The sequence below is a fragment of the Mus caroli genome, unplaced genomic scaffold (genome assembly GCF_978045245.1).
Source record: "Mus caroli unplaced genomic scaffold, Mus_caroli_1 scaffold_8, whole genome shotgun sequence".
Lineage (NCBI taxonomy): Eukaryota > Metazoa > Chordata > Mammalia > Rodentia > Muridae > Mus > Mus caroli.
The window spans coordinates 139,766,072-139,835,888 of record NW_028227263.1 but is presented as its reverse complement, the minus strand read 5'-3'; the positions used below and the strand labels follow the sequence as shown (position 1 = coordinate 139,835,888).

At 43.2% G+C, this 69,817-nt stretch overlaps 1 protein-coding gene across 2 annotated transcripts; it reads left to right on the top strand.

Moving 5' to 3' along the window:
• The first annotated feature begins 19,314 nt into the window (after nucleotides 1–19,314).
• On the top strand, nucleotides 19,315–53,970 carry LOC147003724 (NACHT, LRR and PYD domains-containing protein 4C-like). Of its 2 annotated transcripts, XM_085841073.1 has the most exons (9): nucleotides 19,315–19,591; nucleotides 24,114–25,686; nucleotides 31,332–31,490; nucleotides 31,883–32,047; nucleotides 35,136–35,303; nucleotides 43,143–43,313; nucleotides 48,158–48,328; nucleotides 50,073–50,243; nucleotides 53,877–53,970. In XM_085841073.1, the coding sequence occupies exons 1-9, from the start codon at nucleotides 19,315–19,317 to the stop codon at nucleotides 53,968–53,970; spliced, it is 2,949 nt and encodes a 982-aa protein (XP_085697199.1). The 2 variants fall into 2 exon arrangements, with proteins under 2 accessions (XP_085697199.1, XP_085697200.1); XM_085841074.1 differs by lacking the exons at nucleotides 35,136–35,303; nucleotides 43,143–43,313; nucleotides 48,158–48,328; nucleotides 50,073–50,243; nucleotides 53,877–53,970 and having other exon boundaries at nucleotides 24,075–25,686; nucleotides 31,883–32,051.
• Nucleotides 53,971–69,817: the final 15,847 nt, after the last annotated feature.

The following is a 69,817-nucleotide window of genomic DNA, read 5'->3' as shown; positions in this document are numbered from 1 at the left end:
TTACAGGCAGTTATATGCTGTCTGTCACAGGTATTGCAAACTGAACTTGTGCCCTGCAAGAGCAGTATGTGAGCTTAACTGCAGGGCCATTTCTAACCTCTCATCTATTTCGAAGTAGAAAGATAATGGCCATACCAAGGTCCTGATAAAGGCTGATCTGACTTGATTCTTACTCCTATAGCAATCTAATTAGGATTTTTTTTTCTCTTCTCTTTCTGGATGAAGGAGTTTTAAAAGCACATTTTTATAATTTTGCTAGATCTGTGAGAATTTCATACAATATGTTTTGATCATATTCTCCCGCCCTTCTTCTTAACTCTTCTCAGATCCATCCTCCTTCTTTTTCCACCCAACTTTGTGTCATCCCTCGCTCTCCTATCAATGCCAATATGTGTTATCCAAGCATTCTTGGATAGGTGGTCTTTACTGGAGTGTGGCCAGGGACTGCACTTAAAAGCGACCTTTTCTTCCAGCAGCTAACAGTTACAATTACAGCTCCTCAGCTAGGGGTGGAACTTCATGCCCGACTCCACTCTGCATGCTGGCATTTGGTCTTTATTTGGGCATACCTAGGCCTTGTGCCTGTGAAAAGCATGTACTTACAGGAATCATTCGTTCCTTCTGCCTATACTACAAATAAGGGCAAATACCCTTTTTAATCATACCCTATCTTACTCCCCTCTCCCTAAACTACACAAGTAACCCTTGTCTGGCTAGAACCCCTGCTCACCCCATACAAGCTGGTAAACTCCATCTTCCCTTCCTTCCCCAAACCCTCATGCTTAGAGAAAACTTTATGCTAACCTTGTCATCGGTCCTTATCTCTGCCTTTCTGGGAACCAACCCAAGAGTGCCCTCCAAGGGACTCAGGTTCTGACCATGTATAGACACAGTACCAGCTCTTAGCTGGCACGTCATCACCCCTAACCTAAGCTCTAAACACCCCCCACCCTGCCCCACCCTCCCTGCTTTAGCCTGGATGTGAGATCCGGGAACCCACCTGAGAGCTGCCTCTTAATGAACTGGCCTTTATCTACTTTTAATCTGGTCTGATCTGCCCTATATCTGAATCACTGAGGGAGAGAGTAAGCCTGTTAACCCTGTCATAAGACAAATGGATGATCTTACATCATCACTCATATACACTTAAACAAGTCCTTCAATGACAAAATATGGAGGGTTTTTTTTTCAGTTATGTAGAAGAAATCACATCCAAGTTGTCTATATTGTTAGTCTGGCCCTATAGCTACTTGTGCCTATCAGCACAGATAGTGAGAATAAACCATAGACAACACGCTTAAGTGTGTGTGTGTGTGTGTGTGTGTGTGTGTTCATATATCTGCCCCTGTGTTGCCAGACTAAAAGCAAAAGTAAATACAAAATGCATATGCATGAATAATACCATTTTCAGTGATGTTTTTAAATGTTTAAGTGGGCTCAGCAGGTAAGTGCTACCAAGACTGATAGCCTCAGCTCCATCTCTTGAATTCTCATGGTACAAAAGGGAAACTGACTCCCAAAAGTAGGCCTCTGACCACACACAAATATGCACACAAAATAAATTTACAAAAGTAAGTTCGTGTTACCAGGTATGGTGTCACACATCTGTGTCTCACTCAGAGGTGCCCAGCTCAGGAGTTCAGGATTATCGTTGACTACATAAGGAGTTTAAGTCTAGCCTGGACTACGTGAGACCCCATCTCAAGCAACTTTCCAACATAGAGGAGGGAGGCGTGAAATCCCACCTCAAGCTAAGGAGCTACTGGCAACTGATACCTCCTGTGAGAGAGTCGAAGTTCTTTAAAGGTGTGGCCACTGGTATGGTGACCATACACCAGTGGTAGGCCAGACATCCAAGAGTATAGGGGAAACAGCAGAATTGTACTTAAGGCTATTCAAAACCTGGATACGGTTTAGTGGCAAAGTGTTGGATGGCACCATTCCTATAGAGACATGAACTAGTTCTATTCACCCCAGATAGGAACCCATGACAGAACAAAGAATGTGCCACCTGAGTCCAACATGGGTGAGCCAGTGAGTTTTATTGGGTTCCTCAGAGGAGCAGAACTGATGCAAAGTCTGCTCCATCTCAAAGCCTACTGAAGCATGGGTGAGAACTTACATCCCAAAGCTAGGGACCTGGGTCACATTGCCCCGTCTGCAGGCAGCTCTACAGGTTAGAGTGTCCTTTCCAAACAGGCAGCTGGTCTCTCTTCTAGGCAGTCATGCTGGTGTCTTCATCTAAGCTGCTGGCATGGTCTCTGAAGCTTGGGGGTTGGGAGGCAGGGGCTGTACTCTGCATAGTCTTTACTGTTACTCTTCAGTGGGTGCAGGGGACACTATTTGGTCCAGTTCAGGCCTTTCTGGAGCTATGTGCAGTATTTTCTGTCTTAAGGAGCTGTGACTAGATGGAGTGTTTCAGCTCCCCCACAGAACACTCTCTTGTGTTACTTCCTTGTAAAAATCCCGTCCTAGAAGATCCTCTTGTTCTCAGATCACTTTCACATCCTCTGTTTTATGGAGTTTCTCTCCAAGGTGGCAGAATTTTAATCACCCTTATTTTTTACCTGATGAAGGGACTCTGGCCAGCTGGAGCACAGTGAGCATAGCTCTGGCAGGCCTTGCCCTTCTTCCCAATTCCTTTGTCCTTGCTAAACCCCCTTAGAATTCATTCCTAAAGTGAGCCACTTCCTCTTGAGGATGACTATCAAGGTCCAGCTATCAAAGTGTAGACTTCCAGCAATCAAAAGTCCCCATTGGTTCACCTAATTAACATGACCAATTAAAATTAAACACCTCATCCTAACATGGGACTCCCCATTTACCTTTATAACGCTCCATTTTCCTATGTGCCATGTTGTTTTCCTTTCTACCCAAAGGGAGTCCTTTGTCCCCTTCTGGGACAAATATCCCTCCTCCCTTGTCCTCTGTCTCCTGTCTCTGTCTCTCATTCCCTGGCCACTGGCCACTGGCCACTGGCCCTCTGGAACAGGAAAAGCTCCTTTGTGCTGAGATCTTGGTCTTGGGGTCCTGAACCAATATTGATCCTAACACCAGACATGCAGAATGCAGGTGGATACAGATACTTGATTTTCATATCTATTTTCCAAAGTGGTTAGGGGTGATTGTTGTTGTTGTTGTTGTTGTTGTTGTTGTTGTTGTTGGGGTTTTTTGTTTTGTTTCAAGACATGGTGTTTCTGTGTAACAACCCTGGCTGTCCTGGAACTCACTTTGTAGACAAGGCTAGCCTACAACTCACAAGACATCTGCCTGTTTCTGCCTCCCCAAGTGCTGGGATCAAAGACATGTACCGCTATGCCTGGCTAGATTATTTCTAATATTTGGCATTCCACATGTCACTGCAGTTTACAGCCCTACAAAGTTCTGATACACGAGTCTTCTTAATATAACTAAAGATTTAAGTAGAGTTAATTCAGTTAAAGAAACAACCAAATGTGGCTGGAGAAATGATTCAGCCACTGCGAGAGGTGAGAAGAAGGGGGTTCAATTCCCCACAGCTTCATCAGGTGCCTCACAATGATGAGTAACTCCAGTTCCATGGATCTGATGACATCTTCTGACTTCATTACACGTACATGCCCAGACACATGTGCATAAAATATACGTGTTCAGAGGCAACCAAAGATCAGAGTATTATGGGGTAGAGGGGGATGGAGGGAAATGAAGGAGAGGGCAGATATCCTAATGGGACATGCACACCAACCCCTGCAGGAAACAGTAACGTCTCTTCTGACACCTTTCTTCCCACCCACACCCCTAGGCAGATGTTAATAGAAAGGGAAGCAAGGCCCAAGGAAAGGCTCAGTGGGTGATAGCACATGGTATGAAAGCAAGGGAACATGAGTTCAAATCCCTGGCGCTGAAATAAAAAGCACATGGCATGGTGTGCAGTGCTGGGGACAGACATCCCAGGGAGGGACCAGTTTCCCCCACAGGACACCCCAAGACCAATCTCTTAGCACAGAGGAAATCTTCCCCCACAGGGACAAAGGGTAGGCAGTAAGATCAAAGACAGGGGATAGAGGACACAGGAGAAGAGGAAAGAAACGAGGGAGAGGGGGAAGGGATATTTGTCCTGGAGGACAAAGGACTGCCTCTGTATAGAGAGGAGACAGATGTGGCACATAGGCAAATGGCAATTTATAAAGGTAAAAGGGTTAGGATGAGGTGTTGAATTTTGATTGGGCATGTTAATTAGGTGAACCAAAGGGGGGCTTTTGATTGCTGGAATAGCTGGACCTTGGTAGTCAGCCTCAGTGGGAGCAAGTGGCCAAATAAGGGAATAACCCTTGGGGTCTACCTTTCAGAATGTAATCTAAGGGTTGTTTGTTTGTTTGTTTGTTTGTTTGTTTAGCAAGGCAGAGAGGATAAGCAAGAAAGGCAAGGCCAGCCAGAGCCATGCTAGCCACACTAAGGCTGGCTAGAGTCCCTTCACCAGGAGCTCACTGACCATTCAGCCTGGCAGAAACAGTGAACCTTGGGTTTGGAGAGAGGGCCTGTCTCAAGTCGATAAAGGATAGGGATAAGAGAAAACTCAACATCTTTCTCTGGCCCCCAAGAGCATGCATGTGGGTGCTGACATGCATGCACACGTGCATGCGTGCGCACACACACACACACACACACACACACACACACACACCACACAAAAGGAATGCAGAGTGCTATGCTGATGGAGACTCTGAGCTTCACAAAGTCCACAACAGTCCTGGGAGATGGTAGACGGACAAAGGTTGATAACAGCTCCTTCAGGACTTCCTGTCCTTAATTATTGTTATTATTAATAGCTGCTGGGATTCAGACTCAGGACAAATGGCTGAGGTATGTATTTTACACACCAAAGTAGACCTGGCCTCCAGGTTCTCCCAGTGTCCTGTCCCTCAGCCTGTACTTGTTACAGGGTATAGCTGGCATACCCCGCTTTCTGCCCTGAACTTTCCAACCAAGGGGCTGGGCTTCCCCTACCCCCAGAAGCTTTTCTCTATATAATCCAGACATTTTGGACTCCCTTCGTTCTTCCCTTCCCCTCTCTTCCTCCCTCCTCTTCTCCTTCAACCTCCCCCTTCTCTATCCCTCTCCCTCTCTCCCCTCTTCTGTCCTGTGCTCCCTTTCTCTATATTTCCTTTCTCCCTGGGTACAGTGTGTAGGCTCTATATTTCTCGTCCCTCTTCCCTCTCTTCCTCCCCATGGCAACTTCTGTGGCCTCATTCCTTGGGGCCTCAATAAACCTGTGTCTATGCTTTAATTTGGCTTGACTTGGCTTTGTTGGTGCAGAATAACTCTGAGTCCAATTAGTGCTGACCATGTGTGTGTAGGTGTGCATACATGTGAAGTTATTCACTAAGTGCCAACAAACCTACCAGCAGTAGGTTTCTTCCAAGGAAGAAACTCATCCCCCTCCCTCCCTCGGAGCCATCAGTCATCAAAAGCTCCTTAACTAAGCGATAGGGCCTTTGGAACTTCGCCCCCACCCATCTTAAGATGGTTGCAAGGGTAGGTGGTGCATCTGGAGTAGATCGAGTTCTCCAAGTAGGTCACTTTGTGCAGCCTGATCTGGTATGCAAGTGGTTAGGCCCACACCTGTAAGAGCAAGCTTGAAGAGCATTAACCTGAGGTGTGGGCAGGGCCAACATTGAGATATGCTAAGTGCTTTCAAATCGGTGCTGCTACCAGGAAGAGTAGTGTGATCCAGCTCCAGTCAATGAGAAGGGGAGATGTCACAGGCTTGGCCTCCCAGAGCCTATAAGAAATTGGGGAGGAGCCACAAAAGGTTTGTTCTATCTCTTTTTGGGAGATGGGTTTTGCTGGGAGGAACTGAGAAGTCTGATTCTTTTCAGGGGTGAGTGCTCTATTTTTTTTTTCTTATCGTCTCAGTTATGTAGTTACACTGACAGTTTACTCAGCCATGTCAGCTCCTATTGAAAATACAAAACACAGGCTGGAGAGTGAGCTCAGGACCCAACAGTTGTCATGGATAAAATCCTTATGAAACTCTCAAAACATCCCTCTTTCTCATGGAAAGTCCTAAATTCCATTTCTGAGAGCCCAGGCACCAAGACACTGGACAAAGCTAGCAAATCCCTAAAGACCCAAAAGAGAGCATTTTCTCTAGTGTTCAGAGGTCCCTGCGTTAAGAAAAATCAATTGCTATAGAAAAGAAGGGGTGTTAGTTAAAGAATGGGAAGGTGAAGGATTGAGAAGGGCTGGCTTTTCCACCACCTCCCCCCTCCTACACCCCTCAGTAGTGAAGGACAGCGTTAGATCCCCACACACACCCCAGGTTCAGCCTTTGGACAGTAGCCTGGCTCCAGCTGATGATTCCTGCCACTCAGCTGCTGCCTGAAAGTCCAAACAATTCTGAGTGTTAACTGAAATAAGCCTGTCTTAGAAACACAAATAGCGACAAGTCCCTTCTGGTCTTCGCCAGCACCAGATCACCTTGGGCGCAGAGTCAGGGGACACTCCCAGGGTCCCTAGAGGACTCTCCATGTGATCTTAGGACCACTGACCAGACAGTTCCGTGATTCTCAAAGAAGACACCACTTCCAGGCACTGTAACACAACGCAGGATCTTAGGATAACAGGATCCCAGAATAACAGGAGCTGGGTCACAGCAGTATTTCAGGGTGTCAGAGGAACTTGACTGCCAAGAACTCTGACACACCCAGAATCTCAGGTTCACAGGAGCCCACAAGCAAAGGATCACAGAGAAAGCTGGACTCTAAGGAGTCCTGAATCAACTGTGATTATAGGAAGGACAGGCTCCAATCAGATATATTGAAGACAGCAAAAACTTGAGATAATCAGATGGCAGGAGGCAAGCATTAAGAACAGAAGCAACAGAAACCAAGGTTACTTGGCATCATCAGAACCAAACACTCCCACCATAACAAGTCCTGGATATACCATCACACCAGAAAAGCAAGACATGGATCTAAAGTCACTTCTTATGATGATGATGGAGGACTTTAAGAAGGAAATACAGGAAAACACAGTTAAATAGCTAGAAGCCTTTAAAAAGGAAACACAAAAATCCCTTAGAGAGTTACAGGAAAACACTACCAAACAGGTGGTGGAATTGAACAAAACCATCCAGGATCTAAAAATGGAAGTAGAAACAATAAAGAAAACCCAAAGGGAGACAACTCAAGAGATGGAAACCCTAGGAAAGAAATCTGGAACCATAGATAAGAGCATCAGCAACAGAATACAAGAGATGGAAGAGAGAATCTCAGGTACAGAAGATTCCATAGAGAACATCGGTACAACAATCAAAGAAAATACAAAATTCAAAAAGATCCTAACTCAAAACATCCAGGAAATCCAGGACACAATTAGAAGACCAAACCTACAGATAATAGGAGTAGATGACAATGAAGATTTTCAACTTAAAGGGCCAGCAAATATCTTCAACAAAATTATAGAAGAAAACTTCCCATACCTAAAGAAAGACATGCCCATGAACATACAAGAAGCCTACAGAACTCCAAATAGACTGGACCAGAAGAGAAATTCCTCTGGACACATAAGAATCAGAACAACAAATGCACTAAATAAAGATAGAATATTAAAAGCAATAAGGGAAAAAGGTCAAGTAACATATAAAGGTAGGCCTATCAGAATTATACCAGACTTTTCACCAGAGACTATGAAAGCCAGAAGATCCTGGACAGATGTCATACAGACACTAAGAGAACACAAATGCCAGCCCAGACTACTATAACCAGCCAAACTCTCAATTACCATAGATGGAGGAACCAAAGTATTACACGACAAAACCAAATTCACACATTATCTTTCCACGAATCCAGCCCTTCAAAGGATAATAACAGAAAAAAACCAATTCAAGGACGGAAACCACACCCTAGAAAAAGCAAGAAAGTAATCCTTCAACAAACCAAAAAGAAGACAGCCACAAAAACAGAATACCAACTCTAACAACAAAAATAATAGGAAACAATCCCTTTTCCTTAATATCTCTTAATATCAATTGACTCAATTCGCCAATAAAAAGACATAGACTAACAGACTGGATACACAAACAGGACCCAACATTTTGCTGCTTACAGAAAACCCATCTCAGGGGAAAAAGACTGACACTACCTCAGAGTGAAAGGCTGGAAAACAATTTTCCAAGCAAATGGTCTGAAGAAACAAGCTGGAGTAGCCATTCTAATATCGAATAAAATAAACTTCCAACCCAAAGTTATCAAAAAAGACAAGGAGGGACACTTCATACTCATCAAAGGTAAAATCCTCCAAGATGAACTCTCAATTCTGAATATCTATGATCCAAAGGCAAGGGCAGCCACATTCATTAAACACAGAAGTGGATGCTCACAGTCATCTATTGGATGGAACACAGGGCCCCTAATGAAGGAGCTAGTGAAAGTACCCAAGGAGCTAAAGGGGTCTGCAACCCTATAGGTGGAACAACAATATGAACTAAACAGTACCCCCCGGAGCTCATGTCTCTAGCTGCATATGTAGCAGAAGATGGCCTAGTCAGCCATCTTTGTTAAGAAAGGCCCCTTGGTCCTGCAAACTTTATATGCCCCAATACAGAGGAACACCAGGGCCAAGAAGTGGGAATGGGTGGGTAGGGGAGCGGGGAGGATAGGCGGGACTTTCGGGATAGCATTTGAAATGTAAATGAAGAAAATACCTTATAAAAAATTTTTTAAAAGAAACACAAATAGCATATTTTGTCTCATATGTATATTCTAGGCAGGTAGGTAAGTGGTAGGAACTGCTTCTAAAGCTGTCTCAATTCAATTTGGCTAAGCTGCCTACCCAGACATGGAGCTGAGGCCCATCCAGCTCTGCCCCCAGCTGGATTTGATTGGCAATAAAGAATTGCTAATGGCTGGACAGGTAGAAGGAGGTGGGACCTTTAGATTAGTGTGGGCTAGGAACAGAGGAAGAGAAGAATCACCAGGAACAAAGGTATGAGGCAAAGAGCTACAAGAGAGAAAGCCAACCAGCCGTGTAAGAATTCCAGTAAGTGGCCTTTGAGGCCACTCCCCTGATTGAGTTGGGGTATCAGAGATAAAATATTGATTTGACAAACTGACTCAGGAAAGTTGGAGAGGAGAATGGATTAACAGCAGAGAATTAGATCGGCCAGGCGACTAAGCTAAGCTCAGTATATTAAAATGGAGATAAGATGTGTGTGTGTGTGTGTGTGTGTGTGTGTGTGTGTGTGTGTGTGTGTGTGATTCAAAGAGCTCATGGGTAGGTGGCTGGAAGCACAAAACCTGCTGGGAGCCAAAGCAGTGTAGCTAAACACACCGCTACTAGTAGATAGGAAAGTAGATAGATAGATAGATAGATAGATAGATAGATAGATAGATAGATAGAAAAGGATGAATGGATAATCAATAGATGATATAAAGACAGCTGGATAGATGATATAGATGATTTTAGATGTAATAATAGATCATAGATTACAAGTAAATACAGATAGATGGAAGATAGACAAATGATAGAAGTAGGTGACAGATACAGATGATTAATAATTAGATAAGTAGGTAGGTAGATATATAGCTAATGATTCAGTGATAAGTAGATAATGGTAAATTAATGACAAATAAATAGATGATGGGTAGGTAGATGATATGTAGATAAGTATGATTGATTGATGATAGGTAGGTAGATGTAGATAAGATATATATATAGGTGTATATGTATATATATATATTTGGTAAATGATAGATGGTTGATAGAGAGAAACCCTGTCTCAAAAAGCAAATGAACAAAAACAATAAGGTGAATAGCAACTGGAAAATCACACACACACACACACACACACACACAAATAATATTTTATCTCAGTACTCCAGAGGCCGTCAGATCTCTGAGTTCAAGACCATCCAGGTATAAGGAGTTAGTTCCAGGACGCTACACAGACAAACCCTGTCTTGAATCCCTACCTACTCCCCCACCCCCAAAAAAAAAGATTTTAAAATTTGCTAAATATCGAATTCTCCCCCAAAACTTTTAAAATGATATGTAGCTTAACATAGTCATTCCACGGTGAATATATTTAATTTCGTTTTTGGAAGCCATACATACACAGAATTATGATGGGTCAGCTTGTAGTAAAATTTTTCTAAAATTAAATGCCAACTACTACTTCCTTGCTAAATTTTTAAAATGTAAGGACCCTAAATCTATATGGCTCAGGAACACCAGCTTGGAGTTGTGCTAGGTCCTACTACACCTGACAGGAAGAAGGGTCTTTGACTAGAAAGATGACTCACTGGTTATGAGCACAGAGTCTAACAGAGGACTAAGCACCCATATTAGGTAGCTCACAAGAGCCTGTTGCAACTTCAAGCGATCCCATGCCCTCTACTGGCTTACATACACACACACACACACACACACACACACACACACACACACACACAATTTTAATTTTTTTAATCTAAAATTATTAAGAATACAATCTAATTAAGGGGAGGGGCGGTAAGAGAGGATAAACCTCCCCTGTGCAGCTGCAGGTCGAGTGGCTGGTTGCCAGTATTGGGCACAGCTGTTTCCAGTCTACCCGGGAAGGGCTACTCAGAACTTGCAGCCAATGGGCACTAAGCTCGTGCTAGCTGAGAGTCCTCAAAACCTATCAGCCGCGTTTGGAGTAGAGACAGAATTGGCTCTCTTTTTGCGGTGGTTACCAGTTTGCAGAAAGTAGGATCTGCAGTTAGAGGTGAGCTCCTGGGTAATTTCTGTCTTATTCCCAGCCGGATCTCTTGGTTGCCTTCTCTTCACTAGCTACGACCTCTTTTTCAAGCCAGTTAATATGCACGGCAATTAAAACAAGGGAAGAATGATATGATAATCAAGGCAGATATTGGAGTTAAATAGCTACAAGGAAAAGACAAGATTTTCAGCAAATCTGGGGCTTCGAAGGGGCAGGCCAGGGGTTCCCTGATGGAGAGTGTGAAGCCACTGATCCCCTACCTCAGAAAGTGTGAGGCAATACAATTCTTAGAGGTTTTGGTGTTTTTGGAGTTGGTTGGGTTTTTTTGAGACAGTGTCTCAAGGACTGTAAGCTAGCTGAAACGCCACTGTGTATACAAGGGTGACTTTGAACTTGTAATCCCCCCTGGTTTCACCTCCCAGGTTCTGGTATTACAGGTGTGCACCACCACATCTGATTTTCTGTGTTGCTAGGATGGAACCCAGGGCTCTGTACACGCTAAGCTGGCAGGCATGCTGCCAGTCAACCCACATCCCTAACGATTTCTGTAGTTTTAAAGCACTTAGTTGTGTCACTTTGTAACAGGGACCCCTGCAAATTTATCTGTAATATTTACCACAACTAACTCAGGGTTTATGTTCTGGAAATATAAATGATGTTTTTCAGAACCACAGTATATCAAAGCCAGGAAATTAGCAGTAGCAGGATACTGTTGGCCAACATAAAAACTTCAATATTTACCCTGGTATGGTGTCGCACCAAAACCAGGTAAAATAATAATGAATGAAAAAAAGAGAGTCAAAGTCAGTAGATTGTTTGAGAGGCCCCAAAAGGTCTAATTAAAAAATACATAAATAAACAAGCAAATAAATAAGAAGGTAGTCATGGTATTACAGGACGAATACCATTTCAGAATCAGGAGGCAGAGGCAGGCTCTATGAGTTCAAGGCCAGCCTGGTCAACACAGCAAGTTCCAGGACAGGCAGGGCTACACAGAGAAACCCTGTCTCAAAAACAAAACAAAACAAACAAACAAAAAGCTAAAGAAGCCTGGGAGTGGTGGGACATGCTTAACCCCAGTACTCAGGAGGAAAAGACAGTGGGGTCTCTGAGTTCCAGGCCAGCCTGCTCCTGTTCTGCGAGTTACAGAACATCAGGGTTACACAGAAAAACCCTGTCTCAAAACTAACAACAAAAACTACTTAATGATTCAAGTGTATTGTTTTTAGGTGGTTGGGTGTGTTTCCATAAGAGTTTTTACATTAAACATTTATTAACACTTCCTGTGTCTCAAACAATTGGGTTCTGGAACAAGTTTGTGTGCTTGCTCATCCTTCCAGCCTCCTGACACGAGAGAGAGAGAGAGAGAGAGAGAGAGAGAGAGAGAGAGAGAGAGAGAGAGAGAGAGTGAGAGTAAATAATTTCTGGAGGAACAAAATGACTTTCTTTTGACCCAACTTACTGGTGAAGAAGTTGGAATCTAAAGTCTTGGGGAGGAATTTATTTCACTGGTCAAGTTCGCCTTCAACCTTTCCCTTAGCGGTTGAAGGTTAATTTGGTGGAAAGCACACTTGCCTAACCTGCTCAAAGCCCTGGGTTTGATTTCCAAAGCTGGACCCAAAAGCCCTTTAAATACGTGAAGGATGTCATCTTCAAGAGCCAGTATATGTGGAGTAAACTATCCGTTTGATTGGGTTGAGAGTTGTGACTGTCCCTGCTTTTAATGCCTGCAGGGTATGTGGTGAGGTTTCTGGATGCTAACTAATGCTTCTTATTCGTTTGTTGTTCTCTTTTCCATGGTTGATTGGTTTTGTTGTTGTTATCGTTGTTGTTTGGTTGGGGATATTTTGTTGTTGTTGTTTCATTTTTGTTTTGAGACAAGGTCTCACTTTGTAGCCCTGGCCTGCTTCATATTCACAGAGCTACACCTCCCTCTGCACCTGGGTGCTAGGTTTAAAGGCCTGCACCACCTGCTGACTTTTGTTATTGTTCTTCAAGACAGGGATTCTCCGTGTAGCTCTGACTGTTCTGTAACTTACTCTGTAGAACAGGCTGGCCTTGAACTCAGAGATTTCCCTGTCTCTGCCTCCTCTGAGTGCTGGGGTCAAAAGTGTGTGTCACCACTGCCTGGCTTATTTTATTTTTTTAATTAGGCCTGTTAGGGATTCTCAAAGAATCTACTGACTTTGAATCAGTCTCTCTCTCTCTCTCTCTCTCTCTCTCACTCTCTCTCTCTCTCTCTCTCTCTCTCTCTCTCTCTCTCTCTCTCTCTTCCCTCTCTCTGATTATAATATTCTTCTGATTTGAGTTGGTCTCTTTGTTGTTTCTCATGTAAAGTATATAATTGCTCATGAAATTTCAAGCTAAATATAGTCCCATTAGTGCTGCCCACATGTGCACAGCTGTGGGGTCACTCTCATGAACACTGGCAACTACCAGGGGTGTGTCCTCCTCATGGAAGACTGGTTCTCCTTCTCAGTAGCTGTCAAATACCATTAGCTCCTCAGTTAGGAGTGGGACCTTACACCCCCTCTTCCATCCATGCAAGAATGTTGACTGGCTTGATCTTGCTCAGGCAATCCCAGCCACTGTGAGTTTGTGTGTGCAACAACTGCCTCATGTCCCAGAGACAGCTTTTCACAGTTCTTCTTCCTGTATTCTGGCATTTAAATGCTTTCCCAAATTCCCCCATCAGATTATTTCAGGAAGCAAAGTCTCATCTAAGGAATATTCATGGTTGAGGCAGACCCTTTTCTGTTTGCAGCTTCAGACATAAGGAAGACTGCCTGTAACTTTGCAGTTCTGCAAACTGCCAGCCACCAGTTAGAGGAGATGGGGGTGGGTGGAGAGGGCTTCCTGGTTCCAATATGTGATTCTTTGATCTCTGAGTTCAGAGCACACTGAAAATGGACCACAGCAATTTATTTCTTAGTGATCATGAGAGATGAGGGGCTGCTGCAGGTATGTTGACCTGAGCAGAAGTCTGGTCTGGGTTTTTATACTTTTCCTGAAGTGTCTGATCTAGTTGAATTGTCACTAATGATAGGAAAACAGCCCCACACCACACTAGTGGCTGCCTGGGGAATTATTTTCAGACCCCCCTACCCACACACACACACACACACACACACACAGGCAAAACCAGTATTTGTGGCTTCAACAAAGAAATTAATTTCAGAGCAAGCCAGATGTGATAGATAGATAGATAGATAGATAGATAGATAGATAGATAGATAGAAAAGTACTTCAGAAGAGAGAAAATAGAATATGTAGATAGGAAATGGGCTTTTTTGGCAGTGGAGATATATAGGATCTTAATGACTCTCAAGTTACATTTCTAAGGTTGCTAAGAAATACCAAATGGACACACACACACACTTCTTTCAAACATCGCCCAAAGAGTGTAATTTGTGGTGCTGGAGAGACAGCTCAGTGATTAAAAATGTTTGCTGCTCTTCTAGAGGACCCATGTTTGGTTCTGACCGCTGCCTGTAAACTCCAGCTCCAGGCTACTGATAACCTTCTTCTGGCCTCTGCACACACATCTTACACACACACACACACACACACACACACACACACATGCACTCAGATTTACAAAGAGAGAGAGGATTTCAAAATAGTTTTAAAAGAATGTTATTTTGTAATGTTAAGAATTAAAGGCCTTGAGGCTTGGGCAAGTGCAGCAGGCAGACTGCAGAGCAGAGATGGACTGAGCATACTGTAGCCTTGGGCTTCAATGGCCTGTGACCTTCCCTTTCCGCGCAACATTCGCTGGGTCCCTGTATCCAGGGCACACAGTGGAGAAGGACCAGGCGATGCCATGGAGCTGGTGCCCTCTGCTGGTGCCCAACTGCAGTCCCTGCAGAGTCAGTGTCTCAGAGGCTCCTTCCCCAGGGTGTCCACTGAGTACCTCAGGTGCATCTTCCTTTGCCATCACTGCACACTGCTTGGCTGTGCACACCCTGGAACTATTGGGCAGTGTGCTTATTTAGCATCATCCTGCTGAAGCCACCATGTTGAGTTTGCATCCTGAGGTCCCGCAAGGCCAATTGGACTGTTGTTGCTGATGTTGATTTTAGGTCTCAGGCCCCTGTTTTAGAGAAAAACATAATTACCATCTCTGTTTAGTTAAAATCAAATTAGCTCCTGGATAAGTGAGTGAAGATTTCGCTCCACCTACAAGGCTGACTTACTTTAGGCTCAGGGCAAAGAGGAGCAGGTCCAGGCATCCTTCCAGGGACCTGGATGATGGGGGCAGATGAGGGAGGAGGAAAGAGCGATAAAGAAAGAAGAGATGCCCTGATTTGAGCCTTTGTGTCTGTGGCTCCTTACTTCTGAAGATTAGAGTATCTTAATACCTTCAACTGGTACCCATCAATAAATACCATGTGTCCCCTCTTTAAACAAATTTAAAGGATTTTTCTCAACACACAAAGTTTAAGGTGGCTTTATGAGGGATATCTTGTAGGACAGGAAAAAAATCGAACTAGAGAACCGCCATACATTATGTTAGCCCAGTGGTTCTCTACCTTCCTAATGCCGTGTCCCTTTAATAGAGTTCCTCATGTTGTGGTAACCACCAACCATAAGATTTTTTACATTGCTACTTAATAGCTGTAATTTTACTACTGTTAGGAATCACAATGTAAATATCTGATTTGCAGGATATCTGATTTGCGACCCCAGTGAAAGGGTCACTCAATCCTTAAGGGGTCACAAGCACAGACTGAGAACCTCTGTTTTAGCCCAAAATAAACACAGCCTAATTCCTTATATATTTTGTTATACTTGGTGGGGATGTCTTCAGGAAGACATCCTGGCCCTAAGTGATGATAGTTTATTTATGCTCTTAGACAAGATGTCCTTTGAAGAACATGCACAGTGTCAGTGGGCCTTCAGGTCCTTGTCAGTGGGGTCTGACCTCTGGACACCAGGTCTCTAGAGCATAACATCTGTCCTCCCCAAGCCTCTCTCTCCCCCACATCCCTACAATGCAGTATCTTCCTAGCCTGCCTCAGGCTGTCTGACAGAGACATGCCTACCATCCAGGTGCCCTACTGAGCTTTCTGGAAATATGTCCATATTTTTTTGTGTCTCAATTTTTTAGTTTCCCTGTAAAGAGTCTAGATGTTGGGTAATGTCTCCCTTTGGGCTTCTTGATGTAGTTGCTTGATGACTTCATTCAGTTGTTTCGAAGGGCCCAGTAGTGATCTTTCCAGACGGATGGATTTCCCAACTTATGCTGAAGTTGCATCTCAGTAAACAACGTGGGGATTGAAAGTATTGTAACTTGAATATGTATGTGTAATTTTACTTTTTATTACATTTATTTCTGTGTCATAGTCACATAGGGGTGACCACATGCCTAGGAGTGTCTGTGGCACCAGAGGCCTGCTTATAAGACCTGGTTTTCTCTTTCTACCGTATACTCACATCTGAATTCTAAGGCCACCCAGGAGTAGGCTCTTCATTCATTCAATCATTCATTCATTCCCTCATGTGCATGTGATGCTAGAACAGAACCAGAGCTGCCTGCTTGCTAGACAAGCATTCTTCCATCTGAGCCACGCCCACAGTCCCTCACTCAGTTCCTTAGGCATATGAGGATATCTCACTGTTTTTATTTTCATATTAATGATGAATAATGTTCAGCATCTGTTCAGGAGTGTGGATGCATGTGTGTGCACAGGTGTATGTGGGGACCAGAAGACAACCTCAGGTATTATTCCTTGGAGCCCAGCTCTATTTGTTTGCACATAGAATGTGTGTTGTTCTAGTACCATTTGTTGAAAAGACACTCCTTCATATTCTTTCCCACCTATTTGCTATAGATTGTAAATGTGCTAGGTGGATATAGGTTAAGATTTTCATATTTTCTGGATGATTTCTATTGGTTCTGCATCTGATATCTGGTGAGGGTCCTCCTTTATATGTTTTTGTTTTAGAGTTAAAATTCTTGAACATCATAATTATGTTAGCCTTCCTTTGGATGGTTTTGGCATATCCATTTGTGGGGGGGGTCAGTACTGAACACTAAATCTGGTACAGTGGAAAAGCTACACAAGCACTGAACCATAAACCAGCCCTCTTTTTATTTTTTATTCATATATACTTCAAAAGTTGTATCTTATTTATTTATCATGTATGACTGTCTTGTGCATCACATGCATGCATGGTGCCCAGTGAATCCAGAAGAAGGTTTCAGGTGCCATTAAACTGGAAGAGCAAGTGGTTGTGAGCCATCTGATATAAATGCTGGTAACTAAATTCAGATCCTCTGTAAGATCAGCAGGTACTCTTAACCCCTGAGCTGCATGCCACTGTCATTGAAAGCTACCATGTGGGTGCTGGGAAATGAACCCAGATTATCTGGAAGACCATCCAGTGCTCCTAACCACTCAGCCATCTCTGCAGCCCCACTTTTTCTTTGAGACAAGGTTTCACTAAGTTGCCCAGGCTTACGTAACTTGAGTTCACTATGTTTGTAGGCAAACTCTTAAATTTGAAATCCTCCTGCCTCAGCCTCTGAAGTAGCTGGGATCCCAGGTCTGTGCCACTGGACCCAGCTACCTGATTATATTTACAGCTGTATTATGCCAGAAGTGTATCCTGTAGCATAATACTGTTATAATAATAGCATCATAAGTACTGTCCTGTATTAGCATTCTACCTGGTATCACAGAAGTAGAGGTACCAGTATTCTTTTAACATGTATGGGTATGTGTGTGCCTGAGTGTATGTAGGAGCGTCACGTGTGTCCTGCCTGCAGAGTCCATAAGAGTGTGTCAGATCCCCTGGAGCTAAAGTTACAGGCAGCTGGGAGATCCCTAGTGTAGATGGTGCAAACCAAATGTGGGTCTTCTGCAAGAGAACCAAATGTTCTTAATTGCTGAGCCATCATCCCAGCCCAATCAGTAATTCTTTAGAGTAATAAATCTCACCTTGTTGTTTTCCAAGTGGTATAGCAATGGTTCTCAGCCTGTAGGTTGAGACCTGTTTGGGGGGTTCAATGACTAGTTCACAGGGGTTACCCAAGACCTTAGGAAACCAGATATATACATTGTAATTCATAAATACAGAGTGAAATTATAGTTGGAGGTCACCAAAAAACATGAGAAACTGTATGGAATGGTTTCATCTTTGAGACCATTGAGAACCACTGTTGTTTTAGTGATGCTTTCAATAGGATGAGAGTTAAAATGAGACCATACTGAAAAGCTCCCTGCCCTTATTTATCACACACAACGGACAGTGCAGTGTGTGATGAGTTAGTGACTACAATTATGTATGGAGATGAGGACTGGAATGTTTGTGTGGAAGCCAGATACTGACATCAAGTGTCTTCCTCAATTACTCTCTGATTGTTGACACAGGATCTCTCAGTAAACCTGGAGCTCAGCAAAGCTGGCTAAATAAAGCTGGCCGGCAGGCTTCAGGAATCCTCCTGTGTCTGCCTTCCCAATGCTGGGATCACAGGACTGGGCCATCACACTCTTTTTTTTTTTTTTTCTCTCTCTTAACATATATTCTATCCCAACCACAGTTTCCCCTAATTCCTCTTCTCCCAGTCCCCCTCGCATACACTTCCCTGTCCCCTAGATCCACTTCTACTTCATTTCCCTTCAAAATAATAGTAAGCCTCCAAGGGATGTTGATTGAACACCGCAAAGCAAATTACAATAAGCCCAGGCACAAACCCTCATATCAAAGCTGGATGAGGCAACCCGGTAGAAAGAAAAGGGTTTCAAGTGCAGGCAGATGAGTTAGGGATGCCCTCCACTTCTGCTGCTGGGGGGCGGGGGGGGGGCTCCCAGAAAATCAACAAGTTACACAACCATAACATCTATGCAGAGGACCTAGTGCAGACCCATGCAGGCTCTGCGATGGTCTCTTTAAGTCTCCATGAGCCTCAGTGAGCCCTGCTTACTTGATTCTGTGTGATGTGTTCTCATGGTGTCCTGGACCCCTCTGGCTTCTACAGCCCTTCCTCCCCTTCTTCTGTGGGGTTCTCCTGACTTCGCCTTGTGTTTGGCTGTGGGTCCCTGCATCTGCTCCTCTCTGTTGCTGGACATTGCCTCTGATGATAATCAAGGTAGGTGCTGATGTACGAATATAACAGAAAAATCATTTCATTAACTTCTTTTTTTGCCAGTTGTGTTTGGTTCCATCTTTGATCTCTGTGCTGAGCAGCCTCTGGTTCCTGGTCATCAACATAGTCCCAGACATGGGCTCCCTCTCATGGACTCTAGTTGTACCAGTCACTGGTTGGCCAGTCTCAAAAGTTCTAGATCATCATTACCCCAGCACATCTTGCAGGCAAGACATATAGTAGGTTGAAGGTTCTGTGGCTACACACCCTGCTTGTTACATAAATGCTGAGGACACAGGTTATGTTCCTACACTTGTGCAGCAAACACTTTCCTAGCCCTACCATTTCCCCAGCCCTTTGACCCACTCCCCTACCTCCCACCTTTTTTTGCATTGTGCTTAATAACTCAGTTGCTTGCCTGATTTTCCCACAGATCCCATCTGCTTCTTACTCCTGGTATTTGTTTCTCTGAAGAGGCATCTCTCTTCCTTGAGACACAATGGCTTCTTTTTTTTCTGATTTTGGCCTTATGTGGTACTTAGAAGAGCTAAACAAGAAAGAATTCATGAAGTTTAAGGAATTCCTCAAACAGGAGATTTTTCAGTTGAGACTGAAACAGATTTCTTGGACAGAAGTGAAGAAGGCATCTCGTGAAGACCTTGCCAACTTACTATTGAAACATTATGAGGAGAAGCAAGCCTGGAATATGACCTTCAAAATCTTCCAGAAGATGAATAGGAAGGATCTCATGGAGAAGGCAGGAAGAGAGATTGCTGGTGAGTTGGTCAAAGCTGCTTTACAGTGGGTGAGGATCATGCCATAGTTTTGATAACTGTTCTTCATGCCCATCTACCCTAGGGCATTGGGTGTCATGGGATATTCTTCTGCTTGAGAAAGGAGGCAGCTTCATGTAGACACATTAGGTCTAGTCTGTGTATCAAATGTATGAGGGTAGCATGCCCTAACCTATTCGGTTAAACTTCCACCCAGGACATTAATAATGTTCCCCTGAATCTAAACTGGAGCCTTAACTCTATAGTGAAATGGTAACACTGAGGATTTACAGCAGCAGCAACAGAAGACACCTGAAATAAATCATATTTTTAGGATCTAGGAAGATGGCTTTGTCAGCTTGCTTTGTAAACATGACAATCTGACTTTGGATCTCAGCAACCACATAAAAACAAGGTATGGTAGCAAGTGACCAGTCAGTTTGACAAGTTTTAAGGCAACTTTAAAAAATGTCTCAAAAAGTGAGATGTAGGGCCTGGAGAGATGAATCAGTGGTAAAGAACACCTGCTCTTACAGAGGACCTTGACTCTGTTTCCAGAACCTACCTGGTGCTACCCAACAATCTGTGACTCCAGTTTCAGGGTATCCAATGCTACCTTCTATCCTCTGAAGGCACTGCACAGATCTGATGTGTGCATGCATGCATGCAAACAAAAGCACCCATTCACCCAAATTAAAAACAAATAAATCTTTTTAAAAGCAGAGAGTGTTCGAAGAGAACACCTGTACCCATCCCCCATTCACCCTCCCACATACATATTACATATGTATTTGAAACAGCTATGTAATAGTGTAACAGTGTGAAACAAGATTTCTCAGTCTTTGTTGTGGCTCTGGTTGTTTTGATATTAACAAGCAAAACCTTATATCAAAAAAAATCCATGTTTCATGAACACTGTAATCTTAAGAGTCAGACATGTCTTTATCCTGGTATAAGATATTATGGCTGCTTTAAGGCTCCATTCATTTCTTTGTCCTTGAGGTTCCATGATAAGCCTGGATGTAGGTTTTTTTCCTAAGCCCAGCCTTCTTGGGATTCACTAGTTGTCTTAGATCTGCAGCTATGATATTCTTTACACTTCAGTCTATATTGGTTTTAAAAATTGTCTCTGTGCTGTTCTTTATATCCCACCTTCTTCTGGGATTCTAGTTGTACATATTTAAATCTTCAATTTATAATCAAAATACATAAGAACAGTTAGAAATTATATTATGTACATATGAGAGTAGCTGCATATATGTATGTGCCCCATGTATGGACAGTGCCCTTGAAAGCTAGAAATGGACATCAGATCTGGTACTGGACCAACAGAATGTGGACGCTGTCATGTGGATGCTTGGAATTGAACCCAGGTCCTCTTGGTGCTTTTAACCACTCAGCTCTCTTGAACCATGTATGTATATCTTCATACAATGACTTGTATATAGCTCTTTTTCTTTTTAAAAAGTCTGTACTTTACTCTGACTTTTGTTTCTAACTGTCCTTAGGCCCTTCATTCCCTGTCCAGCTATTCCTTTTATTATTTTATTGGGGGACCTCCCCCCACCCCGTATCCTCCTCACCCTAGCACTTCAAGTCTCTGCAATGTTAGGCATTTCCTCTCCCATTGAGGCCAGACAAGGCAGCCCAGCTAGAAGAACATATCCCAGACAAAGGCTCTTGGAATAGCCCCTACTCCAGTTGTTCAAGACCCCATGAAGACCAAGCTACACATCTGCTACATATGTTCAGGAGGCCTAGGTCAATTTCATGTATGCTCTTTGGTTGGTGGTTCAGACTCTGAGAGCCCCAAGAGTCCAGGTTAGTTGACTCTTTTGGTCTTCCTGTGGAGTTGCTATTCCCTTCGGGACCCTCAATCCTTCCTCCTATTCTTCTATTAGAGTCCCTGTGTTCCATCCACTGTTTGGCTGTGGGTGTCTGTATCTGTCTGAGTTAGCTTCTGGGTGGAACCTCTCAGAGGACATCTTCTGTCTGCAAACATAACAGAGCATCATTAATAGTGTTATGGATTGGTGCTTGCCCATGGGATGTGTCTCAAGTTTGGCCAGTTACTAATTGGCCATTCCCCCAGTCTCTGCTCCCTCCCCCATGTCTGCATTACCTGTTGTATTAGTTTCTATTTCACTGCTGTGATCAGAAACTATGATCAAGACAACTCTTATAAGGATAACATTTAATTGGGGCTGGCTTACAGGCTCAGAGGTTCAGTCCAGTATCATCAGGGCATGAGTATGGCAGCGACCAAGCAGACGTGGGGCTGGAGGAGCTGAGAGTTCCACCTCTTGTTCCAAAGGCAGCTAGCAGAAGGCTCACTTCCAGACAGCTAGGACAAGAGTATTAAGGCCCATACCCATATAGTAACACACCTACTGCAACAAGGCTACACTTCCTAATTGTGCCACTCCATGGACCAAGCATATACAAACCATCACACCTGTAGACAGGATAAATTTCGGATTAAAAGTTTTGTGGGTGGGTTGGTGTCTCTTGCTCCACTGAGGTTCCTGTGTGGGTATATGAGGTGGCCTATATTCAGGTTCCATATCCCCAGTGTAGTGAGTCACAACTAAGATCACCCCCATTGATTCTTGGGCATCTTCCTTGTCCCAGGCCATGTCTCATCCTGGAGATGCCCCCCACCTCCTCACCCCCATCAGTTGCAGATTTCCATTCATTTTCTTGGCCATATGGCCATATCTCCTGTCCTTCCACACACCTGGTCCTGAATCCCCGATTTCCTTCCCCATCTCCCTTCCCTCCAGTTCTCTCCCTCCATCTGCCTCTCATGACTATTTTATTCTCCCTTCAAAGTGAAATTCAAGCTTTCTTGCTCAGGCCTTCCTTCTTGTTTAGCTTCTTTGGTTCTGTGGAGTATAACATGGTACCTGTATTTTATGGCTATATTTTATCCACTTTTAAATGAGGACATACGATGATGCCCTTTGGGAACTGGACTGTCTCACTCAACATGATATTCTCAAAATCCATCCATTTTCCTGAATAATTCATGATGTCTTGGTTTTTATATAGCTTGGTTTTTAATAGCTGAATAGTGTAGGGCATTGTGTAGGCATACTACATTTTCTTTATCCATTCTTTAGTTGCAGGACAGCTAGGTTGTTTCCTGTTTCTGGCTATTATGAATTCTCTTCCTGTTGCAGAGTTAGAGGTCAGCCTGTTCCCAGACAAGAACCCAAGAAGCCACTGTACTTAGACATGCTTGAGTCTGAAATAGAGAAAAGGGACAACCCCACTTCAAGTGCCAGCTTCTGAAATAGCATGTGACAGTTTAACAGTATAACATTCATGACACACAAAGAAATGCAACTGTGCTCCAGGGCCAGTGAAAATCTTCTCATATTAAACTAGCATTGTTCTGGGCCCACAGCTTACAAACTTCTAAAAACACACATCATAAGAGGGCTGAAGAAATGATTCAGTGACTGGGAGCATATCCCACTTTTGCAGAAGATCTGAGTGTCTGTCTGTCCAGGGCAGTTCCAGGCTGTAGGGATGCACAGAGACACCATTTCAGGGGGTGGGAAAGCCAAAGCTGGCTTGGGGGTCCCCAGGTCTGCAACAAGGCCACAGGGTTTTCACACTCTTAGAAATCCTGGCGCCACTGGAAGTCTCAGAAGAGCAGAGAATGGAGTCTGGCCAAAGGACAGCATCTAGCCCAGGACAGGGATGGGGGGCATAATGGGGAGCTCAAGCTTATCCCAGTGGGGTGATTGTCCTTAGCTTGGCAGAGGCAGAGTTGGTGGCAGTTGTGACTGGGATCACAGAGGTCTTCCATGGGAGAATTAAGTTGTGGCTCTGTAGTCAAATGCCTTCTTCATGGCTCCCCACTGCAGATCTTGATGAAAGAGACAATCCATGGTTCTAATCAGTTTGTTGATTGTCCATGGTGAAAAATGAATGCATAACGTGCCATACCCACTTGTCAGGGAAGACCTGAGATTAAATACCTTTTGCAGGGAGGAATGTCTGGGAAGGGAAGCTTATTGGCTAAGTCCTCTGGGCCTCTAGGTACCTCATTAGCATGGAGAAGTCTGTTTTGGGCCTATATGACCATAGGACACATTTCTTTTATATAAGGAGTGTGGCCATGTTCCAAGTCAGGAGTCTGCCAGGGGGTGGGGAGTCACCTAGATCTCAGGTGTGTGCCCACCGAGTCTCTGGGCCTCAACCCGCTCTACCTTACCAAACTTGCTAGCATGGCTTTATTGTCCAACATGTGAGTTCAATCCCCAGCTACCTCGGGGAGGGGGTCCATGGGCGGCGTTGCTCATGGACTGTTGTAAATTCAGCTAAGGGAGAAGGGAGTGGATTTAACACTTCTGACGTCCACAGGAATCCACCAACATACACATAATTAAAAATAAATACTTTTAAAGAATACATTCTGAGAATTAAAATGTCTAGGTCAGACTCTATGTGGATGAATGTTTAATTTAACGTTGATATGTTGTGGACTTTTTTTCCCTTGTGCTCACTTACTCAGGACACTCAAAGTTATATCAAGCTCATTTGAAGAAAAAGCTGACCCATGATTATGCCAGAAAGTTCAACATCAAAGTTCAAGATTTCTCTAAGCAGAAATTTACCCAGGATGACTGTGATCGTTTTGAGAACTTTCTTATATCAAAGGTGACTGCAAAGAAGCCACACATGGTGTTCCTGCAAGGAGCAGCGGGAATTGGCAAGTCACTGATGTTGACAAAATTAATGCTTGCCTGGTCAGAAGGCATGGTGTTTCAGAACAAATTCTCCTATATCTTCTACTTCTGCTGTCAAGATGTGAAGAAGATGAAGAGAGCAAGCCTGGCAGAATTGATCTCCAAAGAGTGGCCCAAAGCCTCAGCTCCCATAGAGGAGATCCTATCCCAACCCGAGAAACTCTTATTTGTCATCGACAACTTGGAAGTGATGGAATGTGATATGTCTGAACGGGAGTCGGAGCTGTGTGATTCCTGCACGGAGAAGCAGCCAGTGAGTATCCTGCTGAGCAGTTTGCTCAGGAGAAAGATGCTCCCCGAATCCTCTTTCCTCGTCTCTGCTACCCCAGAGACTTTTGAGAAAATAGAGGACAGGGTTGAGCGCACAAATGTGAAAATAATAACAGGATTCAATGAGAGCAATATTAAGATGTGTTTCCGCAGCTTGTTCCAAGATAGGACCAAAACACAGGAAATCTTCAGTTTGGTGAAAGAAAACCAGCAGCTGTTCACTGTATGTCAGGTCCCTGTGCTCTGCTGGATGGTGGCTACTTGTCTAAAAAAAGAGATAGAAAAGGGAAGAGACCCAGTCTCTGTCTGCCGACGTACCACCTCCCTGTATACCACTCACATCTTCAATTTGTTCATTTCCCAACATGCCCATTCTCCAAGTAAGAAAAGCCAAGAGCAGCTGCAGGGCTTGTGTTCTCTGGCCGCTGAGGGCATGTGGACTGACACATTTGTGTTTAATGAGGATGCTCTCAGGAGAAATGGGATCATGGACTCTGACATCCCCACACTGCTGGACGTAAGGATCCTTGAGAAGAGCAAGGAATCTGAAAAATCTTACATTTTCCTCCACCCGTCTATCCAAGAGGTCTGTGCAGCCATCTTTTATCTGCTAAAGAGCCACATGGACCACCCTAGCAAGGATGTTAAAAGTATAGAGACAGTCATGTTTACATTTCTAAAGAAAGTCAAAGTACAGTGGATTTTTTGGGGCTGTTTCATCTTTGGCCTTTTACATGAATCAGAACAAAAAAAGCTAGAGGCGTTTTTTGGCCACCAGTTGTCCCAGGAAATAAAGCATCAGTTGTATCAATGCCTGGAAACCATAAGTGGCAATGAAGAGCTTCAAGAACAGATAGATGGCATGAAGCTGTTTTACTGTCTGTTTGAGATGGACGATGAAGTCTTCTTAGCACAAGCAATGAACTGTATGGAACAGATTAACTTTGTGGCTAAGGATTATTCTGATGTTATTGTTGCTGCCTACTGCTTACAACAGTGTTCTACACTGAAGAAACTATCCTTTTCAACCCAGAATATTCTGAGTGAAGGTCAAGAACACAACTATACGTGAGTCCATTCACTTATCTTTCCTTTCTGTCCCCTTTTCAGAATCTGTCCCTGTGTATTGGTGATTTATACAAGCAGATTCAAAATTCACCCATCCTAACTAATAGCAAGTGGTGGGTCTACAAACCACTTACACACAAACAACAAAAACAAACTCAACAGCTTGCGTGTGTGTGTGTGTGTGTGTGTGTGTACATAAACATGTACATATAAAATGATTTTTTTAAAAAAGGTTGTCACTTTGAGAGTTGAGAGTGCACCACAGGACAGGAGATGGAAAGGAATGTGATTCTATTTCAATTAAACATTTTTAAAAATAAATTTAAAAACAAAGTAGAGCTTTTAAGGGGGAAAAGCAGCAAATTCACCTTTTTGGTCAATAGCTTCCATTTACTTTAAGATTCATTTTTTTGCTTGTTTCTTTGCTTTTTGAAACAGGGTTTCTCTGTATAGCACTGGCTGTCCTGGAACTCACTTTGTAGACCAGGCTGGCCTTGACCTCAGAAATCCACCTGCCTCTGCCTCCCAAGTGCTGGGATTAAAGGCGTGTGCCACCAGTGCCTGGCTTAAGATTCCTTTTTATTTTATGTGTATGTGGCTGCATGTTCATATGCACACATGTGGAAATGGCCTCAGTGCCATCCGATCCCTTGGAACTATAGCTAACTGCTAGATGTGGTTTCTAGGATCCAAATTCTTATTCTCTTAAGAAAGATGAACGCTCTTAACACTGAACTGTCTCCAGTCCAACAGGCTCCATTTTGAGCCCTGGATTCACTTTTTGAAAGATATACTATTTGATCTTATTAATATTTATTTTTTTGTAATTGTTTTGAGACAAGATCTCACTATGTAGCTGTGGCAAGTCTGGAACTCTGATATCCACCTGCCTGTCTGCAGAGTCCTGGAATTAAAGGCATGTGCCTCCATGCCTGAGTATGTTTCTTAATTATTAGTTGTGCATATATATGGAGTAGCATTATCACATCAGTTCATATGTACAGGGGCCCAGGAAGTAGTTCAGTTCGCAGAGTATTGCCTGCTATACTGCACATGTCCAGGATTTGTTCCCCAGCATCATATAACTGAGTATGGTGGTGCATGTCTGTAATCCAAGTTCTCAGATAGTGGAGCCAGGTCAGAAACTCAGGGTCATCATTGCTTATATATAGTAAGTGCAGGACAGGCCTACAATACATAACACAGTGTACATAAGGAGTACAAAATATTAATTAAACTGAGCCAGGGAAGTGGGGGTCTCATGCTTGTTACCGCAGCGCTCAGGGAACTGAGGCAAGAAGTTCTCTGAGCATTTTAAACTAGTCTGGGCTACATACAAAGTGGGTTCCAGGTGCATCTGGTCTAAAGAGTGAGATTCTGTCTCCAAAAACAAAACCCACAAGCAAACAAACAACAAAAAATACATGTGTATAGTTTATGATCTCTTGACACATTTTTTCCATCCTGAGAATAGAGCCCATGTCATCATATATACTAGGCTAGCACTTTAGCAGGAATTGTAGTCCCAGTTCATTTTTTGAGACATGGTTTAACCTTCCATTCATTCTGTAATCAAAGCTGGCCTTGAACTTGTGATCTTTCTACAGCAATAGAATACACTAAGTTGACTGTTTTAGGAGCCCTGGAATCTATCCTTAAGACTTTCCTTTTCTTAGTTATAGTGGTATTGTTATCAAAGCAGCAATGATGATAGCCCACCATACTGTGAGCATGAAGTAGGGTGGTCTGTGTCCTGTGTGTGTTTCTGCCGTAATGAGGTAATGAGCATCCCACTCAGACTCTCTCTCGACCTAGTTGCAAACTGCCTTGTAAACATTTAAGTGTTGTGGGGAATATGGGGATGGCTCTGTTGCTGCACAAGTATGAGAACTTCAGTTTCATCCCCTGGATCCACATTTATTTTATTTTAAAAACGCTGTGCCTAGCAGCATGCACCTACAATCCCAGCACTAAAGAGGTAGAGTCATGGCTTCCATATGCGGGCACATACATGCACACACATACACATGTGCATGTATTCACAAACATATACACACACAAACATGTACTAAATTGACTCATTTCATACTCAGAAACATGTAAGGTGAGCTGCCAAGATGGCTCAGCAGATAAAAGGTGCCTCACCTCTGATGACCTAAGTTCAATTCCTTAGACCACAGAGTAGGAAAACTGATTCCTGCAAGCTGTCCTTTGACCTGCACACATGTGATATGGCACGCAAGCACAGTAAGAAATGTGACAAGGCAAATTTGATTATTCTGCTAGACCCGAGGAAAGTAGGCAGAGAGGTCACATATATTATCTGAGATACATACTGAGTAAACAGTGGTATCTGAAGCTTGAGCCAGGAGATCCTTGCTCAGGTTTGACTCAGGGACTCTGGAACCCTGCCTCATGTTTCATTCTAAAACTACCAAGGTTAACTGTAAGGCAGGATTTTTCAAGTTCAACACTGCCAAGCACTCTGTGTTTGTTGCCTGTACCCTAGACAAGCTCTCTGCCCGACCCTACCTGCTCTTGGGGGTTTTGGGCGAGTTGGCACAGAGTCGCTGACACACACTCTGGGAGCAGGTGAGAAATGCTGCAGCAAGCTCATCTGATCACTGCTGCAAGCTCCTTTAATACCCTCCACCCAAGCCCCCATTGGTCCCAAGTATCTGTTCTAAACAGCAATTCCCGTCTGGCTGGCACTGCTTGCACCAGCAATCCTTGCTCTCTCAGACAGTCCTCAATTTGGTCCTCCTGCAGGAGATGCTTTTGCAGCTGCATGGCCCCCAATGTTGATAGTTCCCTACAGTTCCTGCTATATATCCACCATATCCACCCTTTTGTTTGTAGATTTTGACAGCCTAGTGGGAGCTGGGGTGCCATTGCCTCGACATTGTTGACCCCACCTCAGAGGATTCCCAGGATACTGGACTGTACCTGTCTCAGGTTGTCCTGTCTTCCAGGATCTTACCTGTTATTGACTACCAGCCCTCAAAGAGATATCACTCAGGAGGCATGTCACACAAGGGGGAGATGAGGAAAAGCCTATATGGTGGTCTCACGGATCTCTGCCATCCGTGCTTTGATCACTTCCTTGGGAGGGCCACAATCAGGATTTTTGAGAGCCATCAGCACCTGCAGGGATGCCTCATTTATGGAATGCTGCCTGGAGATAAGCTGTGAGAGACACTTAAATAAAATAATTATTAGTATGACAATTCCTCCCATCATAACAGAAGTGGCTATCCACAAGGGAGTCAAACAGCCTCTTAATATTGCCCCATTAAAGAGACAGCCACCCTTTAGGAGAGAAAAGGGTCATAAATCAAGACAATTAGAGGGACCACCCAAATTCCAACTGCTCACAGTGGGGTCATATCGGAATCTAATGGGAACCCTGTTAAACATAGGGAGTAATATTGGAAGCATCATGCAAGGTAAACCTCCACATGCCAAGTGTGAGGTTAGATGACAATATCGGGTAGTCCCCAGAAAATTTTATACCTAGTACAGGCTGGCAGTGCTCCCAAGGAATCAGAAGTCCCATGAAAGTGGCCATTTGAGAGACCCTTGGACAATGAGGCCGGGGTGGACATGATATGCTTGGGGGATCCTTTGGGGATTTGTAATCTGTAAGGGGAACGTGAACTTTCATGCCTAACATGGTACCATGGGTTAGATCACCATGAAAGTCCCCCATGGTCATATTGTATAGTTGGATACAAGAGCTGACAGAGGAGACATTGGTAATAAAGCAGAGAATTTCCTCCGTGGACCTAGTGCCTTCTAATTGTTGTGTAGTAGTGACTAAGTCCATGAAAGACAAACCCAAATTCACATTGGAAGAGAAAAGAACAAGGGTAAGCTGGGGAGTTAACTGCCACAGACAAAAAGAATGAAGGGCAGAGCACCAAAACCCAAAACTCATTGGCCCTCCCAGGCTGAAGAAAAACTAATAAACACAGTATGCACATTATATCTCCATATCCTGGTCATCTTCTGGCTCCTTCATTGATCCCTTGTCCATAGCCAGGCCAACATCTCTTGAGGGTACCCATATTAGCACAGTTGCATCCTGGGGAAAAACACAAGCATAACCTTGCCCCCTTGTCAGAAGTGGAGCGGACAGTTGCCATTGACAGGTTATTGGGTCCCTCCATCTAACTAATGGGAGGGGAGCATCCCTCGGCAGCAAAAATGCACAATGTTTGTAAGCAAGCAGGACTCATCCCTTTCTCATCTAAGGAGAGAAAGTTCACGTGGAACAGGAACTCCACCAAGGCTAGGTGCGGATCTCTTTTGGATTCTGAGGAGGTAGCCCTAGCAAGTGTTCCCTTCAAGGAACGATTTGCTCTTTCTGTGCTTGCCTGGCCTTGAGGATTATAGGGTATCCCAAAGGAGTGACTGATCCTCCATGAGGATAGGAAGATGCTGAACTGCTGAGATGAGTAAGCAGGTCATTGTCAGTCTTGAGTGCCCAAGGTGCTCCCATTACCAGCATTGTTGATTTCATGGCCTTAATAACATGAGAGGCCTTTTCACCTGCCATGGCCACAGCATCTACAAAGGCTGAGCAAGTATCTACCACAATATGTACATACCTGAGATTACCAAAGGCTGGATAATGAGTGACACCCATTTGCCAGGTTGCACTGGGGAGTAGACCTCTAGGGTTAAGTCCTGATCTGCCAAGGGGACCCAGTGGTAGAAGAGGTGCACAAGTTGCACAGAACCTTGCAAGATGTTTACATTGGGAGATAGGCAATTCGAGCAAGGGCTTATGTAAATTCTGAGGAGAAAGGTGAAATTGCTGGTGTAACATTCTGTCTTATTCTAGCAATTCCACGTCTACAGCCATAATCAGGGCATCAGTCCTCTCATTTTCTTCTACTGATGTGCCAGGCAGTTTAAAATGTGATCTTATGTGTGAGAATAACCAGGAATATGCCCTACTCTCAAGGGCCTTCAGGATAGATTGCATGCAGACACGTATAGGGTTGTGTTGGTCAACTCTATGTCACCACTGTGTTCGTGTGCAGTCTCCTCCTCTCTATATTATTCCTTAAAGTTAGATGCATTATCTTACCCTGTTGTGGGAGTTGGGAGGATAGGTGATAGCCCCAAACAAGCCTGGTCCCCAGTGTGTAGGATTCTCAGAATTCTCTGGCCATTTCCCAATAGACATTAACTGCATCTCTACCCTCAAGCTATAACATCAGAATCCCACAGACCTTGCCACATGTCTGGCTAAGAACTGCAGACATGAAATGACCTTAGCTGGCTACCCTTAACCTGTTCGGGAGTCAGTTTGCCACATTTATGTGCTGTGAATGGCTTGACTTAACTTTTTGTAAATGAGTAGAACCAAAAGTGCTGGCAGGTTTTATGATTTGTTTATTTTATGTGTACAAATGTTTTGCCTACATGTGTGCATACAGCACCCATGGTGGCCAGAGAGTGTGTCAGATAACCCTGGCATTGGAGTTAGGGTAGTTGTAAGCCACCATGTTGGTGCTAGAATCTGAACTTGGGTCCTCTGTGAGAACAAGAAATGCTCTTAACCACTGAGCCATCTCCCTAGTGCCTTGAATTAACTTTTCTAACAGTGGAATGTATTTCTTTGTCCTCTGTTACAGGGAAAAGCTACTCATGTGTTGGCATCATATGTGCTCTGTGCTCATAAGCAGTAAGGACATCTACGTACTCCAAGTGAAAAACACTATTCTCAATGAAACAGCCTCTTTGATGTTATATCGTCATCTGAAGTACCCCAGCTGCACCCTTAAAGCACTTGTGTAAGTTAGAGTTCAACTTTGATGTGGTCATATCATGGAAGTAATGGACTTGCCTTCCCACCATCTCTCAGCTAACTGCATAAATGAAGGCTTATACAGTTCGAAGTAGAATCTCAACTGGCTTGGTACCACTAACTTGTGTGGCTGATCATTCTTCATTGAGGGATGTCCCATGAATTTTACAATGATGAAAGTGTATGCAGGGCTTCTTCATGTGACAGCCAACCTTGCCTACAAACTTTTCTCAGAATTCCACATAGAAGAGAAAAATAACCTAGTGAGCTGTGTCACTGGGTTACAAAATTAGAGTGATGCTGTCATTATGGGATATAGGCTCTTGCCAAAGATGAGAGCTTAGTGGAAACTAATGGATCCCTCTCTTTGTTCTACAGGGTAAATAATGTGACCTTCCTATGTGATAACCATCTGTTCTTTGAGTTGATTCAGAACCAGTGGTTGCAGCACTTGGACCTCAACCTCACATTCCTGTCCCACGGTGATGTGAAACTTTTGTGTGATGTCTTGAGCCAGGCAGAGTGCAACATAGAAAAGCTGATGTAAGTCTGTGTGTTCTCCTAGCTCACTGACTCCCCTTAAAAGAGGCATCTTAGTTTTGATCCACTTGCTGTGACAAAATGCCCTGACCTAAGCAATGATAGAGAAGAAGAAGAAGAAGAAGAAAAGGTTACTGGGTTTCAGCTTATAAGCCATTGCTGTGGGAAGCCAGGGTAGCAACAATCTGGAAGCATAGTCACATCTCATGCACGATCAAGAGTGGATTAATGCACACATGCTAGTGATCAACTGACTTCCTCCACTCCTATACAGGCCAGGATCCTGCTTCCTAAAGATTGGTGCCACCCACAGTGGATGGGTTTTACCACCTCAGTTAACTTCATCAAGAAATCACCCAAAAACATGGCCACAGGTCTTCCCCATCTGGAGAACCCTTCATTGAGACTCCCTTTTTAGGTGATTTTAGATTGTGTCACATTGACATTAAAACCATCTCAGGACTACAGTTTTTAACTTGTGCACTTATGTCCTATTTTTCTGTTATTCATGTGTAGACTTCCTCACTTTAAGAACTGATCACCACTGGTCAATGAGATGGATCAGTGAATTAAGGCACTTGTTACCAACCCTACAACCTGAGTTCTATCCCAGGACCCACATGGAGAAAGGAAAGGAAAGAACCAACTTCTACAAGTTGTTTCTTTCGTTTGACATTCTCTCACATGCCCTTTTTGCATGCTGTAGCATGTGTGCTTGGTCATACACACACATGCAAATAAATAAATTAATGTAATTTATAATAATGTAAAACGGTGAGTTATTGGGAGCTATTGTTGCTCTTCCAGAGACCCAAGTTCAATCCTTGGCACCCATGTGGTGGTTCACTACCATCTGTAACTCTAATTCTACAGGATCTTATACCTTCTGACATCTGCAGGCATCTGGTACATGGACACATGCAGGCAAAACACTCAGATGTGAAGTTTAAAAATGAGTAAATTTTTTAAAAATTGATCTGATTGTGGAATGTGAGAGTTAATTTCTACATGGGTATATACACTTTGGAAAGCATTGCCCCTGTACAGATTGCATAGCTTCTGACAGAGTAGAACTCAGCACTCTTCTGCTAAGCATATGTTCTATCTATGCTAAGCATGTGTTCTATCTATGCTAAACACGTGTTCTATCTATGCTGAGCACGTGTTCTATCTATGCTGAGCACATGTTCTATCTATGCTAAACACGTGTTCTATCTATGCTGAGCACATGTTCTATCTATGTTACATGACTCGATGTGCTTCCTAAACAGGTGTTCATGGCCGGTGTTCATACCTGAAAAGTTGAAATTCTGACTGACAGTAAGCCAGGTGAAAATCCCGTAGGTATTGGTCATATCTAGATGGAGCTCAGATATTGTTGGTGGCATGAATTTGATCCAAACAGATGTCATTTATAAACATATGTATGCAAACTTCACAAGAAAAGTTCAAAGATAGTTAGGACTTAGAGGCAAGGATAATGTTCCTGGTTTGTGGCTAGTGACAGAAAAGGAAGGTGGGGATGAATGTGGAGGACTACAGTTATTTTTTTAAGATTTATTTATTTTATTTACATGAGTACACTGTAGCTGTCTTCAGACACACCAGAAAAGGGCATTGATTTTCATTACAGATGGTTGTGAGCCACCATGTGTTTGCTGGGGTTTGAACTCAGGACCTGTGGAAGAAGAGTCAGTGCTTTTAACCACTGAGCCATCTCCAGCCCTACAGTTCTTGATATGTGCACTTTATCCTATTTTTCTGCCGTGGATACTGGTATTCTGTATGGTTCTAAGATAGCCACGCTTGGGTTTTGAATGATTGAGTTATATAGCAAGAAAAACTAAAAAAGATTAAGTAGCAAGTAGAAGAAAGAAGGCACAGATAGCTAGCAAATTATTACCAGATCTGACACATCATCATAGGAGACTAGGATAGCCCAGTGAGAGAGAAAACTAAAGATGACATCATATAGGAGAGTGCATGAATCCAGCTAAAGCTGACTGGGGGCACCTCACTGAAGCAGCCAGAGGAAACTCTTCAGCTCCTGTCCTGGGGGAAGGAGCAGGGTGTCTGTTTTGTGCCACCACATAAAAGAACTAATTGCAGCAGATAGATATTGCCTGCAAATAACATGAACAAGACAGGTGCTTGGGCTCATCCAGCAGAAATGACTGGGGAGGCCTTGACACAGCTCTGCTGGAGTTCCCCACTGAGAGGTCCAGGCAGAGTAGAGCATTCTCTCCACCTGTGAGTTCCTTCCTTCTCTTTCCCTCATAGTAACAGCTGTAGGGAATTGTAGAGATAAACAATAGTCTATCCCAATGCTATCCCAAAAGTTCCCAGTACCCTCCCACCTCCCTGCTCCCCTACCCACCCACTCCCACTTCTTGGCCCTGACATTCCCCTGTACTGAGGCATATAAAGTTTGCAAGACCAAGGGACTTCTCTTCCCAATGATGGCTGACTAGGCCATCTGCTGCTACATATGCAGCTAGAGGCACAAGCTCTGGGGGTACTGGTTCGTTCATATTGTTGTTCCACCTATAGGGTTGCAGACCTTGGGTACTTTCTCTAGCTCCTCCATTGGGGGCCCTGTGTTCCATCCAATAGCTGACTGTGAGCATCCACTTCTGTGTTTGCCAAGTACTGGCATAGCCTCACAAGAGACAGCTATATCAGGGTCCTTTCAGCAAAATCTTGCTGGCATATGTAGTAGGGTCTGGGTTTGGTGGCTGATTATGGGATGGATCCCCAGATGGGGTAGTCTCTGGAAAGTCCATCCTTTCATCTTAGCTTCAAACTTTGTCTCTGTAACTCCTTCCATGGGTATTTTATTCCCTATTCTAAGGAGGAATAAAGTATTCAAAAAACGTTGGTCTTTCTTCTTCTTGTTTTTCTTGTGTTTTGCAAATTGTATCTTGGATATTCTAAGTTTCTGGGCTAATATCCACTTATCAGTGAGTGCATATCATGTGTGTTCTTTTGTAATTGAGTAAATCTTTTTTTAAAATAAAGAATTCTGTGAAGTCCCAAACCTTCATGGGGATAGCAGAGGAAATAGCAGTATGACGTTATCTTTTTCCTGCAGGGTAGCAGCCTGTAACCTTTCACCAGATGACTGCAAGGTCTTTGCCTCCGTCCTGATCAGCAGCAAGATGTTGAAACATCTTAATTTGTCATCTAACAACTTGGACAAAGGGATATCCTCTCTGTCCAAGGCTTTGTGCCACCCAGACTGCATTCTGAAGAACTTGGTGTAAGTGGCCTTGGGAGGTGGGGTGCACTGTAGGGACAGTGGAAGTAGTTTGAATATAGACTCTGCTTACTAAAATCTGCCAGTTGTATGTCTGGGGAAATGGCTCAGTGGGTGGGAGTACTTTCTATGCTGATATCAGCAAAAAATGATGTCTGTAATACCAGTGCTGAGGAGTGAAGATTAGGTGGGTGTTAGAGCTCAGGGATCAGCCATATTGGTGAATCGCAGGCTCAGAACAAGGCAGAGAGCAACTGAGGAAGACACCAGCATTAGCATCAGCCTATACACACAGGAGCACACATGCAACATGCACACTGTTAGATCTCCAAGGCAACATAGAGAGATAGGTAGAAAACAGACTAGAGACTAATCTCAGCCAACTGGACTATTTCTTCCAAAACAGCAAAGGACAGAGTGTTTCCTGTGGTAAAGGGGTGCCTGTGTCTCTTCACTGGGATAATATGAGGGTATTGTTTGCATCCATAATGGGATAGGACAGTTACCTAGTCTCTTATTCCTTGGGCTTAGAATGTAGCTAAAGGGTGCTTGGGCATTCTTTCTTTCCTTGAGTTGTCACAGTTTCTGTGTTGAGCTGCTGACTGGAGGAAGGCCATCTATAGGAATCCTGTCCAGGAACCATGGCATTCTCTCAGACACCGCACAGACAAATTAATTAGTTATAATATCTTCCCAATGATGCAGTCCCATAGCAGAAGCTTCAAAGCATAAACCTAAGAAACATAAACAAGCACAGTGGGCTGGAGAGATGGCTCGGTGGTTAAGAACACACACTTTGCTCTTCCAAAGGACCCATTTGTTTCCTAGCACCTGTGTTAGGCAACTTAACATCCACTTGTAGCTCTAGGTCTGAGAACTCAAACATCCTCTTCTGGCCTTCACAGCCACCCTCTCTCACATGGACAGAACACATACAGCACAACACAGATACTCGTAATTAAAAATAAGCCCTTCCAGTCGGCACCAGAACCAGGACACCTTGGGTGCAGGATCAGCAGACACCCCCACAGTCCACAGAGGTCTCTCCACACGATCTTAGGATCACTGGTGAGTGGAACACAACATCTGTTCCAATCCAATTGTGACAGGCCTGTGACAGCATGAAAAAAGACACCAGAGCCCATTCTAAACAAAGGCTTGGGTTCCTCTTGATCAGTTCTGGTATACCTTGATTTCGAACAGACCAGAGAGCTCCAAAATCCTCAAAGGAGACATCACTTCTAGGCACTGTAACATGCCCAGGATCTTAGGACAACAGGATCCCAGGATAACAGGAGCTGGGTCACACCAGTATTTCAGGATCTCACAGGAAGCTTGACTGCCAAGAACTCTGACACACCCAGAATATCAGGTTCACAGGAGCCCACAATCAAAGGATCACAGAGAAAGCTGGACTCTGAGGAGTCCTGAATCAACTGGGATTATAGGAAGGACAGGCTGCAATCAGATATATTGAAGGCAGCAAGAACTTGAGATAATCAGATGGCAGGAGGCAAGCATAAAAGCAGAAGCAACAGAAACCAAGGTTACTTGGCATCGTCCAAATTCTCCCACCATAGCAAGTCCTGGATACACCATCACAACAGAAAAGCAAGACATAGATCTAAAATCACTCCTCATGATAATGATGGAGGACTTTAAGAAGGAAATACAGGAAAACACAGTTAAACAGCTAGAAGCATTTAAAGAGGAAACACAAAAATCCCTCAGAGAGTTATAGGAAAACACTATCAAACAGGTGGTGGAATTAAACAAAACCATCCAGGATCTAAAAAAGGAAGTAGAAGAAATAAAACCGAAAGGGAGACAACTCAGGAGATAGAATCCCTAGGAAAGAAATCAGGAACCATAGATGGGAGCATCGGCAACAGAATACAAGAGATGGAAGAGAGAAGCTCAGGTGCAGAAGATTCCATAGGAAACATGGATACACTATCAAAGAAAATGCAAAATGCAAAAGATCCTAACTCGAAACATCCAAGAAATCCAGGACACAATGAAAAGACCAAACCTACGGATAATAGGAATAGATAAGAATGACTTAAAGGGCCAGCAAATAACTTCAACAAAATTACAGAAGAAAACTTCCCATACCTAAAGAAAGAGATGCCCATATACATACAAGAAGCCTACAGAACTCCAAATAGACTAGACCAGAAAAGAAATTCTTCCTGACACATAATAATCAGGACAACAATGCACAAAATAAAGACAGAATATTAAGAACAGTAAGGAAAAAAGGTCAAATAACATATAAAGGCAGGCCTGTTAGAATTACACCAGACTTCTCACCAAAGACTATGAAATCCAGAAGATCCTGGATGATGTTATACAGACACTAAGAGAACACAAATGCCAGCCCAGGCTACTATACCCAGCAAAATTCTCAATTACCATAGATGGAGAAACCAAAGTATTCCATGGCAAAACCAAATTCACAAATTATCTTTCCACAAATTCAGCCCTTCAAAGGATAATAACGGGAAAACACCAATACAAGGACAGAAACTATGCCCTAGAAAAAGCAAGAAAGTAATCTTTAAACAAACCTAAAAGAAGATAGCCACAAATTGTACTGTATATCTTGGGTATTCTAAGTTTCTGGACTAATATTCACTTATCAGTGAGTACATGTCATGTGAGTTCTTTTGTGATTGGGTTACCTCACTCAGGATGATGCCCTCCATGTACATCCATTTGCCTAGGAGTTTCATAAATTCATTCTTTGGAATAGCTGAGTATTACTCCATTGTGTAAATGTACCACATTTTCTGTATCCATTCCTCTGTTGAGGGGCAGGTTCTTTCCAGCTTCTGGCTATTATAAATAAAGCTGCTATGAACATAGTAGAGCATGTGTCCTTATTACCAGTTAGAACATCTTCTGGATATATGCCCAGGAGTACTATGTCCAATTTTCTGAGGAACCACCAGACTTATTTCCAGAGTGGTTGCAATCCCACCAACAATGGAGGAGTGTTCCTCTTTCTCCACATCCTCACCAGCATCTGCTGTCGACTGAATTTTTGATCTTAGCCATTCTGACTGGTGTGAGATGGAATCTCAGGGTTGTTTTGATTTGCATTTCCCTGATGATTAAGGATGTTGAACATTTTTTCAGGTACTTCTCAGCCAGGTGAGAATTCTTTGTTTAGCTCTGAGCCCCATTTTTAATGGGGTTAAACACAGGAAACTCAAGAAGAACGAAGACCAAAGTGTGGACACTCTGCCCCTTCTTAGAATTGGAAACAAAACACCCATGGAAGGAGTTACAGAGACAAAGTTTGGAGCTGAGACGAAAGGATGGACCAGCTAGAAACTGCCATATCTGGGGATCCATCCCATAATCAGCTTCCAAACGCTGACACAATTGCATACACTAGCAAGATTTTGCTGAAAGGACCCAGATATAGCTGTCTCTTGTGAGACTGTGCCGGGGCCTAGCAAACACAGAAGTGGATGCTCACACTTAGCTATTGGATGGATCACAGGGCCCCCAATGGAGGAGCTAGAGAAAGTAACCAAGGAGCTAGAGGAATCTGCAACCCTATAGGTGGAACAGCAATATGAACTAACCAGTACTCCCCCCCCCCCCCCGGAGCTCGTGTCTCTAGCTGCATATGTATCAGAAGATGGCCTAGTCATCCATCAGTGGAAAGAAAGGCCCATTGGTCATGCAAACTTTATATGCCTCAGTACAGGGGAACGCCAGGGCCAAGAAGTGGGAGTGGGTGGGTGGGAGAGCGTGGGGGGGGGGGGGACTTTTGGGATAGCATTGGAAATGTAAATGAAATAAATACCTAATTTTAAAAAAAGAAGATAGCCACGAGAACAGAATCCCAACTCTAACAACAAAAATAATAGGAAGCAACAATTACTTTTCTTTAATGTATCTTATTATCAATGGACTCAATTCCCCAATAAAAAGACATAGACTAACAGACTGGCTACACAAACAGGACCCAACAATTTCCTGCTTACAGGAAGCCCATCTCTGGAAAAAAGACAGACACTACCTCAGAGTGAAAGGCTGGAAAACAATTTCCCAAGCAAACGGTCGGAAAAACCAGGCTGGAGTAGCCATACTAATATTGATTAAAATCAACTTCCAACCCAAAGTTATCAAAAAAGACAAGGAGGGGCACTTCACACTCATCAAACGTAAAATCTTCCAAGATGAACTCTCAATTCTGAATATCTATGCTCCAAATGCAAGGGCAGCCACATTCATTAAAGAAACTTTAGTAAAGCTCAAAGCACACATTGCACCTCACACAATAAAGGGGGAGACTTCAACACCCCATTCTCATCAATGGACAGATCCTGGAAACAGAAACTAAACAGAGACAGTGAAACTAACAGAAGTTTTGAAACAAATGGATTTAACAGATATCTACAGAACATTTTATCCTAAAACAAAAGGATATACCTTCTTCTCAGGACTTCATGGTACTTTCTCCAAAATTGACCATATAATAGGTCACAAAACAGGCATCAATGGATACAAAAATATTGAAATTATCCCATGCATTCTATCAGATCACCATGGACTAAGGCTGATCTTCAATAATAACATAAATAATAGAAAGCCAACATTCACATGGAAACTGAACAACACTCTTCTCAATGATACCTTGGTCAAGGAAGAAATAAAGATAGAAATTAAAGACTTTTTAGAGTTTAATGAAAACTAAGCCACAACATACCCAAACTTATGGGACACAATGAAAGCATTTCTAAGAGGGAGACTCATAGCTCTGAGTGCCTCCATAAAGAAACTAGAGAGAGCATACACTAGCAGCTTGACAGCACACCTAAAAGCTCTAGAACAAAAGGAAGCAAATTCACCCAAGAGGAGTAGCCAGCAGGAAATAATCAAACTCAGGGGTGAAATCAACCAAGTGGAAACAAAACAAACTATTCACAGAATCAACCAAACCAGGAGCTAGTTCTTAGAGAAAATCAGCAAGATAGATAAACCCTAGCCAGACTCACTACAGGGCACAGGGACAGCATCCTAATTAACAAAATCAGAAATTAAAAGGGAGACATAACATCAGATCCTGAGGAAATCCAAAATACCATCAGATCCTTCTACAAAATGCTATACTCAACAAAACTGGAAAACCTGGATGAAATGGACAAATTTCTAGTCAGATACCTGCCACCAAAGTTAAATCAGAATCAGATTAATGGCCTAAACAGTCCTATATCCCCTAAAAAAATCATAAGCAGTCATTAATAGTCTCCCAACCAAAAAAAAAAAAAAGCCCAGGACAAGATGGGTTTAGTGCAAAGTTCTAACAGACCTTCAAAGAAGACCTAATTCCAGTTCTTCTCAAACTATTCCACAAAATAGAATCAGAAGGTATTCTACCTTCTACGAAGCCACAATTACTCTGATACCTAAATCACATAAAGACCCAACAGAGATAGAGAACTTCTGAACAATTACCCTTATGAATATCAATGCAAAAGTACTCAATAAAATTCTTGCTAAGTGAACCCAAGAACACCTCAAAACAATCATCCATCATGACCAACTAGGCTTCATTCTAGGGATGCAAGGATGGTTGAATATATGGAAATCCATCAACATAATCCACTGTGTAAACAAACTCAAAGGCAAAAACCACATGATCATCTCATTAGATGCTGTGAAAGCATTTGACAAAATCCAACACCCCTTCATGATAAAAGTCTTGGAAAGATCAGGAATTCAAGACCCATACCTAAACATAATAAAAGCAATCTACAGCAAACCAGTACCCAACATCAAAGTAACTGGAGAGAAACTCAAAGCAATCTCACTATAATCAGGGACTAGACAAGGCTGCCCACTTTCTCCCTACCTATTCAATATAGTACTTGAAGTCCTAGCCAGAGCAATTCAACAACAAAAGGAGATCAAGGGGATATATACAATTTGCAAAACACATGAAACTCAAGAAGAAGGAAGACCAAAGTGTGGACTCTTCGTCATTTCTTAGAATTGGGAACAAAACACCCATGGAAGGAGTTACAGAGACCAAGTTTGGAGCTGAGATGAAAGGATGGACTATCCATCCAGAGACTGCCTCACCAGGGGTCCATCCCATAATCCGAGTCCAAACGCTGACACCATTGCATACACCAGCAAGATTTTGCTGAAAGGACCCTGATATAGCTGTCTCTTGTGAGGCTCTGCCACTGCCTGGCAAATACAGAAGTGGATGCTCACAGGCATCCATTTTACAGAGCATAGGTCCCCAATGAAGGAGCTAGAGAAAGTACCCAAGAAGCTGAATGGGTCTGAAGACCCATAGGAGGAACATCAATATGAACTAACCAGTACCCCCAGAGCTCCATGGGTCTGCATCAATCAAAGAAAACACATGGTGGGACTCATGGCTCTTGCTGCATATGTAGCTGAGGATGGCCTAGTCCGTCATCAATGGGAGGAGAGGCCCTCGCTCCTGATAAGGTTCTATGCCCCAATATAGGGGAGTGCCAGGGCCAGGAATGGGAGTGGGTGGGTTGGGGAACAGGGGGAGGGGATAGGGGATCTTCAGAGGGGAAACTAGGAAAGGGGATAACATTTGAAATGTAAATAAAGAAAATATCTAAAAAAAAATGTGGAGGGAATTGGAACTAGTATATGGGAGAGTATCGACAGGTTGGACACATGCTGAACCACTGTACATAGAGCTCTTGAGTACCTGCAGAGCTTTACATCCACAGCGACCCTGACCCCACATCCACACTCAACCCAGCTACCCGTAGATATCAAGGGTTTCTTGTACTAAATTTTAAAAGCTGTTTGACTAGATTAAAGTACCTGTAGCAGACACATAGACTTGTGTCAGTAACTTGGTTTTGTCATGCAGAATGGGACAGTCACAGAGAATAATGCCCATGAACCCCTAAACTTCATCTCATACTAAATGAAACTCTCTTGTAATTGTGAATGGAATAAATGAGTAGGCTAATAAGGAAGAAAATTAAGGACTTTAGAACATGGGAGAGAGGTTTGGTGTTTTGGATAGGGCCAATGATGGTGATTTTTCATGTCATGTATTCCTATATATTTCATATTATGATGGATAGTGTTAGCTGTCACCCTGGAACAATGATACTCACCTGAGAAGTGAGTATCAATAAAGGAGTGTCCAGGTGGGCCCATGAGCATGTCTCTAAGAGATTGTCTTAATTATGCTAATTAGTCTGTGAAGACCCAGCCCTCAGTGGGCAGCACCATTACCCTGGGATTGAGTCCTGGATTATTGAAGAATAGAAAACATAGCCATGCATCTATGGATTCTCTGTACCTTTGCCTCTAGATGTGATGTGGCCAGCTATTTGAAGTTTCTGCCCCCTTGATTTCACACAATGAAAGAGTGCAATCTGCAATAGTGAGCTAAATTAGAGCCTCTCCCCCCCCCCCGCCAAAATTGATTTTTATAAGGATATTTTTCTCACAACAGAAATGAAACTAAACCACATAGACATTGTTTTTAAAATATATTTTCATACTGTTTATTATACAAGACAACATTGCTATGGTTGCCCATGTTACACTAACCATGTCACTATAAGAAGTATCATTGAGACACTGCTAATATAAAGGATTCAGATTAGATTCAGGTAAGTTCTTCAAAACATTAGCATTGTCAGTGAATTTACTCAGTTTCAATGCTAGATCTAGTGTGAAATCAGATGAAGGGAAATATGTTCCACTAAGCCAGGAGTTCTTCATCTTACTTGAATATTTTGTCACTGCTACTTACAAAGTTGTAGAACTGTTATATTTCCCCCCTTACATGCCTTTCTTTCCCTGAGATAGGTTAGCCAACTGTTCCCTCAGTGAGCAATGTTGGGACTACCTTTCGGAAGTTCTTAGGCGGAACAAAACACTGAACCACCTAGACATCAGCTCCAATGACCTGAAGGATAAAGGGCTGAAGGTTCTCTGTGGGGCTCTCACTCTCCCAGACAGTGTCCTGAAGTCACTAAGGTAGGATTCTTTGAGCTTGGCCTTGGAGGCTCTGTTTAAGAATCTTTAATATATATGCCTGAGTGTATGCCAGGTAGGGTCACTCACCTCAGGCTCCTGAAGACCCTTTCCTTAGGACAGATAGATCTGTGTCTTGGCCTCTGTGTCATGGTTTTGGTGTGTTGTGGGAAGCTGTTCAGAATATGGACATAAGGGACTGAGAGAAAGAGGGGAATTATGACTAGAGCTGAAGGGATGGTTAAGAAGTTTGGATGGGCACTAGAAGATGAACAAATATCAACAGATGGAAAACTGGAGCCCAGATCCTAGACAGAAGGGTGTATTAGTGAATTTCTCATCACCATGACTGTGATGAAATATCTGACAGAAGCAACTTAAGGGAGACAGGGTCATTCGAGGTCATGGTATGGAATGGTCTCATCTCTTCTGTTGGGGAAAAAGCATGATGAAGTGGCCTCATAGTGGATAAAAATTATTCTCAATTTTGTGCATCAGGAAGCAGAGTATGGAACCAAAATCAGGGTCTAGAATATAATCCTTAAGCCTACACCAACTGGCCCACGTCTACCTGTTAGACCCCAATGTTCCAGAGGTCTCCCAACTTCCCAAAATAGTGCCCCGATCTGGGGACTAAGTGTTTAAACACAGGAGCCTGTAGGAGACATTTCGTGTCCAAAGAAAGAGATGAGGAAGAGGGAACCCAGCAATGTGTGTGTGAATTAGTTATTCTGCATGAAAATTCTACCATGGAAAAATAAACAGCAGTGTAACAATAATGGGAAGATAAACGACAGATCTCTCGATTTCAAATTATAAAAGCAAGAGGTATTTGAGTGATTTAGCGTGGTAGTTGTTTTTATCATGCCAAGTGGACTAGTATTCCATGATCAAATGGCTTTTGGTGAGAAATCCAGATGTGTGGGACTGTTACCTAATCTGTTGTGAAATCTCAGAGTCCCAACATTTTTGTCCTATGTAGAAAGGGGTAAGGAAGAAAATTAAAATGCTTGTATAGTGTTTTTCCTCTTATAATGGCTTTGTAAAACCCACTAAAGTATCATTAAGGATATATATTTGAAATCATTAAAAGTATCCATGATTCCCCAGCACTAAAAAGAAAGAAGAAAAGGTAGTTTAAAAGTATAAACCACCTGAGGTCTCTAAAAATACTGAATTTGTATTTTAAAAAAATCTGTTGGGAGAGGAAAAATCTGTTTTCTCCAATGGAATGACACTGAGTATATCGCCCACACTCCAGGGCATGCCCCATACTCAGGAGTAGTTGGTCAACCCAAAATGGATTCCATGTTTTATAGGCTTCTTTTTTCCCAAACTGGGTGAGAATGAGATCCTACCTCAAAAACAAAACAAAAGTAAAAAGTATATGGTAATTACAAAAACCCTGCTGAGGTTCAGCTCCAGCCTAAGGAGGGTTCTGAGAAAGGCACGAATGGGAACAGCGCGGATTCATTAGTGACTCGGGGTCAGTAGTAGCTGCAAGCTGTCAGTTCAGGTGCTCTCTCTGTTCCCTGGGATTCTCATCATTCTTTCTTCTCCTTTCTGACCAGAGAGCCTGAACCCAGCCTTTTATTTACTAAAGCTACATCATCAAGGGTTTGATCATTGTTAATAATCTTCAAAATTTCTTAAATTTGCTGGGCACTTGTGGCACATGCCTTTAATCCCAGCACTTGGGAGGCAGAGGCAGGCGGATTTCTGAGTTTGAGGCCAGCCTGGACTACAAAGTGAGTTCCAGGACAGCCAGGACTACACAGAGAAACCCTGTCTCAAAAATCAAACAAAAAAAAGTTAAGAATTATCATTAGGGCTGGTGAGATGGCTCAGTGGGTAAGAACACCCGACTGTTCTTCCGAAGGTCTGGAGTTCAAATCCCAGCAACCACATGGTGGCTCACAACCATCCGTAACAAGATCTGACTCCCTCTTCTGGAGTGTCTGAAGACAGCTACAGTATACTTACATATAAATAAATAAATCTTAAAAAAAAAAGAATTATCATTAAAAAAATTCTTAAATTTACATAAATTCTATGAATCCCAGATCAATAGTCCCAACCCCCATTTGCTTAGAGCAGAAACTAAAGACAAAGCTAAAGCACATTTCCTTACAGGTTTACATAGCCTGTTCTTCACAGGCTTCTTTTGGTTTCCTAGTACAACACACAGCAGTCTTTTTTTTTTAAGATTTATTTATTTTATGTATATGAGTATACTATAGCTGTACAGATGGTTGTGAGCCATCATGTGGTTGCTGTATCAGGGTCCTTTCAGCAAAAGCTTGCTGTCATATGCAGTAGTGTCTGGGTTTGGTGGCTGATTATGGGATGGATCCCCGGGTGGGGTAGTCCATCCTTTCATCCTTGCTCCAAACTTTGTCTCTGTAACTCCTTCCATGGGTATTTTGTTCCCTATTTTAAGGAGGAATAAAGTATCCAAACGTTGGTCTTCCTTCTTGATTTTCTTGTGTTTTGCAACTTGTATCCCCTTGATCTCCTTTTGTTGTCGAATTGCTCTGGCTAGGACTTCAAGTACTATATTGAATAGGTAGGGAGAAAGTGGGCAGCCTTGTCTAGTCCCTGATTTTAGTGAGATTGCTTCAAGTTTCTCTCCATTTACTTTGATGTTGGCTACTGGTTTGCTGTAGATTGCTTTTATCATGTTTAGGTATGGGCCTTGAATTCCTGATCTTTCCAAGACTTTTATCATGAATGGGTGTTGGATTTTGTCAAATGCTTTTTCTGCATCTAACGAGATGATCATGTGGTTTTTGTCTTTGAGTTTGTTTATATACTGGATTACGTTGATGGATTTCCGTATATTGAACCATCCCTGCATCCCTGGAATGAAACCTACTTGGTCAGGATGGATGATAGTTTTGATGTGTTCTTGGATTCGGTTAGTGAGAATTTTATTGAGGATTTTTGCATAGATATCCATAAGGGTAATTGGTCTGAAGTTCTCTATCTTTGTTGGGTCTTTATGTGGTTTAGGTATCAGAGTAATTGTGGCGTCTTAGAATGAATTGGGTAGAGTACCTTCTGATTCTATTTTGTGGAATAGTTTGAGAAGAACTGGAATTAGATCTTCTTTGAAGGTCTGATAGAACTCTGCACTAAACTCATCTGGTCCTGGCCTTTTTTTGGTTGGGAGACTATTAATGACTGCTTCTGATTTTTTTAGGGGATATAGGACTGTTTAGGTCATTAATCTGATCCTGATTCTGATTATTATGTGTCAGGAAGAATTTCTTTTCTGGTCCAGTCTATTTGGAGTTCTGTAGGATTCTTGTGTGTTCATGAGCATCTCTTTCTTTAGGTATGGGAAGTTTTCTTCTATAATTTTGTTGAAGTTATTTGCTGGCCCTTTAAGTTATTCTCATCTATTCCTATTATCCATAGGTTTGGTCTTCTCATTGTGTCCTGGATTTCCTGAATGTTCTGACTTAGGATCTTTTTGCATTTTGCATTTTCTTTGATTGTTGTGTCTATGTTCCCTATGGAATCTTCTGCACCTGAGATTCTCTCTTCCATCTATTCTATTCTGTTGCTGATGCTCACATTTTTGGTTCCTGATTTCTTTCCTAGGGTTTCTATCTCCTAAGTTGTCTCCCTTTGGGTTTTCTTTATTGTTTCTACTTCCATTTTTAGATCCTGGAGGCTTTTGTTCAATTCCACCACCTGTTGATAGTGTTTTCCTGTAACTCTCTGAGGAATTTTTGTGTTTCCTCTTTAAAGGCTTCTATCTGTTTACCTGTGTTTTCCTGTATTTCCTTCTTAAAATCCTCCATCATCATCATAAGAAGTGACTTTAGATCCATGTCTTGCTTTTCTGGTGTGATGGTGTATCCAGGACTTGCTATGGTGGGAGAGTTTGGTTCTGATGATGCCAAGTAACCTTGGTTTCTGTTGCTTCTGTTCTTAACCTTGCCTCCTGCCATCTGATTATCTCAAGTGCTTGCTGCCCTCAATATATATGATTGGAGCCTGTCCTACCTATAATCCCAGTTGATTCAGGACCCCTCAGAGTCCAGCTTTCTCTGTGATCCTTTGATTGTGGGCTCCTCTGAACCTGATATTCTTGGTGTGTCAGAGTTTTTGGCAGTCAAGCTTCCTCTGCAACCCTGAAATACTGCTGTGACCCAGCTCCTGTTATCCTGGGATCCTGTTGTCCTAAGATCCTGGGCATGTTACAGTGCCTGGAAGTGATGTCTCCTTTGAGCACCATGGGGCTGTCTGGTCTGCACCATGGGGCTATCTGGTCTGTTTGAAACCAAGGTAAACCAGAACTGATCAAAAGGAACCGGAGCCTCTGGTTAGGAAGGGTTTGATCCTTGTTCTGGTGTCCTTGTTCCTGCTGTCACAGACCTGTCATAATTGGATTGGCACATATGTTGTGTTCTACTCACCAGTGATCCTAAGATCGTGTGGAGTGTCCTCTGGGGACTGTGGGGATGTCCGCCAATTCTGCGCCCAAGGTGTCCCAGTGCTGGCGCCAACCAGAAGCCTCTTTTTCTTTTTTTTTTTAAGATTTATTTATTTATTTTATGTATGTGAGTACACTGTTGATGTCTTCAGATACATCAGAAGAGAGAGCATCTGATCCTATTACAGATGGTTTTGAGCACCATATGGTTGCTGGGAATAGAACTCAGGACCGCTGGAAGAGCAGCCAGTGCTCTTAACCACTGAGCATCTCTCCAGCCTGAGAACATGATATTTTCTGAATCTCTGAGTGCTGTCTGCTGTTGCAGACATCGCTGGGTCTTGTGAAATGCTTCCTTTTCAGATCAGGGAATAACCACAGTATTGTGATTTTTCTCTTACAGTGTGAGATATTGTCTCATCACCACTAGTGGTTGCCAGGACCTGGCTGAAGTCTTGAGGAACAACCAGAACCTGAGGAACCTACAGGTTTCAAACAATAAAATAGAAGACGCTGGTGTGAAGCTCCTGTGTGATGCTATAAAACATCCCAACTGCCACTTAGAGAATATTGGGTGGGCATCACCATGGTCATAGCTGTGTCTCCGAGGGTGGCAAAAGTGGGTGATTAGTGTGCAGAAACGTAAATTAAAACTCCATAGGGGGACTGGAGAGATGACTCAGAGATTAAGAGCACTGTCTGCTCTTCCAGAGGTCCTGAGTTCAATTCCCAGTGACCACATGGTGGCTCACAACCATCTATAATGAAATCTGGTGCCCTCTTCTGGCCTGCAGGCACACATTCAGGCAGAATGCTGTATACATAATAACTCTTTAAAAAGAACAAAAAATCCATAGGGCTAGAGTGCTGGCTCACCAGTTAAAAGCACTAGATGCTCTTCCAGAGGACCTAAGTTCAATTCCCAGCACCTATATGTTATCTCACAACTGTCTGTGACTCCAGTTTCAGGGGACCTGACACCCTCATACAGACATTCATACAGGCAAAATCCCAGTGAACATAAAATGAAAATCAATATTTTTTTTTAAACTCCATAGGCAATGTAGGTAACATGGCAGTTAGCAGTAGTTAAGCCACTCTAAAACCTCAAGCCTGAAAGCAGTAAATCTTTACTGCTTGCTGATTGCTAGCCTAGCCAGGTATGATTTATCTTGACTAGGCATACTTACAGAATTGATCATCTAGGGAAATATAATGGGGGGGGGCAGCCTAACTGTTGGGAATGGAGGCAGGAAAAGGAGGTGGTGTGTGGATAGATGTATAGATGGATGGGTGGGGAGATGCATGGATATATGGGTAGATGGATGCATGGGTGGGAGGATGATTGGTTGCATGCAATGAGTAGATGTTTATTACACAGATGGATGCATATTTAGTTGGGTGAGTCCATAGATGTTTGGATGGATCTATGCACTGGTGGCTGAGTGATTGATGGTTGCAAGTATAGATATATGCTTGTCTTCATTGATGGGAGCCTGCATAGATATATAGCTCTTACTTGGAAAGGAATATATATGGATACTGGATGCATGCATAGATGGTTGAACGAATGCAGCAATGGAGGTCCACTGGAGATGACAGGAGTGATGAGACCACATCTCATTGACTTATTTGAGTGGACTGGTATGGCAACTGCTTTGGCTGCCATGACAAAAATAGATTGACTGGCTCATACAGTAGGGATTTATTGACTAAACACAGTTGCAGAGGCTAGAAGTGACATTATGCATCAACAGGGATGGTTTCTTTAGAGCACCAAACAAGGACTATGTTCCAGGCATTTTTCATTGACTTGAACATGGTTGTCTTCTCCTTGAGTCTTCACAGTTATACAAGATTAGATTCCCACCCTACTGTCTTCATTTTAATTTAACTCCCTCTCTAGAGACTGTCTGAAAATCCATACTCATGGGATACTGGAGACTGGGACTTCAACATATGAATTTTGACAGCTTGTACTTTAGTCCATAGCAGAATGAATCTCCAGGGCTCAAATCAAAAAGTATCAAGGTGTTTGAGATGTAGGCTCAGAGCTCAGCAACCCTTGTCCCCTGTTTCACTGTAGTACACAGTGTGAGGTCCAATTTCATCCCAGCTTCAAGGGCTGGGACAGCAGGCCATTAGTGGAACTATTAGTTCACCACAGACATGGATACTGAGAATGAACAATTGTGATCGCACCTGCCAATAGTCCTCAGAGGCTATGGAGTGAGCACACTCTAGATCTAGACTGAGTCACCACCCACCCACCCACATGCCTTCTCACCCTGACACAGAACTATTCATTTTTGTTGCAGATTGGAAGCCTGTGCACTAACTGGTGCCTGCTGTGAGGACCTTGCTTCTGCTTTTACCCACTGTAAGACCCTGTGGGGAATCAACCTGCAGGAGAACGCCTTGGACCACAGTGGATTGGTTGTACTGTTTGAGGCTCTGAAACAGCAACAGCATACCCTGCATGTACTTGGGTGAGCTGGCCTCTGTTCTCTTTGGTAGGAAGAGTCCTTAGGGATAAGAAAGGATAAACTGAGATCTGAAATGTGCTGCTAATGATATGATAATTTAAGATAGAAATCAGAGCTGGGGGCATGGCTCAGGCCGTAGAGTCCTTGCCACACAAGTATAAGGGGCCAGAGTTTGATCCCCAGAAACTACATGGAAAAAGCCAGGCATAGGGTTTGTATTTATAATCTCAGTAATGGAGAGATAAAGACAAGGAGAATCCTTAATACTCACTGGCCAGCCAGTCTAGTCAAATTGGTGAATTCCAGGCCAAATGGGAGGACCCCCATCTCAAAAATCAAGGATGATACCTAAGGTTGGCCTCTGGCCTCCACCTAATTATACACACACACCCAAAATGCAAGTAACTCAATAATAAGATGGTCACACCAATAATAATCCTGCCAATGCTACACCAGTAAGCATATCTTATCATCTTATTATCTCCTCTCTCCCTCTCCCTCTCCCTCTCCCTCTCCCTCTCCCTCTCTCTCTCTCTCTCTCTCTCTCTCTCTCTCTCTCTCTCTCTCTCTCTCTCTCTCTCTCTCTCTCTCTCTCGGTTATGTTACAGGAGTATTAGATTAAGTATAAAGCCCTTCCTTGCCCTCGGACTGGTCAGTGCCCATGTACTGGCAATACTTGGTACTATTGTAAGGTTAATACATAAATACTGTTGTAAATACAACTTTATTTATGCAGACAGTCCTGACTTAAGATTGTTTGGATCTACAGTACAAAAGTACGCCCAGTCATTCACTGTTTTCTCCAACACAGTAGTCATTAATTATATGAGATAACATTTTTAACATTTCAACATTTTAATATAATATCATCTTTATGTTAGGCGATTTGATTTTTGCCCACCTGGAGCCTAATGTGAGAGCACTGAGAACCTTTAAGATAGACTACGTGAGCTAGGGTGGTCTGCTTGTAGATAAAGGTTTATCTTATGCTATTATCATATAAATATGTGATCCAGACTACTTTATATAAGCATAAGATATTTTATAAGTATGAGATACATTATATACTATTATTTTTATAATCTTCAGCATTTATCTCCATTGTTTGTTTTTCCCCCTGTGGTCTTCAAACCCATATGAGATCAAGGTGATTTTGTGAAAATATGTGAGTTCAGGTGCACATGTGTTTATGGGAGACCAGAAGAAAACCTCTAATGGCCATCCGTCATCAGATGCCATCCACCTCAGTTGTTTTTGAGATGGGATCTCTCACTGACACCTGAGAGTAACAAATTCTGTAAGGCTGGTTAACCATCAAGTGCTAGGAATCTGTCAGTTTGTGCTTCCTTGGTTCTTGGACCACAGTCTTATTCCAGTCTTTCCAGCTTGTTATGTAGGAGTTGGGAAGTAGCCTCAGTTCCTCATGTAGCAAACACTTCACTGGGAGAACCATCTCCCCCGGCCCTCAAGATCAGGGTCATTTTAGGCAGTTACTTAAGGTACTCATTTCTAGGAAAGTAAAACCTTATAGAGGTATCCAACCTTTTGGCATTGCAACATGGCATATACAGAGTTCACACTCAAAAACTGTTCAGTTTGTTTACCAAAAAGAAATTTATTTTGAGTAAACTTAGACTTTTGTGCTAGCCCTTTTCATAGCTACCCTCATCTGTGTGTGACTCATGGGTGACAGGGTGAATATGCCTATGAGATGCTGAGTTAAAATGTCTATAACTCTTCTTTCCTGGAAGGAAGACACAGGCTCACTTCCTAAGATTTACTCTTGCCAGTTACCTTGCCCCCTCAGAGTGTTGAGTGCCTGCAAGATTTCTTTCTTACTTGGTGTTGGCTGGAGGTTGGAAGGGTACCAAGTGGGAGTGGGTGCATAACAAAGCAGAAAGAAGTGAGTTATCTGTCATTTACGGAGTCACCCAGCTTCGCATCTGATTACAATTCAGCCATGTTTACCTGCACCCTGGAGTAAGGAATCCATTTCTGATTTGATCTGCAAAGTAAGAGTTGTTCTTTGACAGGAGAAATTCAAAACTATATCGGTGTCAGATAATGTGATAGATATTATGAAACTAAGTAAGTTTCTATGATGTCCTCTTACTCCACTATGGAACGTCTCAGAAAGACATATACTACAATTAATATATGCCCTAGTACATGGTTCATTCCTACAGGACAAACCTACTTAAAACATAAAAATACACGTAACATGATGGTCTGAATGAGAATGTCTCCTATTGGCTCAGATGTTTGAATATCTGGTCTGCAGTTGATATTGTTACTTCGGTAGGTTTTGGAGGTGTGACCTTGCTTGAGAAAGTATATCACTGGGACAGCCTCATACCATACCCAGAGAGCTTTCTCTGCTTCATGCTTGTAGTTCAGCTTCCTGCTCCTGTAGCCACCCTTCCCTGCCGCCATGGTGATCGACTTTTATCTCCCTGGAACAGTAGGGGTTTTAGGCAAATAGATCTTTCCTTCTGTAAGTTGGTCATGGTGTTTTATCACAATAATAGAAAAGTAATTCACATAGAATGAAAATAGACAGGAATCAGGATATATGAGAGAGAGAGAGAGAGAGAGGGAGGGAGGGAGGGAGGGAGGGAGGGAGGGAGGGAGGAGAGTGAGTGTATGCATATTCATGAGAACAATTACTGGTTGGAGCTTGAAAAAAAAAATCAAGTCTTTTCCAAGTCTTCTATGCAAAACCCTAAAAGCTTAGAAGGTACTTGTAGGAAGCACTGGAAGTACCACCATGCTGAATGTTGAAACTAAATTTAAATAAACCTCAGTTTGGGTGTAGAGTTCACAGCACAGAGATGGTCAGGTAAAGAGCTTGCAGCAGAAGTCTGAGGACCTGAGGTCAGATCTTCACCGTCCACCTAGTAAACCTGACTGTGGTCTCATATGTCTGTAGCCTTAGGGTCAGGGAGGAAGGTGGAGATAGGAGGCTCCCTGAAGCTCACTGGCCAGCCAGTCTATGAATGGCAGGTTCAGTGAGAGACCCTGTCTCACAAAGATAAGGTAGAAAACAATTGAAGACATCTGACATTGACCTCTGGCAGGCAGGCATGCATGCACATACGCTAATAGGCAGACCAACAAGTTAAGATAATTTTATTTCATTTTTTTTAAATTTTATGTATGGGTATTTTACATGCATGTATATTCTGGCTTAGAGGCTAGAAGTTGGTATCAGAGCCCCTGGAACTTAAGTTACAGATGGTTGTGAACTGCAGTGTGGGGAATTGAACCTGGGTCCTCTGCGAGAGCAGCCACCACTCTTAACCACTGAGTCATCCCTCCAGTCCCTAGATCAGTTTTTATGGAAAAGTCTGGATGTCGGAGAGCAAAAGGGACGGTGTGGAGAAATGGCTCCTCTGTTAAGCATTTGCTGCTCTTGCAGAGGACTCAGCCTCAGTTCCCAGCATCATCTGACAGGGCAGCTCACAACTGCTCTCACCCTATTCCAGCAGGTCCAGTGACTTCTGACTCCCACAGACACCTGCACACATGTGCTGCCCAGAGATTCACACAGGCACGTGCACATACATAAATAATTTTAGAAAATTAAATCTTAAAAGAAGAGTAAGTTAATTAAAGCTTTTTTTTTTATCATTCTAGACTTCGAATTACTGACTTTGATAAGGAAACCCAGGAGTTCCTGATTGCTGAGGAAGAGAAAAACCCATACTTGAGCATCCTAAGCAGTGTGTAAGGCAGAAGCAGAAAACAAGGGTGGCTGTTCTGGTGCGAGAAACATGGCTGTATTCTGACCTCAAACTACCTCCAAAGGAAAGAGAGCAGGATCCTTAATTTGGCCCATTATATACAAAAATCACAGGTCACTAACATTCCAGTGAGATACCGTTTCTTTGCCCCCACCACCTTCACCCCCCATTCAGATGTGTTTTGCAAGATAGATGTAGCTTTTTGTTTGCACTACAGAACCAAACAGGCCATTCAAAGACAGTTATGGTAAAATGACTGCCTTATGATGACAGTTTTTCCACACATTCTAAGCATACAATAAAGTCTTTAAATGTATCTTTACTTTTAAAGATAAAAGTATCTTTAGAAATCCCTTAAGAAGAGATTTGCCTGTTGGTGGATTACTGGACCTATAATGTCGGTCCAGGCAATAATGGTGCCCCACAAAGTTGTTTAGGGAAATGGACAAAGGTTGGGGAAATGATGATGGAAACTGTTGCTGTTTTGTGTTTTTTATTAAATAATAAATTTAGGCATTTTCTAAGTCTGCTGACTTCTAATCTCAAATGTTAATGCATACATAGTAGTACCTGTGTGTGTGTGTGTGTGTGTGTGTGTGTGTGTGTGTGTGTGTGTGTGTGTATGTGTGTGTTCAGGTCCCTTGGAACTGGAATTACAGGCAGTTATATGCTGTCTGTCACAGGTATTGCAAACTGAACTTGTGCCCTGCAAGAGCAGTATGTGAGCTTAACTGCAGGGCCATTTCTAACCTCTCATCTATTTCGAAGTAGAAAGATAATGGCCATACCAAGGTCCTGATAAAGGCTGATCTGACTTGATTCTTACTCCTATAGCAATCTAATTAGGATTTTTTTTCTCTTCTCTTTCTGGATGAAGGAGTTTTAAAAGCACATTTTTATAATTTTGCTAGATCTGTGAGAATGTCATACAATATGTTTTGATCATATTCTCCCGCCCTTCTTCTTAACTCTTCTCAGATCCATCCTCCTTCTTTTTCCACCCAACTTTGTGTCATCCCTCGCTCTCCTATCAATGCCAATATGTGTTATCCAAGCATTCTTGGATAGGTGGTCTTTACTGGAGTGTGGCCAGGGACTGCACTTAAAAGCGACCTTTTCTTCCAGCAGCTAACAGTTACAATTACAGCTCCTCAGCTAGGGGTGGAACTTCATGCCCGACTCCACTCTGCATGCTGGCTTTTGGTCTTTATTTGGGCATACCTAGGCCTTGTGCCTGTGAAAAGCACGTACTTACAGGAATCATTCGTTCCTTCTGCCTATACTACAAATAAGGGCAAATACCCTTTTTAATCATACCCTATCTTACTCCCCTCTCCCTAAACTACACAAGTAACCCTTGTCTGGCTAGAACCCCTGCTCACCCCATACAAGCTGGTAAACTTTATCTTCTCTTCCTTCCCCAAACCCTCATGCTCAGAGAAAACTTTATGCTAACCTTGTCATCGGTCCTTATCTCTGCCTTTCTGGGAACCAACCCAAGAGTGCCCTCCAAGGGACTCAGGTTCTGACCATGTATAGACACAGTACCAGCTCTTAGCTGGCACGTCATCACCCCTCACCTAAGCTCTAAACACCCCCCACCCTGCCCCACCCTCCCTGCTTTAGCCTGGATGTGAGATCCGGGAACCCACCTGAGAGCTGCCTCTTAATGAACTGGCCTTTATCTACTTTTAATCTGGTCTGATCTGCCCTATATCTGAATCACTGAGGGAGAGAGTAAGCCTGTTAACCCTGTCATAAGACAAATGGATGATCTTACATCATCACTCATATACACTTAAACAAGTCCTTCAATGACAAAATATGGAGGGTTTTTTTTTTCAGTTATGTAGAAGAAATCACATCCAAGTTGTCTATATTGTTAGTCTGGCTTTATAGCTACTTGTGCCTATCAGCACAGATAGTGAGAATAAACCATAGACAACACGCTTAAGTGTGTGTGTGTGTGTGTGTGTGTGTGTGTGTGTGTGCATATATCTGCCCCTGTGTTGCCAGACTAAAAGCAAAAGTAAATACAAAATGCATATGCATGAATAATACCATTTTCAGTGATGTTTTTAAATGTTTAAGTGGGCTCAGCAGGTAAGTGCTACCAAGACTGATAGCCTCAGCTCCATCTCTTGAATTCTCATGGTACAAAAGGGAAACTGACTCCCAAAAGTAGGCCTCTGACCACACACAAATATGCACACAAAATAAATTTACAAAAGTAAGTTCGTGTTACCAGGTATGGTGTCACACATCTGTGTCTCACTCAGAGGTGCCCAGCTCAGGAGTTCAGGATTATCGTTGACTACATAAGGAGTTTAAGTCTAGCCTGGACTACGTGAGACCCCATCTCAAGCAACTTTCCAACATAGAGGAGGGAGGCGTGAAATCCCACCTCAAGCTAAGGAGCTACTGGCAACTGATACCTCCTGTGAGAGAGTTCTTTAAAGGTGTGGCCACTGGTATGGTGACCATACACCAGTGGTAGGCCAGACATCCAAGAGTATAGGGGAAACAGCAGAATTGTACTTAAGGCTATTCAAAACGTGGATACGGTTTAGTGGCAAAGTGTTGGATGGCACCATTCCTATAGAGACATGAACTAGTTCTATTCACCCCAGATAGGAACCAATGACAGAACAAAGAATGTGCCACCTGAGTCCAACATGAGCCAGTGAGTTTTATTGGGTTACTCAGAGGAGCAGAACTGATGCAAAGTCTGCTCCATCTCAAAGCCTACTGAAGCATGGGTGAGAACTTACATCCCAAAGCTAGGAACCTGGATCACATTGCCCCCTCTGAGGGCAGCTCTATGGGTTAGAGTGTCCTTTCCAAACAGGCAGTTGGTCTCTGTTTCTTCTAGGCAGACATGCTGGTGTCTACATCTAAGCTGCTGGCATGGTCTCTGAAGCTTGGAGGTTGGGAGGCAGGGGCTGTACTCTGCATAGTCTTTACTGTTACTCTTCAGTGGGTGCAGGGGACACTATTTGGTCCAGTTCAGGCCTTTCTGGAGCTATGTGCAGTACTTTCTGTCTTAAGGAGCTGTGACTGGATGGAGTGTTTCAGCTCCCCCACAGAACACTCTCTTGTGTTACTTCCTTGTAAAAATCCCGTCCTAGAAGATCCTCTTGTTTTCAGATCATTTTCACATCCTCTGTTTTATGGAGTTTCTCTCCAAGGTGGCAGAATTTTAATCACCCTTATTTTTTACCTGATGAAGGGACTCTGGCCAGCTGGAGCACAGTGAGCATAGCTCTGGCAGGCCTTGCCCTTCTTCCCAATTCCTTTGTCCTTGCTAAACCCCCTTAGAATTCATTCCTAAAGTGAGCCACTTCCTCTTGAGGATGACTATCAAGGTCCAGCTATCAAAGTGTAGACTTCCAGCAATCAAAAGTCCCCATTGGTTCACCTAATTAACATGACCAATTAAAATTAAACACCTCATCCTAACATGGGACTCCCCATTTACCTTTATAACACTCCATTTTCCTATGTGCCATGTTGTTTTCCTTTCTACCCAAAGGGAGTCCTTTTTCCCCTTCTGGGACAAATATCCCTCCTCCCTTGTCCTCTGTCTCCTGTCTCTGTCTCTCATTCCCTGGCCACTGGCCACTGGCCACTGGCCCTCTGGAACAGGAAAAGCTCCTTTGTGCTGAGATCTTGGTCTTGGGGTCCTGAACCAATATTGATCCTAACACCAGACATGCAGAATGCAGGTGGATACAGATACTTGATTTTCATATCTATTTTCCAAAGTGGTTAGGGGTGATTGTTGTTGTTGTTGTTGGGGTTTTTTGTTTTGTTTTGTTTCAACACATGGTGTTTCTGTGTAACAACCCTGGCTGTCCTGGAACTCACTTTGTAGACAAGGCTAGCCTACAACTCACAAGACATCTGCCTGTTTCTGCCTCCCCAAGTGCTGGGATCAAAGACATGTGCCACTATGCCTGGCTAGATTATTTCTAATATTTGGCATTCCACATGTCACTGCAGTTTACAGCCCTACAAAGTTCTGATACACGAGTCTTCTTAATATAACTAAAGATTTAAGTAGAGTTAATTCAGTTAAAGAAACAACAAAATGTGGCTGGAGAAATGACTCAGCCACTGCGAGAGGTGAGAGGAAGGGGGTTCAATTCCCCACAGCTTCATCAGGTGCCTCACAATGATGAGTAACTCCAGTTCCATGGATCTGATGACATCTTCAGACTTCATTACACGTACATGCCCAGACACATGTGCATAAAATATATGTGTTCAGAGGCAACCAAAGATCAGAGTATTATGGGGTAGAGGGGGATGGAGGAAAATGAAGGAGAGGGCAGATATCCTAATGGGACATGCACACCAACCCCTGCAGGAAACAGTCACGTCTCTTCTGACACCTTTCTTCCCACCCACACCCCTAGGCAGATGTTAGAAGAAAGGGAAGCAAGGCCCAAGGAAAGGCTCAGTGGGTGATAGCACATGGTATGAAAGCAAGGGAACATGAGTTCAAATTCCTGGCGCTGAAATAAAAAGCACATGGCATGGTGTGCAGTGCTGGGGACAGACATCCCAGGGAGGGACCAGTTTCCCCCACAGGACACCCCAAGACCAATCTCTTAGCACAGAGGAAATCTTCCCCCACAGGGACAAAGGGTAGGCAGTAAGATCAAAAACAGGGGATAGAGGACACAGGAGAAGAGGAAAGAAACGAGGGAGAGGGGGAAGGGATATTTGTCCTGGAGGACAAAGGACTGCCTCTGTATAGAGAGGAGACAGATGTGGCACATAGGCAAATGGCAATTTATAAAGGTAAAAGGGTTAGGATGAGGTGTTGAATTTTGATTGGGCATGTTAATTAGGTGAACCAAAGGGGGGCTTTTGATTGCTGGAATAGCTGGACCTTGGTAGTCAGCCTCAGTGGGAGCAAGTGGCCAAATAAGGGAATAACCCTTGGGGTCTACCTTTCAGAATGTAATCTAAGGGTTGTTTGTTTGTTTGTTTGTTTGTTTGTTTAGCAAGGCAGAGAGGATAAGCAAGAAAGGCAAGGCCAGCCAGAGCCATGCTAGCCACACTAAGGCTGGCTAGAGTCCCTTCACCAGGAGCTCACTGACCATTCAGCCTGGCAGAAACAGTGAACCTTGGGTTTGGAGAGAGGGCCTGTCTCAAGTCGATAAAGGATAGGGATAAGAGAAAACTCAACATCTTTCTCTGGCCCCCAAGAGCATGCATGTGGGTGCTGACATGCATGCACACGTGCATGCGTGCACACACACACACACACACCACACAAAAGGAATGCAGAGTGCTATGCTGATGGAGACTCTGAGCTTCACAAAGTCCACAACAGTCCTGGGAGATGGTAGACGGACAAAGGTTGATAACAGCTCCTTCAGGACTTCCTGTCCTTAATTATTGTTATTATTAATAGCTGCTGGGATTCAGACTCAGGACAAATGGCTGAGGTATGTATTTTACACACCAAAGTAGACCTGGCCTCCAGGTTCTCCCAGTGTCCTGTCCCTCAGCCTGTACTTGTTACAGGGTATAGCTGGCATACCCCGCTTTCTGCCCTGAACTTTCCAACCAAGGGGCTGGGCTTCCCCTACCCCCAGAAGCTTTTCTCTATATAATCCAGACATTTTGGACTCCCTTCCTTCTTCCCTTCCCCTCTCTTCCTCCCTCCTCTTCTCCTTCAACCTCCCCCTTCTCTATCCCTCTCCCTCTCTCCCCTCTTCTGTCCTGTGCTCCCTTTCTCTATATTTCCTTTCTCCCTGGGTACAGTGTGTAGGCTCTATATTTCTCGTCCCTCTTCCCTCTCTTCCTCCCCATGGCAACTTCTGTGGCCTCATTCCTTGGGATAACCCTCAATAAACCTGTGTCTATGCTTTAATTTGGCTTGACTTGGCTTTGTTGGTGCAGAATAACTCTGAGTCCAATTAGTGCTGACCATGTGTGTGTAGGTGTGCATACATGTGAAGTTATTCACTAAGTGCCAACAAACCTACCAGCAGTCGCATTTTCCAAGGAAGAAACTCATCCCCCTCCCTCCCTCGGAGCCATCAGTCATCAAAAGCTCCTTAACTAAGCGATAGGGCCTTTGGAACTTCGCCCCCACCCATCTTAAGATGGTTGCAAGGGTAGGTGGTGCATCTGGAGTAGATCGAGTTCTCCAAGTAGGTCACTTTGTGCAGCCTGATCTGGTATGCAAGTGGTTAGGCCCACACCTGTAAGAGCAAGCTTGAAGAGCATTAACCTGAGGTGTGGGCAGGGCCAACATTGAGATATGCTAAGTGCTTTCAAATCGGTGCTGCTACCAGGAAGAGTAGTGTGATCCAGCTCCAGTCAATGAGAAGGGGAGATGTCACAGGCTTGGCCTCCCAGAACCTATAAGAAATTGGGGAGGAGCCACAAAAGGTTTGTTCTATCTCTTTTGGGAGATGGGTTTTGCTGGGAGGAACTGAGAAGTCTGATTCTTTTCAGGGGTGAGTGCTCTATTTTTTTTTTTCTTATCGTCTCAGTTATGTAGTTACACTGACAGTTTACTCAGCCATGTCAGCTCCTATTGAAAATACAAAACACAGGCTGGAGAGTGAGCTCAGGACCCAACAGTTGTCATGGATAAAATCCTTATGAAACTCTCAAAACATCCCTCTTTCTCATGGAAAGTCCTAAATTCCATTTCTGAGAGCCCAGGCACCAAGACACTGGACAAAGCTAGCAAATCCCTAAAGACCCAAAAGAGAGCATTTTCTCTAGTGTTCAGAGGTCCCTGCGTTAAGAAAAATCAATTGCTATAGAAAAGAAGGGGTGTTAGTTAAAGAATGGGAAGGTGAAGGATTGAGAAGGGCTGGCTTTTCCACCACCTCCCCCCTCCTACACCCCTCAGTAGTGAAGGACAGCGTTAGATCCCCACACACACCCCAGGTTCAGCCTTTGGACAGTAGCCTGGCTCCAGCTGATGATTCCTGCCACTCAGCTGCTGCCTGAAAGTCCAAACAATTCTGAGTGTTAACTGAAATAAGCCTGTCTTAGAAATACAAATAGCGACAAGTCCCTTCTGGTCTTCGCCAGCACCAGATCACCTTGGGCGCAGAATCAGGGGACACTCCCAGGGTCCCTAGAGGACTCTCCATGCAATCTTAGGACCACTGACCAGACAGTTCCGTGATTCTCAAAGAAGACACCACTTCCAGGCACTGTAACACAACCCAGGATCTTAGGATAACAGGATCCCAGAATAACAGGAGCTGGGTCACAGCAGTATTTCAGGGTGTCAGAGGAACTTGACTGCCAAGAACTCTGACACACCCAGAATCTAAGGTTCACAGGAGCCCACAAGCAAAGGATCACAGAGAAAGCTGGACTCTAAGGAGTCCTGAATCAACTGTGATTATAGGAAGGACAGGCTCCAATCAGATATATTGAAGACAGCAAAAACTTGAGATAATCAGATGGCAGGAGGCAAGCATTAAGAACAGAAGCAACAGAAACCAAGGTTACTTGGCATCATCAGAACCAAACACTCCCACCATAACAAGTCCTGGATATACCATCACACCAGAAAAGCAAGACATGGATCTAAAGTCACTTCTTATTATGATGATGGAGGACTTTAAGAAGGAAATACAGGAAAACACAGTTAAATAGCTAGAAGCCTTTAAAAAGGAAACACAAAAATCCCTTAGAGAGTTACAGGAAAACACTACCAAACAGGTGGTGGAATTGAACAAAACCATCCAGGATCTAAAAATGGAAGTAGAAACAATAAAGAAAACCCAAAGGGAGACAACTCAAGAGATAGAAACCCTAGGAAAGAAATCTGGAACCATAGATAAGAGCATCAGCAACAGAATACAAGAGATGGAAGAGAGAATCTCAGGTACAGAAGATTCCATAGAGAACATCGGTACAACAATCAAAGAAAATACAAAATGCAAAAAGATCCTAACTCAAAACATCCAGGAAATCCAGGACACAATTAGAAGACCAAACCTACAGATAATAGGAGTAGATGACAATGAAGATTTTCAACTTAAAGGGCCAGCAAATATCTTCAACAAAATTATAGAAGAAAACTTCCCATACCTAAAGAAAGACATGCCCATGAACATACAAGAAGCCTACAGAACTCCAAATAGACTGGACCAGAAGAGAAATTCCTCTGGACACATAAGAATCAGAACAACAAATGCACTAAATAAAGATAGAATATTAAAAGCAGTAAGGGAAAAAGGTCAAGTAACATATAAAGGTAGGCCTATCAGAATTATACCAGACTTTTCACCAGAGACTATGAAAGCCAGAAGATCCTGGACAGATGTCATACAGACACTAAGAAAACACAAATGCCAGCCCAGACTACTATAACCAGCCAAACTCTCAATTACCATAGATGGAGGAACCAAAGTATTACACGACAAAACCAAATTCACACATTATCTTTCCACGAATCCAGCCCTTCAAAGGATAATAACAGAAAAAAACCAATACAAGGACGGAAACCACACCCTAGAAAAAGCAAGAAGGTAATCCTTCAACAAACCAAAAAGAAGACAGCCACAAAAACAGAATACCAACTCTAACAACAAAAATAATAGGAAACAATCCCTTTTCCTTAATATCTCTTAATATCAATTGACTCAATTCGCCAATAAAAAGACATAGACTAACAGACTGGATACACAAACAGGACCCAACATTTTGCTGCTTACAGAAAACCCATCTCAGGGGAAAAAGACTGACACTACCTCAGAGTGAAAGGCTGGAAAACAATTTTCCAAGCAAATGGTCTGAAGAAACAAGCTGGAGTAGCCATTCTAATATCGAATAAAATAAACTTCCAACCCAAAGTTATCAAAAAAGACAAGGAGGGACACTTCATACTCATCAAAGGTAAAATCCTCCAAGATGAACTCTCAATTCTGAATATCTATGATCCAAAGGCAAGGGCAGCCACATTCATTAAACACAGAAGTGGATGCTCACAGTCATCTATTGGATGGAACACAGGGCCCCTAGTGAAGGAGCTAGTGAAAGTACCCAAGGAGCTAAAGGGGTCTGCAATCCTATAGGTGGAACAACAATATGAACTAAACAGTACCCCCCGGAGCTCGTGTCTCTAGCTGCATATGTAGCAGAAGATGGCCTAGTCAGCCATCTTTGTTAAGAAAGGCCCCTTGGTCCTGCAAACTTTATATGCCCCAATACAGAGGAACACCAGGGCCAAGAAGTGGGAATGGGTGGGTAGGGGAGCGGGGAGGGTAGGCGGGACTTTCGGGATAGCATTTGAAATGTAAATGAAGAAAATACCTAATAAAAAATGTTTTAAAAGAAACACAAATAGCATATTTTGTCTCATATGTATATTCTAGGCAGGTAGGTAAGTGGTAGGAACTGCTTCTAAAGCTGTCTCAATTCAATTTGGTTAAGCTGCCTACCCAGACATGGAGCTGAGGCCCATCCAGCTCTGCCCCCAGCTGGATTTGATTGGCAATAAAGAATTGCCAATGGCTGGACAGGTAGAAGGAGGTGGGACCTTTAGATTAGTGTGGGCTAGGAACAGAGGAAGAGAAGAATCACCCAGGAACAAAGGTATGAGGCAAAGAGCTACAAGAGAGAAAGCCAACCAGCCATGTAAGAATTCCAGTAAGTGGCCTTTGAGGCCACTCCCCTGATTGAGTTGGGGTATCAGAGATAAAATATTGATTTGACAAACTGACTCAGGAAAGTTGGAGAGGAGAATGGATTAACAGCAGAGAATTAGATCGGCCAGGCGACTAAGCTAAGCTCAGTATATTAAAATGGAGATAAGATGTGTGTGTGTGTGTGTGTGTGTGTGTGTGTGTGTGATTCAAAGAGCTCATGGGTAGGTGGCTGGAAGCACAAAACCTGCTGGGAGCCAAAGCAGTGTAGCTAAACACACCGCTACTAGTAGATAGGAAAGTAGATAGATAGATAGATAGATAGATAGATAGATAGATAGATAGAAAAGGATGAATGGATAATCAATAGATGATGGATATAAAGACAGCTGGATAGATGATATAGATAGATGATCTTAGATGTAATAATAGATCATAGATTACAAGTAAATACAGATAGATGGAAGATAGACAAATGATAGAAGTAGGTGACAGATACAGATGATTAATAATTAGATAAGTAGGTAGGTAGATATATAGCTAATGATTCAGTGATAAGTAGATAATGGTAAATTAATGACAAATAAATAGATGATGGGTAGGTAGATGATATGTAGATAAGTATGATTGATTGATGATAGGTAGGTAGATGTAGATAAGATATATATATAGGTGTATATGTATATATATATTTGGTAAATGATAGATGGTTGATAGAGAGAAACCCTGTCTCAAAAAGCAAATGAACAAAAACAATAAGGTGAATAGCAACTGGAAAATCACACACACACACACACACACACACACACACACACAATATTTCATCTCAGTACTCCAGAGGCCATCAGATCTCTGAGTTCAAGACCATCCAGGTATAAGGAGTTAGTTCCAGGACGCTACACAGACAAACCCTGTCTTGAATCCCTACCTACTCCCCCCCCCAAAAAAAAAGATTTTAAAATTTGCTAAATATCGAATTCTCCCCCAAAACTTTTAAAATGATATGTAGCTTAACATAGTCATTCCACGGTGAATATATTTAATTTCGTTTTTGGAAGCCATACATACACAGAATTATGATGGGTCAGCTTGTAGTAAAATTTTTCTAAAATTAAATGCCAACTACTACTTCCTTGCTAAATTTTTAAAATGTAAGGACCCTAAATCTATATGGCTCAGGAACACCAGCTTGGAGTTGTGCTAGGTCCTACTACACCTGACAGGAAGAAGGGTCTTTGACTAGAAAGATGACTCACTGGTTATGAGCACAGAGTCTAGCAGAGGACTAAGCACCCATATTAGGTAGCTCACAAGAGCCTGTTGCAACTTCAAGCGATCCCATGCCCTCTACTGGCTTACATACACACACACACACACACACACACACACACACACACACACAATTTTAATTTTTTTAATCTAAAATTATTAAGAATACAATCTAATTAAGGGGAGGGGCGGTAAGAGAGGATAAACCTCCCCTGTGCAGCTGCAGGTCGAGTGGCTGGTTGCCAGTATTGGGCACAGCTGTTTCCAGTCTACCCGGGAAGGGCTACTCAGAACTTGCAGCCAATGGGCACTAAGCTCGTGCTAGCTGAGAGTCCTCAAAACCTATCAGCCGCGTGTGGAGTAGAGACAGAATTGGCTCTCTTTTTGCGGTGGTTACCAGTTTGCAGAAAGTAGGATCTGCAGTTAGAGGTGAGCTCCTGGGTAATTTCTGTCTTATTCCCAGCCGGATCTCTTGGTTGCCTTCTCTTCACTAGCTACGACCTCTTTTTCAAGCCAGTTAATATGCACGGCAATTCCACCACCACCCTCCCTCCCCAACCCCTTTCTCTTTAGACCAGTGAAAGCTAAGGAGCCAAAAATTCTCGTGGAAAAAAATTAGTCACCCCTATTTTACTTTTAAAATAAGTGAATCTGGAGAGAGTATATATTCGGGGTCAATTAGGAAGGTCCCTCACCCTTCCCAGACTTGGATGTTAGCACTAGATAGGGAGCAGAGGACACAATGATAGAAATCTGGGGTGCGCCGATGTCTGGGCCATATTTTGTGGGAGTGTGGATATTGCTGTGTTACTTGGGTGGCTCATAAATTACTGTGACTGTGGTCTGTTCTGTGTGGAATTGCTTTCTGGGAGACAAGTCCTCCACTGGCTGGCACCAGGTTCCAGACTTTCCCTTCTTCCAGAGAGAGATTCCTGGCAATTGACAGCAGCTTTGGGGCCTATTGTTCCCAAAATCTGATAGTCAGAATGATGGACAGATTAACAGACAAAAGTATCTGGGCAGGAGAAGAGGACTCAGTGATTATGAGCATGTGCTGCTGTTCCACCACCTACAACTCCATGTCCAGGAGCTGCAGCGCCCTCTTTTGGCCTCTACAGGCGCATGACATGCAATACACATAAATAAAAATTAATATTAAATATTTTAAAGATGTATTTATTTATTATATACAAGTACACTGTAGCTGTCTTCAGACACACCAGAAGAGGGCATCAGATCTTATTACAGATGGTTGTGAGCCACCATGTAGTTGCTGGGATTTGAACTCAGGACCTCTGGGAGAGCAGACAGTGCTCTTAACCACTGAGCCATCTCTCCAGCCCAATATTAAATATTTTTATAATAAATACCTTCATCTCTGTAAGCTGGTTACAGAGAAAAGATCAGATGTTCAAGTTTTAAGACCATTTAGCAGTTTTTAAGTATATATGTAACACATTAATATCATCATTATATATTAAATCACAATGTACAGATCTAAGTTTGTTCCTTTTGATTGTGATTTTCTGGTCTTTGACCAACTTCCTTTTCCCCTCCTCCCAGTCTCCGGTGACTTCACCATTCCACTATCCACTTCTGAAGAATTTTGTTTAAAAAAACAAAACAAAAAAAACAAAAACAAGGTTCCATGTTTTGCCTGCCTGTCTGTGTGTGTCTGTGTGTGTGTGTGTATGTTTGTCTGTGTGTATGTCTGCTGTCTGTGTGTATCTGTGTGTGTGTCTGTTGGTGTGTATATGTCTGTCTGTGTGTATGTCTGCTGTCTGTGTGTATCTGTGTGTGTGTCTGTTGGTGTGTGTACGTCAATCTGTGTGTATCAGTGTGTCTGTCTGTGTGTATCTGTGTGTGTCTGTCTATGTTTGTGTCTGTCTGTCTCTGTGTATCTATCTGTGTGTGTGTCTGACTGTGTGTCTGTGTGTCTGTGTGCATGCCTGTGTGTGTGTGTGCATGTCTGTTTGTGCGCATGTGTGTCTGTCTGTCTTTCTGTGTGTGTCTGTCTGTCTGTGGTCTGTCTGCTGTCTTTCTGTGTGTGTGCACATGTGTGTGCATGTCATGACATGCATGGAGATTAGAGAACAACTAGCAGTTAATCTTTACACCGTAGAGTTCTCTGGGTTTGATCTCAGGTACTCAGGCCTCACACCAAAACTCACCTCACATAGATAATGTCCTCATAGGCGCTGTCATGGAAACATGTTTTCAATTATCCACTTCCACATATATTCTAGCATCCTCCAAGATCACTTGCAGCTGAGGGAGGGCAAGAAGTCATGTCAAGGGTTCTGTAACCTTCCTCTTTCCACTACTAGGAATTAGACACACTTCCCTTACCATATACTTGGCTTTTCCTGTACTGTTCTTGTCCAGGTAGTTGCCATAACTAACAGGAAGTGGTAATCTCTACTCCATGATGGAGATGGAATGTTCATATTATCTCCAGAGTAAAAATAAAATCCAAGCGAAAGAGATGGCTCTGTAGTTAAGAGCACTTACTGTTCTTCCAGAGGACGTGGATTTGGTTCCTAGCATCACTTTGGGTGGCTCATAGTAGCCAATAACTCCAGCTCCAGGGAGATTTGATGCCTTTCTCTGGTCTCCATGAACACATTTATAGAGATACAGAGACATGAAGACAACACACAGACACACACACATACAGACACACGCATGCACAGGCTCATGCACAGATGCACACAGTTACACAACTTTAAAAATACAATCTTTTTTTAGTACCATACAACACAGCCATACCATTTCCCCATTAGTGAGTTAGAATTTAAGTCAACAGGTGACTGGGAGGACTGGAGGCTCCTCGAATCGGTCTAGCATATCCCCAGGGAATATTGAAGTATCAAAGGAGGCTGACCGTAGGGCTGATCCTGTAGAGCACATACCAGGTAGTTTCCACTGAGCTGGCTTTTATTTCCTCAGCTGTCCCGTGCTCCCTTACAGTCTAGTCTCGCTCCTGTGGCTGGCCTTGCTGTGGCAGTCACTCATGTTCAAATCTACCTGTTCGATCAGGAAGATACTGTGCCTCAAGCTGCGGAATCAGTCCTGCAGAATACAGAAGCTGACGTAAGTGCCACCCAGCCTGGGGTAAGCAGTCTTTGCCGGGGCTTATCCTGCCAAGACAAGTTCTATAAACCCTGAGGAGATTTATTCTGAGAGGATAAATGCTATAAAAGATCTATTGCATGAACCAAGTCTCCAGAAGCATGAAATGGGAGCTGAGCAAAAGACCTTATAAAAAGAGGTACATGGGTTCGAGGCGAGCTTAATTACTGTGGATTTTGAAATATAAGTAGGAATTGGTTAGAAAGGAAGAACGGGAGAGGAGGACTTTGGGGCCAATAATATAACATGAGGTAATTGTTCAAGGTATATGATTTATATTGTTCCTTGATCACTCTTTGATAACTCTAAAACTGTACAAATATGTGACCAGCTAATGGTTAAATACAACAGGGGTAACAGCAGTCAGTCTGGGAAGTGGCTGACGTGATTCCCTTCAGAAGAGGATGTTCGATGGAAGGAAGAGCAGAGTTTACAGGAACAATACGATGGAGAGAGATCCAAACATAATGAGGCCTTTAAAATGGAAAGGTTTCCTCTTAAACACTGGAGAGCAGCTCTATTAAGAGGGAGAACGAGGCAGAGGGGTAGGAGGGGGTGGCTGGGTAGTTAGATCATCAGCTGCTCTTGCAGAGGACACAGGCACTGTTCCCAGCACCCACATGGTAGCTCACAGCCTCTCTAACTCCAGCTCCAGGGAATCCAGTTTCCTCTTGCCACCTCCATGGGCCCTGGCACATATGTGGTGTATGTACAGTCATTCAGGTGCACACACATACATATTAATGAGAGAGTATGCTCAAGTCATCACAAGAAGGATGTTGGGCTTGCGTCAAAAGGAGCCTCTTCAGAGTGAGGCCTTCATTAACACAAATCCCTCTGAGGAGTCTCTGTGGACCAAATCCCCAGAACAAAGGAAAAGCCTGGCTTTTAAGAGTGGTGAGAAGTTTCCCATCACATGATTTAGTTCAGCATAGCATATGTGACAAGGAGGATGAAAGACTCAATTGAGAGCTGTCAAGTCACAGTACAGACCACTTACCTCTGTCCCAGCGAGAGCTGCAGGAAGGGACATGGCCTGTTTGCCTCAGGCTGTGGGATCTTACCTGTTGTAAGAAACACTACCCTTGAGAGTCAGCCTCACGCTGTAACACTAATACAAATCTGAGCCTGCTACAGAAGCCAGATATCTTGGGGAAGGAGAATAAATCCCAGCTCTACTTTAGACAAGAACCCCACTCTTTAACTTGCCCTCCCAAGCCAGGGAAAATCCACATGGCATCCAGCTTGGGGCTGGTCAAGTTCTCAGTTGCTAATGCACACTGGGTTCCTGCCCTGACTTCCCTAGATGATAGACTACAAGCTGCAGTGACGGAGTTTTATCACAGGGATAGAAACCCCATCTGAGACAATGACTGAAGCTACATGGGGAGAAAGAGTTTTATTCCATAACTCTCAGGTCACACTGCGTCTCTGAGGTAAGTCAGAGCACAAACTGCAGAAGTCATGGAGGAATGCTACTTACCTGGCTTGCTCCCCATTGCATGCTCAGCCTGTTTTCTTATATACCCAGGACTACCCGTCCAGGGGTGGCACTACCCACAGTGCTCTGGTCCCTCACACATCAATCATTACCCCCCAAAATGCCCTTCAGATGTGCCTAGAGGACAATTTGATTAAGGCATTTTCTCAATTCAGGGTCCTCCACCCCAGAGTCTAGCTTTATCAAGCTGACAAGAAAAAACAAAAATAGAGACAGCAGGTAGGTGTGGCCACACCCAGTAATGAAGCAAAGTCTTGTGTTTGATGCTACGTGGTATCCCTGTAAACAAATGGT

Coding starts and splice junctions, on each gene's coding strand:
- LOC147003724 (XM_085841073.1), top strand. CDS start 19,315: ATGGCTTCTTTTTTTTCTGATTTTGGCCTTATGTGGTACTTAGAAGAG. Junction 31,491..31,882: donor TGCACCCTTAAAGCACTTGT/GTAAGTTAGAGT, acceptor TTTGTTCTACAG/GGTAAATAATGTGACCTTCC. Junction 35,304..43,142: donor TGCATTCTGAAGAACTTGGT/GTAAGTGGCCTT, acceptor TCCCTGAGATAG/GTTAGCCAACTGTTCCCTCA.